The sequence below is a fragment of the Amphiura filiformis genome, chromosome 12 (assembly GCF_039555335.1).
Source record: "Amphiura filiformis chromosome 12, Afil_fr2py, whole genome shotgun sequence".
NCBI classification, from domain to species: domain Eukaryota; kingdom Metazoa; phylum Echinodermata; class Ophiuroidea; order Amphilepidida; family Amphiuridae; genus Amphiura; species Amphiura filiformis.
The window spans coordinates 28,648,248-28,720,336 of record NC_092639.1 but is presented as its reverse complement, the minus strand read 5'-3'; the positions used below and the strand labels follow the sequence as shown (position 1 = coordinate 28,720,336).

Below are 72,089 nucleotides of genomic sequence, written 5' to 3'. Positions count from 1 at the left end.
CAATACACAGATCTACGGTAGAGGTAATCAATGCACTACTTCATCAATACACAGATCTACGGTAGATGTAAGCAATGCACTACTTCATCAATATACAGATCTACGGTAGATGTAATCAATGGACTACTTCATCAATACACAGATCTACGGTAGATGTAAGCAATGTACTACTTCATCAATACACAGATCTACGGTAGATGTAAGCAATGCACTACTTCATCAATACACACATCTACGGTAGACGTAATCAATGCACTACTTCATCAATACGCAGATCTACGGTAGATGTAAGCAATGCATTACTTCATTAATACACAGATCTACGGTAGATGTAAGCAATGTACTACTTCATCAATACACAGATCTACGGTAGATGTAATCAATGGACTACTTCATCAATACACAGATATACGGTAGATGTAAGCAATGTACTACTTCATCAATACACATATCTACGGTAGATGTGATCAATGCACTACTTCATCAATATACAGATCTACGGTAGATGTAAGCAATGTACTACTTTATCAATACACAGATCTACGGTAGATGTAAGCAATGCACTACTTCAGCAATATATAGATCTACGGTAGATGTGATCAATGCACTACTTCATCAATACACAGATCTACTGTAGATGTAAGCAATGCACTACTTCATCAATACACAGATCTACGGTAGACGTAATCAATGCACTACTTCATCAATACACAGATCTACGGTAGATGTAAGCAATGCACTACTTCATCAATACACAGATCTACGGTAGATGTAAGCAATGCACTACTTCATCAATATACAGATCTACGGTAGATGTAAGCAATGTACTACTTCATCAATACACAGATCTACGGTAGATGTAATCAATGCTCTACTTCATCAATACACAGATCTACGGTAGATGTAAGCAATGTACTAGTTCATCAATACACAGATCTACGGTAGATGTGATCAATGTACTACTTCATCAATACACAGATCTACGGTAGATGTAAGCAATGCACTACTTCATCAATATACAGATCTACGGTAGATGTAAGCAATGTACTACTTCATCAATACACAGATCTACGGTAGATGTAAGCAATGCACGGCTTCAGAAATATACAGATCTACAGTAGATGTAAGCAATGCACTACTTCATCAATACACAGATCTACGGTAGAGGTAATCAATGCACTACTTCATCAATACACAGATCTACGGTAGATGTAAGCAATGCACTACTTCATCAATACACATATCTACGGTAGATGTAATCAATGGACTACTTCATCAATACACAGATCTACGGTAGATGTAAGCAATGTACTACTTCATCAATACACATATCTACGGTAGATGTAATCAATGCTCTACTTCATCAATACACAGATCTACGGTAGATGTAAGCAATGTACTAGTTCATCAATACACAGATCTACGGTAGATGTGATCATTGTACTACTTCATCAATACACAGATCTACGGTAGATGTAAGCAATGCACTACTTCATCAATATACAGATCTACGGTAGATGTAAGCAATGTACTACTTCATCAATACACAGATCTACGGTAGATGTAAGCAATGCACGGCTTCAGAAATATACAGATCTACAGTAGATGTAAGCAATGCACTACTTCATCAATACACAGATCTACGGTAGAGGTAATCAATGCACTACTTCATCAATACACAGATCTACGGTAGATGTAAGCAATGCACTACTTCATCAATACACATATCTACGGTAGATGTAATCAATGGACTACTTCATCAATACACAGATCTACGGTAGATGTAAGCAATGTACTACTTCATCAATACACAGATCTACGGTAGATGTAAGCAATGCACTACTTCATCAATACACACATCTACGGTAGACGTAATCAATGCACTACTTCATCAATACGCAGATCTACGGTAGATGTAAGCAATGCACTACTTCATCAATACACAGATCTACGGTAGATGTAAGCAATGTACTACTTGATCAATACACAGATCTACGGTAGATGTAATCGATGCACTACTTCATCAATACACAGATCTACGGTAGACGTAATCAATGCACTACTTCATCAATATACAGATCTACGGTAGATGTAAGCAATGTACTACTTCATCAATACACAGATCTACTGTAGATGTAAGCAATGCACTACTTCATCAATACACAGATCTACGGTAGAGGTAATCAATGCACTACTTCATCAATACACAGATCTACGGTAGGTGTAAGCAATGTACTACTTCATCAATACACAGATCTACGGTAGATGTAAGCAATACACGGCTTCAGAAATATACAGATCTACAGTAGATGTAAGCAATGCACTTCTTCATCAATACACATATCTACGGTAGAGGTAATCAATGCACTACTTCATCAATACACAGATCTACGGTAGATGTAAGCAATGCACTACTTCATCAATACACAGATCTACGGTAGATGTAATCAATGGACTACTTCATCAATACACAGATCTACGGTAGATGTAAGCAATGTACTACTTCATCAATACACAGATCTACGGTAGATGTAAGCAATGCACTACTTCATCAATACACACATCTACGGTAGACGTAATCAATGCACTACTTCATCAATACGCAGATCTACGGTAGATGTAAGCAATGCACTACTTCATCAATACACAGATCTACGGTAGATGTAAGCAATGTACTACGTCATCAATACACAGATCTACGGTAGATGTAATAGATGCACTACTTCATCAATACACAGATCTACGGTAGACGTAATCAATGCACTACTTCATCAATATACAGATCTACGGTAGATGTAAGCAATGTACTACTTCATCAATACACATATCTACTGTAGATGTAAGCAATGCACTACTTCATCAATACACAGATCTACGGTAGAGGTAATCAATGCACTACTTCATCAATACACAGATCTACGGTAGATGTAAGCAATGCACTACTTCATCAATATACAGATCTACGGTAGATGTAATCAATGGACTACTTCATCAATACACAGATCTACGGTAGATGTAAGCAATGTACTACTTCATCAATACACAGATCTACGGTAGATGTAAGCAATGCACTACTTCATCAATACACACATCTACGGTAGACGTAATCAATGCACTACTTCATCAATACGCAGATCTACGGTAGATGTAAGCAATGCATTACTTCATCAATACACAGATCTACGGTAGATGTAAGCAATGTACTACTTCATCAATACACAGATCTACGGTAGATGTAATCAATGGACTACTTCATCAATACACAGATATACGGTAGATGTAAGCAATGTACTACTTCATCAATACACATATCTACGGTAGATGTGATCAATGCACTACTTCATCAATATACAGATCTACGGTAGATGTAAGCAATGTACTACTTTATCAATACACAGATCTACGGTAGATGTAAGCAATGCACTACTTCAGCAATATATAGATCTACGGTAGATGTGATCAATGCACTACTTCATCAATACACAGATCTACTGTAGATGTAAGCAATGCACTACTTCATCAATACACAGATCTACGGTAGACGTAATCAATGCACTACTTCATCAATACACAGATCTACGATAGATGTTAGCAATGCACTACTTCATCAAAACACAGATCTACGGTAGATGTAAGCAATGCAATACTTCATCAATACACAGATCTACGGTAGATGTAATCAATGCACTACTTCATCAATACACAGATCTACGGTAGATGTAAGCAATGCACTACTTCATCAATACACAGATCTACGGTAGATGTAAGCAATATACTACTTCATCAATACACAGATCTACGGTAGATGTAATCGATGCACTACTTCATCAATACACAGATCTACGGTAGACGTAATCAATGCACTACTTCATCAATATACAGATCTACGGTAGATGTAAGCAATGTACTACTTCATCAATACACAGATCTATTGTAGATGTAAGCAATGCACTACTTCATCAATACACAGATCTACGGTAGAGGTAATCAATGCACTACTTCATCAATACACAGATCTACGGTGGATGTAAGCAATGTACTACTTCATCAATACACAGATCTACGGTAGATGTAAGCAATGCACGGCTTCAGAAATATACAGATCTACAGTAGATGTAAGCAATGCACTTCTTCATCAATACACAGATCTACGGTAGAGGTAATCAATGCACTACTTCATCAATACACAGATCTACGGTAGATGTAAGCAATGCACTACTTCATCAATACACAGATCTACGGTAGATGTACTACTTCATCAATACACAGATCTACGGTAGATGTAATCAATGGACTACTTCATCAATACACAGATCTACGGTAGATGTAAGCAATGTACTACTTCATCAATACACAGATCTACGGTAGATGTAAGCAATGCACTACTTCATCAATACACACATCTACGGTAGACGTAATCAATGCACTACTTTATCAATACGCAGATCTACGGTAGATGTAAGCAATGCACTACTTCATCAATACACAGATCTACGGTAGATGTAAGCAATGTACTACGTCATCAATACACAGATCTACGGTAGATGTAATCGATGCACTACTTCATCAATACACAGATCTACGGTAGACGTAATCAATGCACTACTTCATCAATATACAGATCTACGGTAGATGTAAGCAATGTACTACTTCATCAATACACAGATCTACTGTAGATGTAAGCAATGCACTACTTCATCAATACACAGATCTACGGTAGAGGTAATCAATGCACTACTTCATCAATACACAGATCTACGGTAGATGTAAGCAATGCACTACTTCATCAATATACAGATCTACGGTAGATGTAATCAATGGACTACTTCATCAATACACAGATCTACGGTAGATGTAAGCAATGTACTACTTCATCAATACACAGATCTACGGTAGATGTAAGCAATGCACTACTTCATCAATACACACATCTACGGTAGACGTAATCAATGCACTACTTCATCAATACGCAGATCTACGGTAGATGTGATCAATGCACTACTTCATCAATATACAGATCTACGGTAGATGTAAGCAATGTACTACTTTATCAATACACAGATCTACGGTAGATGTAAGCAATGCACTACTTCAGCAATATATAGATCTACGGTAGATGTGATCAATGCACTACTTCATCAATACACAGATCTACTGTAGATGTAAGCAATGCACTACTTCATCAATACACAGATCTACGGTAGACGTAATCAATGCACTACTTCATCAATACACAGATCTACGGTAGATGTAAGCAATGCAATACTTCATCAATACACAGATCTACGGTAGATGTAATCAATGCACTACTTCATCAATACACAGATCTACGGTAGATGTAAGCAATGTACTACTTCATCAATACACAGATACGGTAGATGTAAGCAATGCACTACTTCATCAATATACAGATCCACGGTAGATGTAAGCAATGTACTACTTCATCAATACACAGATCTACGGTAGATGTAAGCAATGCACGGCTTCAGAAATATACAGATCTACAGTAGATGTAAGCAATGCACTACTTCATCAATAAACAGATCTACGGTAGAGGTAATCAATGCACTACTTCATCAATACACAGATCTACGGTAGATGTAAGCAATGCACTACTTCATCAATACACAGATCTACGGTAGAGGTAATCAATGGACTACTTCATCAATACACAGATCTACGGTAGATGTAAGCAATGTACTACTTCATCAATACACAGATCTACGGTAGATGTAAGCAATGCACTACTTCATCAATACACACATCTACGGTAGACGTAATCAATGCACTACTTCATCAATACGCAGATCTACGGTAGATGTAGGGCAATGCATTACTTCATCAATACACAGATCTACGGTAGATGTAAGCAATGTACTACTTCATCAATACACAGATCTACGGTAGATGTAATCAATGGACTACTTCATCAATACACAGATATACGGTAGATGTAAGCAATGTACTACTTCATCAATACACATATCTACGGTAGATGTGATCAATGCACTACTTCATCAATATACATATCTACGGTAGATGTAAGCTATGTACTACTTTATCAATACACAGATCTACGGTAGATGTAAGCAATGCACTACTTCAGCAATATATAGATCTACGGTAGATGTGATCAATGCACTACTTCATCAATACACAGATCTACTGTATATGTAAGCAATGCACTACTTCATCAATACACATATCTACGGTAGACGTAATCAATGCACTACTTCATCAATACACAGATCTACGGTAGATGTAAGCAATGCACTACTTCATCAATACACAGATCTACAGTAGATGTAAGCAATGCAATACTTCATCAATACACAGATCTACGGTAGATGTAATCAATGCACTACTTCATCAATACACAGATCTACGGTAGATGTAAGCAATGTACTACTTCATCAATACACAGATCTACGGTAGATGTGATCAATGCACTACTTCATCAATATACAGATCTACGGTAGATGTAAGCAATGTACTACTACTTCATCAATACACAGATCTACGGTAGATGTAAGCAATGCACTACTTCATCAATATACAGATCTACGGTAGATGTAAGCAATGTACTACTTCATCAATACACAGATCTACGGTAGATGTAAGCAATGCACGGCTTCAGAAATATACAGATCTACAGTAGATGTAAGCAATGCACTGCTTCATCAATAGACAGACCTACGGTAGATGTAAGCAACGCACTACTTCATCAATACACAGACCTACGGTAGACGTAAGCAATGTATTACTTCATCAATACACAGATATATGGTATTATAAGCAATGTACTACTTCATCAATACACAGATCTACAATAGATGTAAGCAATGCACTACATCATCAATACACATATTATCAGTAGAAAGAAGCAATGCATTAGCGGGTGACACCGCCCCTCACTACTAAGCTACATGATGTAAGCAATACATTACTTCATGAATACACAGATCTACTGTAGACGTAAGTAATGCACTAATTCTTCAATACGAAGATCTTCGGTAGATGTACGCAATGTACTATACTTCATCAATGCACATATATATATCTATGGTAGATGTAAGCAATGTACTACTTCGTCAGTACATAGATCTGCGATAGATGTAAGCAGTGCACTAATTCTTCAATACACAGATCTATGGTAGATGTAAACAATGTAGGCCTACTATACTTCATCAATACACATATCTATGGTAGATGTAAGTAATGTACTATATATATACTTCGTCAGTACACACATCTGCGGTAGATGTAAGCAATACGTCATCAATACGCACATCTAGAGTAGACGTAATCAATACAGATCTAAGTATATTCAAGCAATGCTTTGAGATACTAACCCATCCACATTATTTGTTAATAGTCATTCAAGAAGGCTCTCGGTAAAAACTAAGTATTGAACCTGACGGCCTCGCTTACTAGTCGCGGTCTTTCTTGAAGGACTACCATGTGTACTATTTGTATTTTGTACTGTGAACGGCAAGAAAATATACAAGTACGTTTAAAAATGTTTTTGAAAATTGTCTTTAATATGTTAATATCATTAAATGTCAGGTCATAAAAATCATGAAATCGTTTTAAAACACTTTATCAAAAAATACTTCCAAAATTATCTACGGTATATGTAATCAATGCACTACTTCATCAATACACAGATCTACGGTAGACGTAATCAATGCACTACTTCATCAATACACAGATCTACGGTAGATGTAAGCAATGCACTACTTCATCAATACACAGATCTACAGTAGATGTAATCAATGCACAACTTCATCAATACACAGATCTACGGTAGATGTAATCAATGCACTACTTCATCAATACACAGATCTACGGTAGACGTAATCAATGCACTACTTCATCAATACAAGGATCTCTACGGTACATGTAAGCAATGCACTACTTCATCAATACACAGATCTACGGTAGATGTAATCAATGGACTAATTCATCAATACACAGATCTACGGAAGATGTGATCAATGCACTACTTCATCAATACACAGATCTACTGTAGATGTAAGCAATGCACTACTTCATCAATACACAGATCTACGGTAGAGGTAATCAATGCACTACTTCATCAATACACAGATCTACGGTAGATGTAAGCAATGCACTACTTCATCAATACACAGATCTACGGTAGATGTAATCAATGGACTACTTCATCAATACACAGATCTACGGTAGATGTAAGCAATGTACTACTTCATCAATACACATATCTACGGTAGATGTAAGCAATGCACTACTTCATCAATACACACATCTACGGTAGACGTAATCAATGCACTACTTCATCAATACGCAGATCTACGGTAGATGTAAGCAATACACTACTTCATCAATACACAGATCTACGGTAGATGTAAGCAATGTACTACTTCATCAATACACAGATCTACGGTAGACGTAATCAATGCACTACTTCATCAATACACAGATCTACGGTAGATGTAATCGATGCACTACTTCATCAATACACAGATCTACGGTAGACGTAATCAATGCACTACTTCATCAATATACAGATCTACGGTAGATGTAAGCAATGTACTACTTCATCAATACACAGATCTACTGTAGATGTAAGCAATGCACTACTTCATCAATACACAGATCTACGGTAGAGGTAATCAATGCACTACTTCATTAATACACAGATCTACGGTAGATGTAATCAATGGACTACTTCATCAATACACAGATCTACGGTAGATGTAAGCAATGTACTACTTCATCAATACACAGATCTACGGTAGATGTAAGCAATGCACTACTTCATCAATACACACATCTACGGTAGACGTAATCAATGCACTACTTCATCAATACGCAGATCTACGGTAGATGTAAGCAATGCATTACTTCATCAATACGCAGATCTACGGTAGATGTAAGCAATGCACTACTTCATCAATACACAGATCTACGGTAGATGTAAGCAATGTACTACTTCATCAATACACAGATCTACGGTAGATGTAATCGATGCACTACTTCATCAATACACAGATCTACGGTAGACGTAATCAATGCACTACTTCATCAATATACAGATCTACGGTAGATGTAAGCAATGTACTACTTCATCAATACACAGATCTACTGTAGATGTAAGGAATGCACTACTTCATCAATACACAGATCTACGGTAGAGGTAATCAATGCACTACTTCATCAATACACAGATCTACGGTAGATGTAAGCAATGCACTACTTCATCAATATACAGATCTACGGTAGATGTAATCAATGGACTACTTCGTCAATACACAGATCTACGGTAGATGTAAGCAATGTACTTCTTCATCAATACACAGATCTACGGTAGATGTAAGCAATGCACTACTTCATCAATACACACATCTACGGTAGACGTAATCAATGCACTACTTCATCAATACGCAGATCTACGGTAGATGTAAGCAATGCATTACTTCATCAATACACAGATCTACGGTAGATGTAAGCAATGTACTACTTCATCAATACACACATCTACGGTAGACGTAATCAATGCACTACTTCGTCAATACGCAGATCTACGGTAGATGTAAGCAATACACTACTTCATCAATACACAGATCTACGGTAGATGTAAGCAATGTACTACTTCATCAATACACAGATCTACGGTAGACGTAATCAATGCACTACTTCATCAATACACAGATCTACGGTACGTAATCGATGCACTACTTCATCAATACACAGATCTACGGTAGACGTAATCAATGCACTACTTCATCAATATACAGATCTACGGTAGATGTAAGCAATGTACTACTTCATCAATACAGAGATCTACTGTAGATGTAAGCAATGCACTACTTCATCAATACACATATCTACGGTAGAGGTAATCAATGCACTACTTCATCAATACACAGATCTACGGTAGATGTAAGCAATGCACTACTTCATCAATATACAGATCTACGGTAGATGTAATCAATGGACTACTTCATTAATACACAGATCTACGGTAGATGTAAGCAATGTACTACTTCATCAATACACAGATCTACGGTAGATGTAAGCAATGCACTACTTCATCATTACACACATCTACGGTAGACGTAATCAATGCACTACTTCATCAATGCGCAGATCTACGGTAGATGTAAGCAATGCATTACTTCATCAATACGCAGATCTACGGTAGATGTAAGCAATGCACTACTTCATCAATACACAGATCTACGGTAGATGTAAGCAATGTACTACTTCATCAATACACAGATCTACGGTAGATGTAATCGATGCACTACTTCATCAATACACAGATCTACGGTAGACGTAATCAATGCACTACTTCATCAATATACAGATCTACGGTAGATGTAAGCAATGTACTACTTCATCAATACACAGATCTACTGTATATGTAAGCAATGCACTACTTCATCAATACACAGATCTACGGTAGAGGTAATCAATGCACTACTTCATCAATACACAGATCTACGGTAGATGTAAGCAATGCACTACTTCATCAATATACAGATCTACGGTAGATGTAATCAATGGACTACTTCATCAATACACAGATCTACGGTAGATGTAAGCAATGTACTACTTCATCAATACACAGATCTACGGTAGATGTAAGCAATGCACTACTTCATCAATACACACATCTACGGTAGACGTAATCAATGCACTACTTCATCAATACGCAGATCTACGGTAGATGTAAGCAATGCATTACTTCATCAATACGCAGATCTACGGTAGATGTAAGCAATGCACTACTTCATCAATACACAGATCTACGGTAGATGTAAGCAATGTACTACTTCATCAATACACAGATCTACGGTAGATGTAATCGATGCACTACTTCATCAATACACAGATCTACGGTAGACGTAATCAATGCACTACTTCATCAATATACAGATCTACGGTAGATGTAAGCAATGTACTACTTCATCAATACACATATCTACTGTAGATGTAAGGAATGCACTACTTCATCAATACACAGATCTACGGTAGAGGTAATCAATGCACTACTTCATCAATACACAGATCTACGGTAGATGTAAGCAATGCACTACTTCATCAATATACAGATCTACGGTAGATGTAATCAATGGACTACTTCATCAATACACAGATCTACGGTAGATGTAAGCAATGTACTTCTTCATCAATACACAGATCTACGGTAGATGTAAGCAATGCACTACTTCATCAATACACACATCTACGGTAGACGTAATCAATGCACTACTTCATCAATACGCAGATCTACGGTAGATGTAAGCAATGCATTACTTCATCAATACACAGATCTACGGTAGATGTAAGCAATGTACTACTTCATCAATACACACATCTACGGTAGACGTAATCAATGCACTACTTCGTCAATACGCAGATCTACGGTAGATGTAAGCAATACACTACTTCATCAATACACAGATCTACGGTAGATGTAAGCAATGTACTACTTCATCAATACACAGATCTACGGTAGACGTAATCAATGCACTACTTCATCAATACACAGATCTACGGTAGATGTAAGCAATGCACTACTTCATCAATACACAGATCTACGGTAGATGTAAGCAATGTACTACTTCATCAATACACAGATCTACGGTAGACGTAATCAATGCACTACTTCATCAATACACAGATCTACGGTAGATGTAAGCAATACACTACTTCATCAATATACAGATCTACGGTACGTAATCGATGCACTACTTCATCAATACACAGATCTACGGTAGACGTAATCAATGCACTACTTCATCAATATACAGATCTACGGTAGATGTAAGCAATGTACAACTTCATCAATACAGAGATCTACTGTAGATGTAAGCAATGCACTACTTCATCAATACACAGATCTACGGTAGAGGTAATCAATGCACTACTTCATCAATACACAGATCTACGGTAGATGTAAGCAATGCACTACTTCATCAATATACAGATCTACGGTAGATGTAATCAATGGACTACTTCATTAATACACAGATCTACGGTAGATGTAAGCAATGTACTACTTCATCAATACACAGATCTACGGTAGATGTAAGCAATGCACTACTTCATCAATACACACATCTACGGTAGACGTAATCAATGCACTACTTCATCAATGCGCAGATCTACGGTAGATGTAAGCAATGCATTACTTCATCAATACGCAGATCTACGGTAGATGTAAGCAATGCACTACTTCATCAATACACAGATCTACGGTAGATGTAAGCAATGTACTACTTCATCAATACACAGATCTACGGTAGATGTAATCGATGCACTACTTCATCAATACACAGATCTACGGTAGACGTAGTCAATGCACTACTTCATCAATATACAGATCTACGGTAGATGTAAGCAATGTACTACTTCATCAATACACAGATCTACTGTAGATGTAAGCAATGCACTACTTCATCAATACACAGATCTACGGTAGAGGTAATCAATGCACTACTTCATCAATACACAGATCTACGGTAGATGTAAGCAATGCACTACTTCATCAATATACAGATCTACGGTAGATGTAATCAATGGACTACTTCATCAATACACAGATCTACGGTAGATGTAAGCAATGTACTACTTCATCAATACACAGATCTACTGTAGATGTAAGCAATGCACTACTTCATCAATACACAGATCTACGGTAGAGGTAATCAATGCACTACTTCATCAATACACAGATCTACGGTAGATGTAAGCAATGCACTACTTCATCAATATACAGATCTACGATAGATGTAATCAATGGACTACTTCATCAATACACAGATCTACGGTAGATGTAAGCAATGTACTACTTCATCAATACACAGATCTACGGTAGATGTAAGCAATGTACTACTTCATCAATACACAGATCTACGGTAGATGTAATCAATGGACTACTTCATCAATACACAGATATACGGCATACTGCAGTTACTGTCCGTTTTCCTATACACAATACACAGTGCTCTTTCCCATTGACGCGTGACCTCTACAAATAGCCCTACGTTAAAAGTATGGGGATATGACTAGTTAACGTCGCTGTGTGAAAAATAACCGGCCAATATTAAAAGTACTCTTCTAAAGTTCTAGAAAATATAGTTTTTAACATGTCCTAAATTTTAGCTAATTTAGATGTTTGGAAATATTCGTACTTTGGTGTTTTAGTTAATGTTATAGGTAATAGTACATTGCCTAGTTAACGTCGCTGTGTGAAAAATAACCGGCCAATATTAAAAGTACTCTTCTAAAATTCTAGACAATATAGTTTTGTAACATGTCCTAAATTTTTAGCTAATTTAGGTGTTTGGAGAGGGTCGCACTTTTGTGTTTTAGGAAGGATATGTAAACGACAGATAACACCAAAAATATGAAGAAATTATTTCCAAACCGTGTTAAGTCAACAATCATTATGTTGCTCATTTTCAAGAATGCTGGTTTACAAAAAGCAGGCCATTGTCTCATTTCGTGAACAAAGGTACACATACCATTGTTTCCTTTCGTTTCCTTTATAATCGGTTACCCAACTGAAGCTATAATACCAGCTTTATTGCGATATCGCACATGAAAACAGACACATGTGCACAACCAGAGAAGATCCGATTTAATCAGTTGAGCTGTTTCAATGAGTGTTATCTTGGTTTAATAGCTTTTAATGGGGTTTAAGTCCTGCAAAGGTCGAGATGAATTCTACTGTAGACATGACTGCATCATGGTAGATGTAAGCAATGTACTACTTCATCAATCAATACACATATCTACGGTAGATGTGATCAATGCACTACTTCATCAATATACAGATCTACGGTAGATGTAAGCAATGTACTACTTTATCAATACACAGATCTACGGTAGATGTAAGCAATGCACTACTTCAGCAATATATAGATCTACGGTAGATGTGATCAATGCACTACTTCATCAATACACAGATCTACCGTAGATGTAAGCAATGTACTACTTCATCAATACACAGATCTACGGTAGACGTAATCAATGCACTACTTCATCAATACACAGATCTACGGTAGATGTAAGCAATGCACTACTTCATCAATACACAGATCTACGGTAGATGTAAGCAATGCACTACTTCATCAATACACAGATCTACGGTAGATGTAATCAATGCACTACTTCATCAATACACAGATCTACGGTAGATGTAAGCAATTTACTACTTCATCAATACACAGATCTACGGTAGATGTGATCAATGCACTACTTCATCAATATACAGATCTACGGTAGATGTAAGCAATGTACTACTTCATCAATACACAGATCTACGGTAGATGTAAGCAATGCACTACTTCATCAATATACAGATCTACGGTAGATGTAAGCAATGTACTACTTCATCAATACACAGATCTACGGTAGATGTAAGCAATGCACGGCTTCAGAAATATACAGATCTACAGTAGATGTAAGCAATGCACTACTTCATCAATACACAGATCTACGGTAGATGTAAGCATTGCAATACTTCATCAATACACAGATCTACGGTAGATGTAAGCAATGCACTGCTTCATCAATAGACAGACCTACGATAGATGTAAGCAACGCACTATTTCATCAATACACAGACCTACGGTAGACGCAAGCAATGTATTACTTCATCAATACACAGATATATGATATATATAAGCAATGTACTACTTCATCAATACACAGATCTACAATAGATGTAAGCAATGCACTACATCATCAATACACATATTATCAGTAGAAAGAAGCAACTACGGTAGAGGTAAGCTACATGATGTAAGCAATACATTACTTCATGAATACACAGATCTACTGTAGACGTAAGTAATGCACTAATTCTTCAATACGAAGATCTTCGGTAGATGTACGCAATGTACTATACTTCATCAATGCACATATATATCTATGGTAGATGTAAGCAATGTACTACTTCGTCAGTACATAGATATGCGGTAGATGTAAGCAGTGCACTAATTCTTCAATACACAGATCTATGGTAGATGTAAACAATGTAGGCCTACTATACTTCATCAATACACATATATATGGTAGATGTAAGTAATGTACTATATACTTCGTCAGTACACACATCTGCGGTAGATGTAAGCAATACGTCATCAATACGCACATCTAGAGTAGACGTAATCAATGCACTACTTCATCAATACACACATCACAATACAGATCTAAGTATATTCAAGCAATGCTTTGAGATACTAACCCATCCACATTATATTTGTTAATAGTCATTCAAGAAGGCTCTCGGTAAAAACTAAGTATTGAACCTGACGGCCTCGCTTACTAGTCGCGGTCTTTCTTGAAGGACTACCATGTGTACTATTTGTATTTTGTACTGTGAACGGCAAGAAAATATACAAGTACGTTTAAAAATGTTTTTGAAAATTGTCTTTAATATGTTAACATCATTAAATGTCAGGTCATAAAAATCATGAAATCGTTTTAAAACACTTTATCAAAAAATACTTCCAAAATTATCTTATGTTAACAAAACGCTTAAAATATTTTTACAAATAATTTTGAAAACATAATGAGTCAAATAAATGTTTTGTCAAAATTTGTTAAAAACGTTAGCATTTGAAAACGTTAGCAAAACGTTTTATAACGCGTATATCCTGATATTTAAACGTTTTCTGGCACCCTTTATGTGTGTGTTTGGTCATTATAGGCTACTATATCTTGGTCGTGGTACTAAGTTCTAGTAATAATAATGTAGTGACCATTGGATGGAGCGAACACACATACTTGCACCTGTATCCAGGGGTGCCCCGCTGCCTTCTGGCCATTCGGGAATATGATAAGAGACAGACACGTCAGGTTTAAAAAGAACACAGTTCTTAGCGACATAGTTCGGTAACTGATACAATTAAATGCTCTTGTGATATATTTATTCACTACATTATACCAGTGATCCTTCACTTTAAATGAAAATTATTTGATATCAGAAAGACATTCTTTGTATTCAGAATGCAATTCGATATGTCTGATGTGCTCTCATGTCCCACAAAAAATACTGTCGAAACGCTCAAAACGCTCATTCCAGATCCCTTAACTTAGGCTATGCATGACCCAATGTAAGCATATCAGCTCATTTCTCAAGACATATGCCTACTTTATTGACACCTCCTTACAACAGTGACCGCTAAATTTTTCAAAACCCTTTATTTATGGAGTATGAGTTTTCGTACCCGACGCATGCAAATTAGTATACAAACATAATAGAACTTTATGAACTGTGCCTGGGTGGAATGATGTTATTTCCATCAGAGGTGGACGGATTGATAGCTGATTGGTGTAACCAAAGCTACACAAAGTCAATAGCCTGGTATAACCAAGCTATAATATAGGTACAGATCGGAAACGATAGACCATAGTCAATGACCAAAAAAATGGGTCTATTTCACAAATTTAGGGACTTTGTGATGCGAACATAGCTAGTGTTGACGACGAAAAAAAATCAACCATGTTCTAAGGCCAGACGGACTTTCCAAGTAGGATCGGTCGGTCTTTTTTTTTTTTACTTTAATTCTTTTGGAAGAGGCTAAATGACCCCGTACTAAGAAAACTCGAAAAATCGGATAAAAATCTGAAAATTGTTGCAAACATATTTCTTAATATTTTAATCATCTATTTTTTTCCGAAAAAATGTCAGTAAAAATTAATCTACCTTGGCCCCAAAATGGTTGTTTTTTCTTGCATAGGAATAGGCCTACAGCTAAAAAACACCAAAAAACAAAAAAACCAGAAACAAAAACAAAACAAAAAAAAAAAAAAAAAAAAAAAAAAGAAAGAAAAAAACAAAAAAAAAACAAAAAAAAAAAAAAAACAAAAAAAAAAAAAAAAACAAAACAAAACAAAACAAAACAAAACAAAACAAAACAAAACAAAAAAAACCAAAAAAACCCCAGAAAACAAAAACAAACAAAAATATCACAATATCTGGGGTTTTCTGTCGCCTAATGCTATTAGAACAGACAATTTTATAATTGGTATAATACAGCAATGGACCCATGTCAATTATTGCAGTATATTATTATGCTGTAGAAATATGCCCTATGATTATTTTGTCACATCCCTTTATCATGTTTCTGTATCATATTATATTTTGTGTGTCATAACCCTTAGTTTCCTCTCTAGACCCATTGAATTGACTGCTGCACATGGCTACATTATGCCAGTATTCTGTTTCCAGAAGATGCGCCTAGCTCTTAAATAGTCCCGGTACTGTTGCTGCATTATCATAATAGTCCTTACTTCATGAGATTTTTCTATACTATCAATCTATTCCACCAATGCAACTTTATCGGAAGTATGAGAAACTTCACGTAAGTCTCAGACTACATTCATACCATACTGTGCTGAAAGGTCAATACAAGTCGACTCGACTTGCGCGTATCCCTGGTTTTGCGGACCGAGTGTTTTTTTCAGTTCGACACAGCGGTCTTACCACGTTTAAGACATCTACTTATGTGGCTTGAACCATCCTCCGAAGAGGAGCGCCCGCCCCGTCATCATCCACTAGGAATGTCAAAGCATCTTAATTTAGGCCTGTAAATTTCGGGACTATACATCTCCGAGTTGGAATTTTTTTCGCCTTCAACCCTCCCAAGGTCAATCCGTAACTCATCTCTTCAACCCTTAAAAAATGTCCGAGGATAAAGGGGAAAAATATAACTGGAAAGAGACGAATCTTGCGCTTTTTGGCTCCGATACAGAGAAGAAAGTCAAGAAAGAGAGTGCACAGACCGAACCAGCTTGGAAAGATGCGGGAACTAGACCAGGCATACAAATTTGGCGAATTGTCAAGTTTAAGGTGGCATACTGGCCTCCGACGGAGTATGGTAATTTCTTCAATGGAGATTCATATATAATTTTACATACATGGGTGAGTTACTTATATATCATTTTAAACATTTTCTGCTCATTTTTTATCACGTGTAATCAGATATATCGATTTAAATGTCTCACTGTTTCGTATATTGTATATGATACAAGAAACAAAATATATGCTATATTTATTTTTAAATTAATCATTAATAATACTTTAAAATAGTTTACTTTTTTAATATTTTAGAAAATACTTTTCCGTTTCAATAAGATAGCGTTAACCAAATAGATAAACGCGAATTTATATATACATTGAGCGGGTCAGATATAGAAAACACGTTAGGAATTTTAAGCATTTACACGCCGCCATTGCAGTTGTATAGCGTTTCGCGAAAACCATTTATATTTTAGGCAAGTCTGAATGATTTACGCACGCTTCTACGGGACCAGCGGCATAAATTTGTGTGATGCACACAAAAACATTTTATTTCCTCTATGCAGTATAATAAGAAGAGGCAACTAGCAGTACGCCCAATTCTTTTAAAAGTTTAGCATCTTTAAAATTTAACAATACCGTCGCTCATACTTCAACCGGGAGATACCTGGGGTTTGGTACATGTACGCATATTATACATGTGTCGTACGTTTGGCATGTATAAAATGAGCTTATACACTAAACTATATGAGATATTTGTTGCTTTAAAAAGTTAGTAAATAAAATAATATGAATATCCAACTCAAAATAATATTGAAATTGATTAAGGTTTGCGACAAAAAAGTTTTAAAAAAGAAAGGGGAGAGGACCATTGATTTTACAAATTATTTAACATTGCATTATAAATTGGTAAGTATTCCCAAGCATAAGATATTAAGATGGATGCGGTGGAGGTTATATATATTTTGACCAATATGCATACTGAAAATGAGGTAGGCATAAAACAAAGAAAACCCAAAACAAAAGTAACTTTGTTTTATAATTTATACCCAAATTATCATAAATAACTTTCTTATTCCTCATTTGCATGTGACATCCATATATTTAAATGCATAGAAATAAGGGAATATGTTTAAAATAATAGCCCCATGACATCCATGATCATCGTCGCCTTTTCCAGAAACCTAAAATTGAGTAAATTTATTAAAATTAATGAAATTTAGGGTAAAATATGTTTCATTCGAATTTTACAGGGAAAGGGGGAGGGGATCAAAACAGAATCCATAATATTCAACATGAAACTACACAAGTATATGGAATGGGGTCGAGGTCATTTAATCAAGGGTTCAAGGTTCAAAGGTCATTCAAACAAGATAGCAACAGCTCCTCTGTTGTTGCCCTTCGTATTAATATTTGAAAGTAAACATGATAGGTATTTATTATCATCATTAATCTTCATCATCATCTTAATCATCACCATCATCATCATCGTCATCGCCATCATCATCCTCATCATCATCATCATCATCATCATCATCGTCGTCGTCGTCGTCAGCACCAACATCATCATCAATATTACCATCGTCCGACATCATCATCATCATCATTATCAGCACTAACTTCATCATCATCATCACCAACATCATCATCATCATGATCATCATCATGAAAGGATGCATGATAATCCCATCGCCATCCTATACATCTTACAGTTAATGTAATAAAGCAAAGGAAATCAAATAAAGGAAAGAAATCAAGAATTGCAATAAAATAATAAATATTTACACGAATAAAAATAGTTCAAAATGCAAACAATCAAAAAGCGCGAAATTCGGAAACAACTTTCAAAAACCCAGCACATATTTCCTTATTTTGATATTGTTTTTTGTGGGTGTGATAGAGTGTGTTTATTTATTTGTTTAGATAGAAAAATACAATAAGCCTACAGGTTGGTTCAAAAAAAGGAAACCTACTTCTGGCAGCAATTTTACATACTTTTTACATATATAAATTATTTACATATCATTAATGAACAGACCTTTAAGCACAATTGGCTAAAAACTGTAAGCAAGAATATATTTATTACTATTGAATATCGAAAACACATTTTGTCCGCGACTTACGCTCATTTGATACATACACTTACATGAATATTTTGAAAGTATTTTGAAACACCTCCTCTAACATACTTAATTATCGCAACATTTTACAATCATATATGTGACTGGACGCGGCGAATCAGCCGTAAAGTCGGCCCCGGTCAATTTTGTTTTATTTCGTGTTTAGAAAATATATACCATAAGCTTTAAAATGGTATATCATTTGACTTCAAACGATATCCAAAAGCGGGGTTATGATTTGTTGAACTCTGTTCCTTCGACAAAATTGTAATTTTTATCGGTTCTACATGTGTCTCTTTTTCTACATTTCTGGTAATAAATATCCAACAGTCATAATTGGCGGTCATTTCAAATCATCCCCAAGTCAACGAGGTTCAGAAATATCCTCTCATTATTCATTGTTGATTATACATACCTAGACAAAATACAATGCTTTGTTATCTACCACTTGAACAGGATTTAGCCAAAGCAAACAAAGACAAGAAATTTGTAGAAGCTTATTATCCTCTTCAGCAGTAGTATTATTGATTGATTTAAACAGCGTTTGATAAGATACTTGTCGCAACGAATTGATACACCTATGAATACGACCTTCACATACATTTTACACTTTAACTCAGAATACAATTTGCCGAGTTTACGGCTGATTCGCCGCGTCCACTCACATATGGAACACGTGAACTAAATTTAATTTTAAAATGCACGCTTCAACATTGTGATTTGAAAGGCCCGCCTCAGTCCGTATTTTATATAGGGCTATCCCATTTTACAATTATGTATGGAACACATGGACACACGCTTCAACATTGTGATTTGAAAAGCCCGCGCTAGCAATGCAGTCCATGTTTGAAAGAGTAACAGATATGGCATTCATGCATTATCATCTGACATCACCATTATCACCAAAGAGCTTTTAATATAAATAGAGTCGCAATAGATTATATAATGCTTTGTTCGTTTGATGCCGATTAGAAGTTGCGACAGGCTATTCATAAAAGTGGTACCATTGTTTCGAACAAAGGGGTTCCACCATTAAATTGGTTACTGATCAGGCATCATATGAACGCTCTACACAACAGGCGAGTATCAATAAGTGACCACAATACAGTCATGTGTAAGGGTAGTCATGTGTAAAGTGGTACCATTGTTCCCACGTAACCCAAATGTGTGCTTGTGTGGGTCTGAAGTCTATAAAGGAGGCTTTAGCTGTCGATGCAATCATCTTTACCACCCACCTGACTTTAGGCGCTTCATTTAAATAAATTGAATGCTCTTGCTGATCGATTACACATTAGAATGTATGAAGGCTGCCATTTCCACATATCTATATTACACTATAATGGTAATCGCTATACGTATACATGTAAGTATAAGTATAGGCCTATAAAGGTTGTTTTAAAGAAATTTCCATTTAATTTTATTTTAAGAAGGAGATTGGTATAGAAATATTGGCGTACCCAAAGAGGGGAGGGGGTTGGGAAGGGGCAGATTCACCCTTGTGAGAAGTCTTGGGAGGGGAGGAAGGAGGAAGAGGGGAGGAGGGGATATGGAGAATGAGAGAGGGCTGGAGGAAGGAGAAAAATGAAAAATGAAAAGATATAATAAAGACAAGTAGATAAATAGAAATATAAGAAAAATGATGGGAATGAGAGAGGGAGGGTGAGAGGGGACAAGGAGAGCGAGGGCGTGATAAAGTGTAGGCCTAGGAAAGAATAAGTACAGAAAAGGGAAAAGAAAGGAATGATGAATACATTTAATAATAATTATTAGGCCTATATAATTAACAATTAAACACAACAGCACTGGGCAGCCATTCGATGATGTCAACGCCTTTATTCGTTACGTAATTAAAACGCCCAGTCAGAAGTATTTCACACCTGCCAAACACAAGTCACCCAATTTCGAAAACTGGACGTTGAATGTACACTCTCATGAATGTTGATTGGCAACATTTTCCAATATGTCAGCGCTCTAATCGGAAACAATAGAACAATATACCCTGCAGAGCGTTGATTATCACCATCACCACCACCATTATCATCATGGAGGGATGCCTAATAGTAATAATCCTAACTCACCATCCTAAAGATCTTACAGAAAGGGTTTAAATTGAGCTTACGGTTGGGAATCACAAAAGGATTATGATCAGAGGTAGGGGACATTGGTGGGAGTTTATTAATCGGATACTAGTAAGTTAATGTTAAGATAATCTGATCAAAACATTAAAAATTCGTATTTTATTGTAATAATAATGTTCCCCTAAAAGTATTGGCTATAATAACCAAAATATTGCATTTTGAGATCGGTTCCCATATCTGCGATGGAAAATATTTCTTATATGAATAGGAAAATGTCTTTAGTATTCTTTAATATAATGGGCGTATCCAATTTTATTAAAAGGGGAAACCTTTGCTCTAAATTTGATATCAACCAAGCCTTAGGCATGGGAGTTTTGTTTGACACCAAGTTGGCTTCTTGACTTGAAATGCTTGGAACGATGACATGATAGTACAATGCAAAACCTGTCAATGGCAAAATAAGTATTATTGCTCTTATAATTAATGCAAGTTACAGAATAAATAAAAACATTTTATTTACCACCGCTAACCATCATAACCAGTAATAATAATTGCATGAAAAGGCGTTATCTATAGGTGCTATAAAAGCAGTGGTTTTAAAACAACAGTAAAAAACATTTTATCAAAAAATTGTACAAAAGTACATAAAAGGTATAAAACTACAATAGAATATGCCACACATACACTGGCATGGCAATCAAGGCAATAATTAAAACATTGCTGATAAAAGCAATAGCAAAGAAAAAGTAGAATAAACCCACAAAGTATATTCTTCTTCTTTTCATGTCTAATAATTATTATGTAATATTAATCCACTTTTCGTGTGTTTCAGAAACAACAAAGGTCTCACTTACACTAAAAGCAACGGAGTTTATGTTACTTAATTGAAAGAATCCTTAACCTATAAACAATTGTTTTAAAGTTTACACGTCGATATTTAAAACATCCGCCTCTTATCATTTCATTCATTGTCCAAAATATACATGATCATATACTTTATTACAAAATTTATAATGCAAAAATTGGCGAGGCATGTACAGACAAAAATAAAATAAAATTATTGTCTTCAAAATAAGTAAATTGTTAGGAAAAATAAGATAATCGGTATAATATTGTCTCCCTTAGTCTGTCAAAATAAACTTTCAAATTGGTCATTTACCCGGGGACATTTGGATCAGAGCTGTGCAGTATGCATGCATGTTGTGAAATGGATATTGTCGTATTGAAAGACGAGCACACATGTTTTAATTGCCAATTGATGTAAAGATAATGGTAATCAGCAGTGTACGGTTAATGAAGTTTGCTTGACTTGAACAGACGTCTTACATTGTGAGTGGATGCGAGTAGACACGTAGACACGTTGACTGTAATGGGACCCTAGAACTTCTTGGTTGTAGAATGTTTCACTGGGATGGCACTTATGGCAGATAATTATATATGAGTCCAGAGTATTGAAGACAAAAAAAAAAATAAAAAATAAAAATAATAATAATAATCCTCCCCCAAAAAAAAACCACACACACTAAAAAAACAAAAAAAGATTTAGGGTTGGAAATCGGGTTCGGAATAGATTTAAAAAAAATCTTTTTAGTGCAATTGTTTCGGGGCGGGCTCCTGTCAACTTTTTTTTCATAATATATTATTTCTTATATATAATATTTTCCTTTATAACCTGCAATTATATTTTGTTGTTTTGTGCTATTGTTTAATATACCTGCGGATGTTTGAGCCTGGTCTTGTACCTTCTCAACCCTCCTCCTGTCTGGCCTTAACTGTCTTCCTTTTCAATATTTGTTTTTTATGTGTATTGGGCTTTTCCAGAAATTAATGGCACCCCCTAAAGAAGACATCTAAGTTTGTACCATAATTGTTTGGGAATTCCCAGACCAAAATTTTATCCAAAAAAATGGGAATTTCCATTTTGACAATAAAATGATTTTAAAAAAATTGTTTAGCCTTATATTGTACGTTTTTCAGTTTCAAAATACTCTCTTAAGGGATCTAAAATGAGCGTTTATTGCGTTTCGACAGTATTTTTGTGGGACATGAGAGCACATCAGACATATCGAATTGCATTCTGAATACGAAGCATGTCTTTCTGATATCAAATAATTTTCATTTTTGAAAATCACAATATAATACAAATTTTATGACAAATTATAAAAATTTGATATTTTTCAAATTTTTGATATATAACAGTCCTCGAAGTAAATTATATAAATCTAATGTTATATTCTTAAAGTGTATGTAGCAGGAGGAGGAAAAGCCGACGGTCAATTGAAAATTTTGACCTTTCATATTGAAGATATGGATTTTTTCCTAAAAAGACCTAATTTTTTTTGGTGTTTTGGGAAAAAAATCCATATCTTCAATACGAAAGGTCAACATTTCCAATTGATCGTCGGCTTTTCATCCCACCTACATACACTTTAAGTATAAATCATCAGATTTCTAAAGTTTACTTCAAGTACTGTTAAATATCAAAAATATCAATTTTAATGATTTGCCATAAAATGTGTATTAAATTGCGAATTTCAAAAATCAAAATTATTTGATATCAGAATGACATTCTTCGTATTCAGAATGCAATTCGATATGTCTGATGTGCTCTGATGTCCCAAAATAAATACTGTCCAAACGTTCATACCCCAGCCCTTAATGTAAAAGAGTGAATTTCCACTCTTTGAAGGAGTTAAATGAAGGACAACCCATTTTTGAGTGGAAAACACTCTAAAATGAAAGAAAATACATTTTCTTGGCAGGCTCTTCAAAATTGTATTAATATGAAACTGCATTCTGACTACAATTTCAACCAGATTGATGTAATGTTTGGTGTACCCTTTTTGACATTCTTATTTTTATGCTACAAATTTTTTATTTACAAATGTAAATTCCAAAATGTCTCTCCTCGTTTAGTGGTCTTAAATCCTTTATCATTATCAAACGTAAGATTGAGTATCAAATTGCTCTGAAAAAGGAAACTATCTCAACACTTCCGTAAATGGAGTGTTGATTTTTGATTTCACTTTTTGGTTGTAAAATGTACTGTTTATAAATCACCTTTTACATGCTCTTCCTGTACATGTACATGTAATTTAAGTAAGCCCACTTTTGTGGTGGCAGGTAAATCTTGTATATTCGCATGGTTCAATCTGATATGTTTGGTCACAGAACTTTTGTGTATGTTTGATGTCAATTTGTGATTTGATTGATGTTTAATGATTTATGTATACGTGTTCTAATTTTTTCCAATCATGTGTTTGTGGTTTGCTTTTTTTTAAAAACACAATGACAAAAAAAAAAAACCTCCTGCTTACTTTATTTCCATGAACAGCTAGCTGTTTGTTTTGGTTTTACACATCTTTCTGGATCCGGTTGTGCAAAACGAGACTTGTATAAAACTCGTACAGCTTGGACGGTGTTTTTTCATCCCAGCTGCTGTGTAATTGATCAAATTAACATCATTTTCATGAAACGAGATATAATATATGGTCGAATCCAACGAAAAGTGTACACGGCATGTTCAGGGCCATAACTTAAAAGTATTAATCAATTGGTATTCATTTTTGTATTGTGTTTATTCGCCTTGATCATACGCTTCGCGCCATATATAATAAGACCCCTTCTGTGAAAAACTTAGACACAGAGACCCCAAAACATGCTATTTTTACCCCATTTTTTCAAAATATTTCTTAAAGTATTTTTAAAAACGTCTAAATCAGTTATGAAAAGAAGTCATTGGATTGAATCTAAATTGATTTCCTGAAAGGCGTGTATTCAAAGATTGCCTGTTCAATTTTTCACATATTTGTACATAATTATGAATTTTTGTGATCATTTTTTGAGTGGTATTTTTTACATTACCTACGAATACAATTTTTCATAGCACTAGATATATCTTTAAAAATGGAAATCACTCATAAATGCGCAATTGATACAAGCTTTGATATGTCCAATACTGAAATGCATTGCATTCGGGCATCTTTATTATTGTGTTTAGCTGCCAGAAATTCTAAATGGCACAAAAGTAGGTTTGGTAAAAAATATGCATTACCTCCGAATACATGTTAAAAGCTGTGTCATTTCCACAAAGTGAGAGAATATAAACAATAGTTAAGCAATAGGTGCAGGGTAATACACTCTTTATTTCTACCAAGTTTCAATAGCCTGCGTTTAAATATTTCTGAGATGTCAACAATAAAAGCAAGTATTCGTAGGTAAATTTCGGTAACCGAATGTTACCTACTAATACAATTTGACATCATGACAGTATTGTGAAACACCGCCATTCATGCCAATGCCCATATTGGTACATAACGAAGGCCTGTATGTTTGCTATCAAATCATATGTCAATGAAAGTTGCGAATTCACATACATGCCCACCATGCAAAACTGAATACGGCTTAATTGTTGAAAAATATGTACTGAAATAGAGGACGGTCTGCTCATTTGAAAGAAAAATCAGATTCAAAGAAGATTAGAAGGGGATAAATACTTGGATTTGTCAACTGTCATGTGTGCTTCATTTTAAATGTTTACCGACCTTCTGGTGTCTGAGTAATTTGTGTCCAAATTGATTTATTCGAAGGTAACTTTTGACGTTTTCGCTAAGGTTACCTACGAATACCATGGAAAAACGACTGTTCTCATTGTCTCATGATCTAGACAACATAATGATGGACCCTGGTATAAAGCTAATTGTAGTTGCCCTCAAACGAAAGGCCACAAGACGTAACTGACTCCAAGATGGACTTCACAAGTCTGCAATAACGGTTTTAAGCGAGTTGTGTGCAATTAAGCAAATTAAAGTCACTTTAGTGCCTTTGTTTCTTACTTCAATACTCTTTCAACCGCTGTGAACCGACATTATTAATACATGATAGGGTCTAAAGTATCAATAAACGCACATAAAGAAAATGATACATTCAAAGTGCTTTATAAAATGAAGTTTTGATTGGGATATCCACCAAAAGTCTAATTCTTACCTACAAATACTGAAATGTTACTTACGAATACAGCATAATACATGACATGTGTAATGAAGTGTCGCTACCAATGGAAATTAATTGTCAAAAACTTTAAGCGGTACCCCAGGACACTATTATTACCCATATACGGATTCATTCAACAATTATTTATTATGTAAAATTGCTGATTAACTACATGTATATCAAAATGAAGTGGTCAAAATCTTGCTAAAAGCATCAAAACATTTTTGATCTAAGGTAATAGCATTTATTCATTTGGACGTACCATCTGAAGGAGATCTAAAACTACCATTTTATTAATTCATTACCATAATAGCAAACTTTAAACCTCTAAACTCAATATAGATATTGTTAAATCGCTCATGTTACCTACGAATACCCGGGTTTGTTCACCTTTTCATTGTATAAAGCGTTAGGTGTATGCTTATAATTCCTAATATTCTTGAAAACATATATCCTACTCGTTCTTATACAATGTGTAAATTGATTCATACTCATTTGATAAATAAAATACAGAAACTGACCTAAACTTCATTTTCAAAAATAAACTAGCATAAATTGACTAAGATCATATTGATCGCGTTATAAAAATAAAAACAAATATTTTTTGGTTGAGCTAGCATTTTCCTGACACCCTGTGGTCTACATTACACGAAAAAAGCGTTAATGGGAATATTCCATTTGTTTTAGGTTGATTAGTATTGCGATAGTGAAAGCATCCTAGTGGTATTCGTAGGTAACATTGGGTTTTGATATCACATTTACTATCACACGTCCTGGATTTATTTTTCAAGATTAGTAATGGCACTTTTGGTTCCTATAAGGCCAATATGTCATCAATCAATGGGCAAAAGGAAAAAATTGTGGAGACACTTTTATTTCGGACTTTTATTTTTGGCCCGTGGACACTTTTGGTTGGATTCGACCATATACGTAGAATGTAGGCTATGTCATTAGGAGGAATCCACTTATATCTTAACGTTCATAGCTATCATAAGAATGCAATTATTATACGTGTTATGACGTATAGTCAAATATATTGTATTATTAAACTGACAATCATACTTCATATATCATGATATAGGAACGTAACTTTTGACAAATTTTTATTTTCTTGATTTGTTTTTACTTAGGATTTTAGAAATGAAGACATTACAGAAAAAAACAAAAAAAACTGACAAACTAAAAATTCAAAAACAAATTATATTGCTTTCGTTATCTACCGCCATGCGATTGTAATGCAGTCTTTCCTGGTTTTGGAGCTCCATCCAGAATTGGTTTAATATCAAATACAGTATGACGTTTGAGGTTCTGAAATGACATATAAGAGTGATAAACAACAAAAGTAGACAGCATAAACAACAACAACAACAACAACAACAATAACATTCGCAATAAATCGAATCAGTAAAGACAACAACAATTGCAATTTTCACTGATCTTCAGTAGAAACAAAAGCTATATGTGAAAACACATTTAAAAAAACACACCAAAAAACGAGAAAAAAAACACGAAAAAAAAACACGTTTACTGCAGATATGCATGGTAAAAATCTTAGCAGGTTATCTGACTCATCATGCTCATATTTTACTTCTGTGATATAATAACCTGTTACCTCACTCTCGTTTCTCTTAATTAAAAAAGAATATATTCAACGTGGTATTGTTTGTCAACAAACATTCATATATAGAAGACATACAATTACTTGATCAACAATGATAATCAACGTCGAATAAAATGTGTGACTCAGGCTTATCATAATCGGAATTCTCCTTCAGGATCGCATTTGCCACGGAACCCAACTACAGTTCTTTGGCTAAATCCCCCTAGCAGATTCGATATTTGCTATTGCCAGGGATTCCAAATTCCTGGTATTACAATTCAACTCTGTTCCGTAACTCGGTCAAACAAGACATGCTTGATCAACTCAACATGAAACTAGATACGAAGAATCCATAGGAGGATTCGACATAACTCAGCCTTCTTTGCAAATGATTTTTTGCTGTTATCGTCGAGATAAAAAGTGCAGGAGATATTAACTATAAAATCATGCGGCAAATGTGACAAATTCATAATGATCATGATGATCACAGCTTAGACGATCAATTTGATACTAATTTTAGCAAGATAAATTTCCCCCAAAAAAATAACCAAGTTTCAATTAGACCTTGTGACATTAATTTCTAAAAATATGCTGTATCAAGATATCGTCATAGTTACACAAAGTCATTGTTTGTAATTTTAAGAACAAGTATACAAAAAATGGTTTAAGCTTGCATTTTAACATATTTATTCACCAATCTTTGAACAAGAACAAATGATAATGAGACAAATTAAAAGGAATAATCAGAAATTGTTGTTCTCACAATTACAAAAAAATGACTCAGACAATTATTATATTTTAATGCAATAGTAATTTTACCTGATTCCGGAGTTCCGTCTAAAAATATATTGTTAAATTTGTAATACTGGTAAAGGACTGCAAGCGAAATCTATAAATAACAGCAGCTTATGATAACAACAACAAAACAACAAGGATGACGATGAAGTCAATAAAAATAACAATAATTAAACAAAATAAAAGTAAAAAACTTCCAGAATAAAATGCAGGAATATAGGAACGACATCAGCAACAATATAGTAACAACAAGCAAACCCAGCAAACAGAAAAATGTTCTTAAAACGTTTATTCAAAACGTTTAACATTTAAATGTCGGGTTGTATAAAGATCATGAATACGTTTTTAAAACGTTATCTGGTTATTGTAAAATATTTTGGGCAAACATTTTTGTAAACATTTTTGTAAAATATTTTGTCAACAGTTAAATAATATTCTGTTAGAATGTTTTGCAACACGTTTTCAAAAATGTTATATGAATATTACTAAATCGTTTGTATAAGCTTTATATAACCCGACATTTAAACCTTTTCTGTAAAACGGTGTGCGTTTGCTGGGAGAGATATAATTATATAATAAAAGTATATCCAGATGGGATGTTTATAAATACATTTATTTGGCCCGCCAGCAGACATCGTGAGAATTGTGGGACATGCTATATTTAGATCGAATATATTTTGGTGACGATGATGAGTTTATCATGTTTACGTTATATAAAGTTGGCTCAATGGGTATAAGGCATTTATAGATGCCGATGATTGGTGTGTGCAGATGCGAGTTCGAGTCCCGGTGCGGTTTCTGTTGTGAGTTCGTGTCCCGGTGCGGTTTCTGTTTGTTCTAGTGAAATAAATGAGCTAACTTTAAATTCCTCATAGAACTAACTGCTTATTGTCTTGGTTATGTTATTTACCCGTATACGAGAACTCAGGGAGCTGGCTGCGATGGTTTATTGTGGTATGTTTAGGGTGCGCGCTTCTTAACGGCAAGTTCCTGATTGTTGCTAAATGGTTCATATGGCGTGTCATGAGCCAGCGGATATACAGGTCAACATTTATAGGTGATGTCAGATAAGACAAAGGAGGTCAATGTTGGTGTTTTCTTTGTGAACAACTTTTGAAAATCGTGTTGATATTCAGTTTGCAAAAACGTCCACGCCTCCACTCCTTCACCACACCTCAACAGTCAACACCCCCCCCCCCACACACACACACACCCCACCCCACAAGGACAAAAAATATAGGATGTAAGGTCAATATACCAGCAGTTGGGGCACGTGTTGTATAACATAAGATCGTGGGTTCGAACCCCGGTGCGACTATATGCATGTCGTATCCTTGAGCAAGGCGCTTTAACCCAGTTTGCTCTTCTCTTCCAAAGGGTGTCAGCTTATGAAGGTAGTATATACTCGCTGACAGAAGGATGTGTTGTTACCTGACATACTTCATGGAAAAACTTTGACCCAATGGTTATGTGAGATGAGAGAGTGATGGACACTCTGGGATGCGATCAATGTAACTTGGATTGGTGCCAGACCTATGATACGATAATTAGGCCCCCAATAATGGCTTTCATTTTAACCGTTATTTGTTAAATTGAGATTTTTACTTTTTGAGAAATTAATGAATTTATCGGAAAAAAATTCGGAGAATGCTATCTTAAAGCCTTAATGTACGATCTTTTTTCAGAATATACCTTTATTTTTTCAAAACCGATTTTTGTGCATATTTGTAATACTTATACACATGTTCCAACTTAAATCTATGAGCAAACTGTCAAATTCGTCATATTTGTAGTAAAACGGGATGATTTTTTGTTGGTCCGACATATTATCATAATTTTTAGATTATGATAATATGTCAGAACGATCGTAAATCGTAGTCTCCTACGAATCAGTTTGGTTACGCTACCCCCACTCTGAGGCCGCACTCGCCGTCCTATCCAAATAGTGCGAGATATTTCGACTGATAGAGGTGAAGTTTATGATGTTGTTTCTTTGCAAATTCTCAATGTTTTTTCGCGTCAAAATGCATTGGGAACTTTAAAAAATGATTGCATATTATCATTTTGGAAGAAAAAACGAAAAATCTAAAAATTTAAAAAGATCGTACATTAAGGCTTTAAGGGCTCGGTCCCTCAAATCATCAGCAGCTGCAATATAGCAGCAGAAATCCGCTACAAGAAAACAACAACATAAACAACAACGAATCAAAGAAGACAGGTTCCCTATATTTGAAATCCTCAAGTACAAACCGATAATGTCACCAGACTCTCAAATTAATTTAAATTCAAAGTAGCTATCATATCAATATAGGCGTGGAGGGGACGTCTACAGAATGTTTGTTCTAAATCATATCAATTTCAAATATTAATGACTGAGATAGAGTGTACATAATAATTGGTCATTATGACAGAAGCTCAAGTTTCGTCGCGCGAAAACCAAGTGATATTTTCCTCTCATCAAATAATTTTGTCACAAGTGGTCAAGTCAACTTTAATAGGATTAAGTTTTAGGGTTACGGGCTGGTTTTAGGGTTTGGATTATGGTTTAGTAGGATTAAGAGTTTAGGCTAGGATTATGTTGGGTTGCGACGACTATTCTAATGTTTACTATATGAACATTTGCCAAAAGGCAAGTTCTCAAATAACGTAGCAAAAAGATTGTCATCACATCATCACAATGCACCATGCTTTTGCATATAAACATGATAAAACTGGTTCCTGACACATACAAATTAATTGAACATGCATGTACACAAAGGAGGGCTTTACAGCAGCAATAAACTGGGGCTCTAAGGTTTCGAATGGTATTTGTGGGTAACTTGGGGTCTCGTGTGCTCATCCTAAGTGTTCAAAAATTAAGATCTCGTAATGGCTAGCTTCTCTTTTGATGTTCATTGGTGTATGTATACCGCAACCTTCAGCACATAATTTTCCGCGTAAGGCTATTATAACATAATAAAAGTGTAGTTCCTGATAGGTGCATAAATCCATTAGACATGTTAGAGTGTGAAATTGGTTATTTGTACACGAATGAATATTAAACCCTTTCCTGTGTGTAAGGTATGTTATGGTTTGGTCTGGCTGAAGAAAAATATCACATAAATGGCATGGTGTATGCTGGGATGTTGTGAAATTCTTCTTTGAGCATAGTGACTTAGCGGCAAGTACGTCCCCTCATCTCTGTTGACAGAAATTGCTCCTCTAATATAATACACTGTCAAATGAATCAAGAAAACTAATTCTCGAAACTATGTAAATCAAATATAGGGAATTGTATGCATGGTCTATTTTTTTTCGGTACGAATAGGCCAATATCATTATCATGTAGGACATGTCAAGTTTATAAGGGCGAGGGACGAAGCTGTTAATCTAGAAATGTTCTTTTAATGCCCTCCAACAACATACCATGAAGTTATTTAAAACTCCTCCATCACTATTAGTCAGTCACGTTTATGCCCGATTGACAAATATTACCCAAGCTTTATTAGACAAGAATGATCTGGGTCAGTCACTAACCAATTACGGCATATATAGTCTTGAAATACCAGCCGTTGTGGTTGAACAATTTTCATTACGATATTTTAAGTGACCGGCATACCGGCTTGAAACTATTTCTCAGTTATTGGTTTCGTAAGTTCGTATATATAGCTAGCAACAGTTTTTTGAGTGACCAACGACTAGCGACTGCTATCTTATTGACAGGCATTAACTGTGATGATTTATATTACTAAAAATATTTCCGCGTAATAAATATTTTTGTTTAACTGGAAATATTTATTTTATTTTTACACTATTGCTTAAACCATGCAATCCACACATATCCTTTTGCGGTTCATTTAAGCCCATTCACTGATAGATAGCCTGGATAGATATTCATAATATTTCCTTTTAATCTAATCACACCATACGCCTCTCCTCCATATCATCAAGATCATAATTATATACATAATTTTTAGTCCATTTTACATTTTATAAATAGAATTATTCCTTGATTTTGTAACCGCTCTTAATTATAATCATCATATTTAATGCTAGCCCCGGCACCAACTTTCCTTGACAAAGAAACCTCATACTTGTGTTGAATCGTTGGGCACGTTCTCATATTACACAATTCGTGGAACTGATTCCGGCTGCGACGTACTTTATGGTTTGACTAGGGTGTGCGCTTCACAACTGTATATTTAGTGGCACTTCCCTGGTTAAACGAACTTGTATATTGGTTATTGGGCATAACAATACTTCCAGTTTATGTTATCTGATTACCCATAATTTGCTGGTTGGCAACTCGGATTGGCATTGGCAAGTCTCATCCCATTGATTGAAATTTGAAACTTCAGAGCAACTAAGTTTCAAAGTGCCATGCCATTCTCCCTGGCCAATATACCATGTGAAACCACAAACATAATTTTTGGTTCAGAAGAACTAGCGTGGGCAGTTGTCCTGGCCGGGGGCGTGTATATCCGTCTTTCGTGCCAAACTTTAGATGACAGTCGTAGTACTGAGTAGTCCATTGATATTCGACACCATTTTTATCTGAAGAGGAGGAGGATGAGGTTTATGAATACCATTTCCATTCAGGATAAACATCTCGTTAAGTCTATGAGCTTCTATGCACGCATGTATAACCGATCAAATATCTCAAAGACAATTACAGACGCATTTATTTGATGTTTATTTGATTTTTGATGAAATAAGAAAGCAATATTTTCCCTTATTTAAGGTTAGCAACTATTTTAAACTGTTGCGATTTGGTAGTTCACAGCATCTTGTGAATGGTAGTGAGCTTTGGCAAAAATGGCATTGATCATTTCATAGCGAGTGTGTAGAGGAATTCAAATACTAAAAGTATCACAGATATACTTTTTTAGGGCCTGTGGTTCTTGAGTTATGTTGTAAAGAGGGCTGAAACAACAACACTTTTGTAAAACGTACCGTACATAACTCATTAACAAAAATAAATTAAGCTAGTTTTCAAAGTATATGATTTGTAGAATGAACTTTTGCAAAACACCAAAGAGTTATTTTTCAATAATATTTTGATTTAGATAATGAAAATCGATTTGTTTTTGGCTACTTCGACCAACAATACCAACTCTACCCTTAACAAGCTTAAGGTGATACCCTAAAGAGTCACTTAATGACGCACATGGGCTCATCTGTCTGAGAGTGATTACATTTACCGATAGAGAGAGATTTCCTCTGAAAATCCCAACAAGAATTAAAGGTTCGTGCCCTTATTTGCTGGTGGGATTTTTAAGGGAAGGCACGTGTATTTTACGTTATATGAAGAATTAATTGAAGGATTAATTACCAAAGTTACATATTTTGGATAAAATGTGCTATGAAACGAGATATATGTAATCAATATTAATTAATTATAGAGCCTAACAGCCTAAGGTTGCGGGTTCGAGCCCCATCAGGGCCAACGTGTTGTGCCTTTTGTCAAGACACTTTATCTCGCTTGTTCCACTCCACCAAGGTGTAAAATGGGGAACTGTTATTGTTGGCAGACAAATGGTGTGATTTACCCCTAGTGGCAGTGGAATAAATATATGGCGTTCTGAAAATACAAAACGCCGATATTTATATTAAATTAAGAAAACGAAACGAAACAAATCAATAATTATTTAAAAAGAAATTTCATATTTTCATAATATAGGCCTATCGCTAACTTTTGAAGATGGAGCTCTGTTGTAAATATAGGCCTACGTTTAGATGCATATACAATTTTACGCATGTGCGTCATGATACATGTTTAAATTAAATAACGTACATGCGCGGGCAACCGGGAAACGGTAAGATTACATTGTGTCGAGAAAATACATGCACTCTAAAAACAGTACTATGAACCCAATGCATGCGTAATAAAAGCCGACTGCACGGTGAAGGACGGCGTTTCTAAAATACAATCCTGCTAAACACGTTTACGATAATAATAGCATGCAGGGTTAGTTTGCTTGAGAGCTAAAGTGTTTCTATTCCATGATTGCTCTGTCTGTGTCGTTCTGAACTTCTGAGACCCCAAGTTATCAAAACATTCTTGTATCATATTTAATATGATTATGACATTTTAAATTCATCGTTGGGCTCACACATCTTTAACTCATCATATACCTAATGTACATTCAATATATTTAGTAAGTGTGACAATAAAGCTAATTAGGCCTAAAATCAAAATTATTTGAAGAGAGTTTATCGTTAATATCGACACATGCTCTGTTAAAACTATTTTGTGATCATGAAAAGGTATGTACTATTATAAATGTTCAGGAGTTTCATGAGAGTAAATCGCTAGAGTTTCCATATCCCACGGATATTCCCGATATAGCCTACACAGATAAAACTATGCTTCAACGTTGCAGTGGTGTATCTTACATAACTTTCGATAGTGTACATGTATGCAACTACAATATGCAAACACGTCCAATAACCTCAAGGTGTAAAATTACATGGAAAACGTTATATATCAGCTGTAGAGGTTTGAACTTCGCACACAAGACGGTGTAAATTGATTCCTCTCGCATGCATACCAATGCGGTCGTTTGTCTCAATATACTCACTGAGGTCACTGAACATTGCCTTAATATTATTAGCTGTATGATACATTGCCAGTAGACAATTATTGGAAATGATGTTAAACTTGACAAGACTTTGCACAAATAGGCCTACCATCGTCACCTTAAGGGTAGATGCGGTATTGTTGGTCGAAGTAGCCAAATAAAAATCAATTTCATTATCTAAATCAATATATATTATTGAAAAATAACACTTTGATGTTTTGCAGAAATTCATTCTACAAATCATATACTTTGAAAACTTGCTTGATTTATTGTTGTTATGTTATTTGCGTTTTACAAAACTGTTGTTGTTTCAGCCCTCTTTACAACATAACTCAAGAACCACAGGACCTACAAAAGTATATTTGTGATATTTGAATTCTTCTACACACTCGCTATGAAATGATCAATGCAATTTTTGCCAAAGCTCACAACCATTCGCAAGATGCTGCGAACTACCAAATCACAACAGTTAAAATAGTTGTTAACCATAATAAGATAATTGCCCAAGTCATGTTTTAAAAATAAAATAAAATAAAATAGGCAGACTTAGGCAATTATTTTATTAAGATGGCGATATCAAATATATTGTGTGATTTAAAAGCTACAGCTGATTGTTTATTTCAATTCATTTATACAGATTATTCGGAACCTCAAAAGCTTTATAAATGTAAGCCTTTTAAAAAAAAAACCAATTATCCAAAATTGTGTGCAAAATTATATAGAAAAGTAAAAAAAGCTAGAGAAATAAATCAAGTGGAAACATCATGCAATTAAGTCAATATGTAATATTTCAACACATTTGCCGCACTTTTTTTAAAATTTGATTAATAAAATCAAACTTATGAGACTAACATCAATACTTTTGAGACTATGTAATACAACACTGACCATGAATAATATTATGCAATTTTCCAACAAATTTGACGATTTTTTAGTTTGATTGAAATCAAAATTTGATACTATAATACAGCGAAGCATTGTGGGACCTCTACATTCTTCACCTGGGCTCATCGTCCAATTTCACTTACCCGGATGTGTTTCAGCGACAAGGACTGGGTGTTAATTAGAAAATGTTAAACTTCATCATTAACACATTAACCAATTATCTGCAAATGTAGTTTACAAGAACAAAGCACGTACGTGTTGAGTAAATAAGAATATAATTAATTATAAATTAAAAATGTTACTTGAGAAAAAAAAAATCAGTCATATTCAAGAAGGCATCAAACATGTATTCTGAGAACTACATGTGTTGGTTGAAAAAAGATAAAAACTTTTGATATTTTTTAAAAATGGGAGTATTTGCTGCGTATCAAGTAGAGTGAAAATATTCTGCTTGAAATATGTCAAGTGCATCGTAACGGACTTAATTAATTATTGAGTGGACGAGCTGATAACCGTGATAACATAAAGATGTCTGTTTCATATCCAAGATTTATCAGTCTGAGGTCAATCCCTATAATATACACACACATCCTTATTAAAACAAAAAGAATTAAACCATGAGGACCGGTTGTCATTTTTGTGAACTGGTAAAATAATTAGCCACAGTCTGTATTAAAATGGCATTTCGTGATCCACAGCATCATCCCCCACTTTTCTCAAAAAAAAGTTGAGATTTTTGTCTCACTGGAAACCCCTGGCTACAAAAGGTTTATTTACAAAAAATTTCTTGCATATTAATTCGTTTAGCAAAGATATCGTGAAATTTGAATTTCGTTCTGGTATACAGAACGAAATTACAACACATTGTCTATGTGGAGCAGTGTAAAACACATAATCATGCATAACTCGCAAACGCAAAATCGGAATCAACTGAAATTTTGGGAATAAGCTTTTTTCGTGGATATCTACTGAAAAATGTCATAAAAAGAGGATGATCACGAAATACTCCTTTAAGAGCTGATTCATTGTTATAAAATTCTTAATTTTAGTAATCCCTTTGATATTAACTCGCCAAGACTTTTTCCGACATTTAACTATTGGCAATTATAGATCTGCGTTAGTTCAATGTCAACGGATCACATAAATAAATTTCATTTTTAGAGTTTATAAAAACCAGGATCATGTATTAAAAGCAATAAAATACTAGGGTCTATACAATAATGCAATGCATATAAGTGGTAATAATTCCAACAGCGCGGTAGAGCATGCTATATAAATGTAGATGCCAGTGTGCGTTTTCCCAGTTCTGGGTTACCGCATAAAATGTATTTTTTTAAAACAAAAATAGATTAATAATTTTCAGAGTTTATAAAAACCAGGATGTATTAAAAGCAATAAGATACTGGGGTCTGTACACATTGAATATAATGCATGTAGTCCTTATAATAGTGCTAATATTCCAACAGTGTGGTAAAGCATGCTATAGATACTAGTGTGCGTTTTCCCATTTCCGGGTTACCGCAGAAAATGTGCCAATTTAAAATTTCTGTTGGTACTATTACATATTTTGCTTGAATCGAGGAAGTCACATATCAAAATAATTTCATTATCTTCAATACATTTTTTTTTCGAAACTGTCACAAAATTAAAGCCGACGCGGGAGTGGTCAGCACTGAGACAAAAATACCAACAGCATCTGACCTCTATATAGACTCTTAATCGTGCACAATTCATAATCCTCTTTATCATATTTTGTATTTTTCTGTTTACTTTACAGCAAGAAAGAGGCAGTGAAGAGTTCAATTATGACATCTATTTCTGGATTGGCCAGTACTCAACATCTGTAAGTAGCCTATTTTAAGGTGGTACTATACACCCCTTGATAAATTTGTGACTATTTTTGCATTTTTCTCAAAAAATAACTAGACACTGGTAACAAAAGTTATATATATTTTAGGGGCAAGGAATCCAGTTACTACACTGGAATTTCAGTGACTCAAGACAAGTGGTATGTTATTTATGATAAGAAAAAAAAGGTACCGCTAGAATGTACCTCATTTCTTAACATAAGTAATGAACCACTTGTCTTGAATCACTGAAATTTCAGTGAAGTAATTGGAGTAATTACACCTATAATATGCATAAATTTTGTTACCAGTGTGTAGTTATTTTTTGAGAAGAATGCAAAATTAGTCACAAAATTTGTCAGGGGTATATAGTACCACCTTAATAGCTTTTAATACTACTAACTTCTGTATGGAGCGCCACCTAACCGTGAAAGGAAAAGAGCGAAAAGTGAATTATTTTATGAAAATCACTTTTTCTTGAATAAAGGTGCAATGTTCACCACATTTGGTGTATAGGACTTTTGGGTTATAAAAGAAGAAAAAAATTCTTTCATCTAAAAAAAGTTCCTAGCTCATTTCCTTTTATAACTATTTTGAAATTTTACACCTTAAAATCCAAGATGGCCACCATTTAAATATGCAAATTAGGTGAATTTTTTCCTCATTGTTTTACCCAAAGGTACAGACCAAATTTGGTGATCATAGCACCTTAGAGTGATTTTCATGAAGGTCGTACCTTAAATAACAGGAGTCCCATTTTGTGCAATTGAAGATTTCTTTTTTGTTATAACAAAGTGTCGCGTGCATGATGATGCATTTTGAATTTTATAAAACAGGGCTATTATTTAGAACATTACCAATGCTACATGCATTAGATTGTGATGTCAAACCGTAGTTATAAATATGTTTAACTTATCACTACGACCCTACCCTTATAAGTATTTGTTATTTTTATACTTTATAGATTGTCTTAGATATTCATTGTTTTTAATTTAAAATCTTATTAACGAGTTTATGTGATATTTGATATTTTTAAAGTTTGTAACCTAAGGTATGGCGTGCATGTGGTATTTATTATTAGTATTTTCAGACGTGTGTGTTATATTTATTTTTATACCTTATAACGTGGGTGTGTTATATTTATTTTTATACGATATAGGCTGTGATATCCATTATTTCAATTCCGTAGTACTCATGCAGAAACACGTCAGTGATATTTGTCGGTTTTTATTCTATACACCTATCCGACTTCGCCATTACTGCGGTGTCCCCGATGTAAAACTGCGGTGTCCCGAGGTCGGGGGTTCCATCCATTATTTATTTTGTGCTATATAGTATTGTACCCGGGAATTGTACACAACAGTGATATTCAATACACAATCATGAGTATTGAATTACGAATTAAATCTCCCGCTCTGGTACATCTGTGTTGCCGTCAATAGAGGGCCAAATACAGTAAACGCTTCTCGGATTGGTGTATACTTACAATACATATAATTTTTTTTTTTCATATGACATTTATCTGTGGAATTTATCATACATGCGTTTATTTATAAATTTAATTCTTGCCTGTCCCATCATTTCCATTTTGTGTATGACAAATGGACTGTCTGGACAAACAGATGTGAAAATCTCGTTAAAAATGTTTTCATACTAATTGGTACGCCCCATGTTTGAAGTTATTGGGATGATTGGTTTGGAAAATCACCTTTACAACTTCAGTGTCCCCTTAAGGTTAGCAACTATTTTAAAGTGTTGCGATTTGGTAGTTCACAGCATCTTGCGAAATGTAGTGAGCTTTGGCAAAAATTGCATCGATCATTTCATAGCAAGTGTGTAGAAGAATTGAAAGATCACAGATATACTTTTATATGTGCTGCGGTTCTTGAGTTATGTTAAAAAGAGGGCTGAAACAACAACACTTTTGTAAAACGTACATAACTCATTAACAACAATAAATCAAGCAAAGTTTTCAAAGTATATGATTTGTAGAATGAACATTTACAAAACATCAAAATGTTATTTTTCAATAATATATTGATTAAGATAATGAAAATCGATATTTTGGCTGCTTCGACCAACAATTCATCGTGCACCCTTAAGGGATGGGGTATGAACGTTTGGACAGTATTTATTGTGGGACATTAGAGCACATCAGACATATCGAATTGTATTCTGAATACGAAGAATGTCCTTCTGATATCAAATCATTTTGATTTTTTTGAAATTCGCAATGTAATATACATTTTATGGCAAATGATTAAAAATTGATATTTTTGATATTTAACAGTACTTGAAGTAAACTTTATAAATCTGATGAGTTATACTTAAAGTGTATGTAGGTGGGATGAAAAGCCGACGATCAATTGAAAAGTGTGACCTTTTGTATTGAAGATATGGATTTTTTCCCAAAACACCAACAAATGTTTTTGGGAAAAAAATCCATATCTTCAATATGGAAAGGTCAACATTTTCAATTGATCGTCGGCTTTCCCTTCCAGCTACATACACTTTAAGAATATATCATTAGATTTATAAAATTTACTTCGAGGACTTTATATATATCAAAAATGTGAAAAATATCAAATTTTAATAATTTGTCATAAAATTTGTATTATATCCTGAATTTCAAAAAATGAAAATTATTTGATATCAGAAAGACATTCTTCGTATTCATAATGCAATTCGATATGTCTGATGCGCTCTCATGTCCCACAAAAATACTGTCGAAACGCTCAAAACGCTCATTCCAGATCCCTTAAGGTGGTACTACACCACTGTGCCTATTTTTGCATTTTTCTCAAAACAATATACCGTATTGGTGACAAGTAAGATATGTATATTTAGGGCACGGACTACAACTACTGTACTGGAAATTCAGCAACTCAGGGCAAGTAGTTATTGATTTATTGATCAAATATTGGTTTTCCCTCATTGTTGACTGTAACTCCACAACTTTTGTCTGTGCTGAAATGAAATTTCCACTGCAGTAGTTGTAGTCATTGCCTCTATAATATACATATCTTACTTGTCACCAATGCGCTATAATTTTTGAGAAAAATGCAAAAATAGGCACAACATTGGCCTAGGGTGTAGTACCACCTTAAGCGATTCAGTTGCACCACTCTCCCGTATGGCTTGCATCTCAAAAACTTGCGCGTTACATTTTTAGCTACTGTAAATTTGTGTGCTCTAATTTTGTGCGTTCAACGCCCGGTTCATCACCCAATAAATTGTGTATGTTGCTACACAGTGACGGTTTCTCAGACTTGGATTCTTATAATGTAGATATATCAGGCTCATGTTACATACATACTTTATCTATGTGGGTAACATGATTCTGATAAATGTAAGTAAGTTTAACGTTAAGATAACCCGACATAATGTATTTAGCCTATGCTACCAGCAAAGACAACTTTAATGGCGACCCAAGACCTGGAAAATCAACATTCTGATTAACAATGATTAAAATGCACAGAGTACGGAAGAGTATTACCAATATATATCTCCTTATTACGTTATAAAAATGTATCAGTTGGCCTTACGGACTAAAAAAATATATGGTAGGTCAGTCGTGATTTATTCCAAAAACAGGTTTTTTTGATAGAGCATACATGTATGGTACCCGGATGGTCATTTATTTTAAGTAGGCCTAACCGCAGGACTTTTTACTGGGTCTGATGCATGCCCAGACTGCTGACATATCTACACGTAAACATATTGTCAAATATACATGTATGTACTTCGGTTTACAATTTCGTGCATTCAAACATGTTCACCACATTCACAGTGCATTTACAGTTCACATGTTACATTTAAAAGGTGGCGCGCAAACAGTATTACGAGTAGAGAGCATGTATGAGCTTCGTGACAATCTTGGCCACCTAACTATGTTTAATACAATAAATGCATATAAATAAAAACAAACCCGGTCAGCCGGGAACATAAGAGACTATAATATTGCTTTACCCAAGTCTATGTGCTCAATATGTAACATTAGAGACTAGTGTTGATTTTCCAAAGCCTGGATGCTCAATATGTGACATCAGAGACAGTGTTGATTTTCCAAAGCCTGGGTGCTCAATATGTAACATTAGAGACAAGTGTTGATTTTCCAGAGCCTGAGTGCTCAATATGTAATACGAGAGACTAATGTTGATTTTCCAAAACCTGGATGCTCAATATGTGACACCAGAGACTAATGTTGATGTTGACACCAAAGACTAATGTTGATTTCTAAAGCCTGGGTGCCCAATATGTAACACGGTACCAGAGACTAATGTTGATTTTCCAAAGCCTGGATGCTCAATATGTAACACCAGAGACTAATGTTGATTTTCCAAAGCCTGGATGATCAATATGTGACACCAGAGACTAATGTTGATGTTGACACCAGAGACTAGTGTTGATTTTCCAAAGCCTGGGTGCTCAATATGTGACATCAGAGACTAGTGTTGACTAAGTAGAGAGCATATATGAGCTTATAACTATGTTTAATACAATAAATGCATGTGAATAAAAACAAACCCGGTCAAATGCCCAGTGTTATTTAGCCGTCTTGGCGGAAAACAACTTGCCCTGACCTCAACTTCAAGCACCCTTTTCCAAAGACGATATGCTAAACGTGTAACATCAGCCAGGAACATAAGAGACTATAGTATAATGTTGCTTTACCCAAGTCTATGTGCTCAATATGTAACATTAGAGACTAGGGTTGATTTTCCAAAGCCTGGGTGCTCAATATGTAACACCAGAGACTAGTGTTGATTTTCCAAAGCCTGTGTGCTCAATATGTAATATCAGAGATTAATGTTGATTTTCCAAAGCCTGGATGCTCAATATGTAACATCAGAGACTAATGTTGATTTTCCAAAGCCTGTGTGCTCAATATGTAACATCAGAGACTAATGTTGATTTGCAAAGCCTGTGTGCTCAATTATGTAACATCAGAGACTAGTGTTGATTTTCCAAAGCCTGGGTGCTCAATATGTAACACCGGAGACTAATGTGGATTTTCCAAAGGCTGAGTGCTCAATAAATAACATCAGAGACTAATGTTGATTTTCCAAAGCCTGGGTGCTCAATATGTAACATCAGAGACTAATGCTGATTTTCCAAAGCCTGGGTGCTCAATATGTAACACCAGAGACTAATGTTGATTTTCCAAAGCCTGGGTGCTCAATATGTAACATTAGAGACTAATGTTGATTTGCAAAGCCTGGGTGCTCAATATGTAACATTAGAGACTAGTCTTGATTTGCAAAGCCTGGGTGCTCAATGTGTAACACTAGAGACTAATGTTGATTTTCCAAAGTCTGGGTGCTCAATATGTAACACCAGAGACTAATGTTGATTTTCCAAAGCCTGGATGCTCAATATGTAATATCAGAGACTAGTGTTGATTTGCAAAGCCTGGGTGCTCAATATGTAACACCAGAGACTAGTGTTGATTTTCCGAATCCTGGATGCTCAATATGTTACATCAGAGACTAGTGGTGATTTTCCAAAGTCTGAGTGCTCAATATGTAACATCAGAGACTAATGTTGATTTTCCAAAGCCTGGGTGCTCAATATGTAATATCAGAGACTAGTGTTGATTTTCCAAAGCCTGGGTGCTCAATATGTAACATCAGAGACTAGTATTGATATTAAATCATGGGTGATAAATAATGTAACATCAGACACTAGTGCTGATTTTCCAAAGCTTGGATGCTCTGTATGTAACATCAAAGACTAGTGTTGATATGCAGCGTCAGCAGAGATCATAGACTAGCGTTGATTTGCAAAGCCTGGGTGCTACATATGTAACATCAGAGACTAGCGTTGATTTGCAAAGCCTGGGTGCTCAATATGTAACGCCAGAGACTAATGTTGATTTTCCGACGCCTGGGTGCTCAATATAATAACACCAGAAAGTAGTGTTGATTTTACAAAGCCTGGGTGCTTAAATGTAACATCAGAGACTAATGTTGATTTTCCAAAGCCTGGGTGCTCAATATGTAACATCATAGAGTAGTGTTGATTTGCAAAGCCTGGGTGACCAATATGTAACATCAGAGACTAGTGTTGATTTGCAAAGCCTGGATGCTCAATATGTAATATCAGAGACTAGTGTTGATTTGCAAAGCCTGGGTGCTCAATATGTAACATCAGAGACTAGTGTTGATTTGCAAAGCCTGGATGCTCAATATGTAATATCAGAGACTAGTGTTGATTTGCAAAGCCTGGGTGCTCAATATGTAACATCAGAGACTAGTGTTGATTTGCAAAGCCTGGGTGCTCAATATGTAACATCAGAGACTAATGTTGATTCACTCTTAAAAATATTTTACTCAACTTGACTAAAAAGGTCACAACTCAACAAAATGAGTAAAAATTCAGGAAATAATACTCAACATTGAGCTCATATTGATAAATAGTAGCCAACGTTGAGGGTATTATTTATTAATATGAGCTCAATGTTGGGTATTATTACTCAATATGAGTGTTTCATTTGTTGAGAAGTTAAGAAACACATTTTTGAGAGTGTTGCAAAGCCTGGGTGCTCAATATATAACATCAGAGACTAGTTTCGATTTTTTTAAAGCGTGGATCTCAATGTGTAACACCAGAGATTAGCATTATTATTCCGAAGCCTGGATGCTCAATATGTTACATCAGAGACTAGTGTTGATTTTCCAGAGCATGTCTGCTCAATATGGAACATCGATTAGAGACTAGTGTTGATTTTCCAAAGCCTGGGTGCTCAATGTGTAACACCAGAGACTAGTGTTGATTTTCCAAAGCCTGGGTGCTCAATATGTAACATCAGAGACTAGTGTTGATTTTCCGAATCCTGGATGCTCAATATGTAATATTTGAGATTTCCCGATATTGTATGTTTTATATTGTTCAATTTCTGTATTGTGCAATAGTGGTCTTGAAGATGTGTATTTAATAATTTAAATATAACTTGTGTATAAATTGTATAATAACGTTTTATTGTGAGAAGATGTGTGTTTAGTGGGTGAAATGGTATGACATAATGCATGGTAAGTTGGTATGTGTGTTTATGTGAGTAAGGGGTTAGTGGAGCCTGGGTGCTAAATGTGTAACATCAGAGACTAGTGTTTTTTGCAAATCCTGAGTACTAAATAATGCAACCTTAGAAACTAGAGTTGATTTGCAAAGCCTGGGTGCTCAATGTGTAATATCAGAGACTGGTGTTGATTTTCTAAAGCCTGGGTGCTCAATGTGTAACATTAGAGACTAGTGTTTATTTTCCAAATCCTGGGTGCTCAATGTGTAACATCAGAGACTAATGTTGATTTTCCAAAGCATGTGTGCTCAATATGAAACATCAGAGACTAGTGTTGATTTTCCAAAGCCTGTGTGCTCAATATGTAACATCAGAGACTAGTGTTGATTTTCCTAAGCCTGTGTGCTCAATGTGTAGATACTAATACTGATTTCCCAAGCCTGTGTAACATCAGAGACTAGACTAGAGTTGATTTTCCAAAGCATGAGTGCTCAATATGTAACATCAGAGACTAGTATAGTTGATTTGCAAGGACTGGGTACTCAGTATATAACATTAGAGACTAGTGCTGATTTTCCCAAGCCTGGGTGCTCAATATTTAACATCAGAGATTAGCGATGATTTCCAAAGCCTGGGTGCTCAATATGTAACACCAGAGACTAGTGTTGATTTTCCTAAGCCTGGAGCAAATTTATGTAACATCAGAGGCTAGTGTTTCTGCAAAGCCTGATTGCTCAATATGTAACATCGAAAACTAGTGTTGATTTTCCAAAGCCTGGGTTCTCAATATGTAACACAAAAGACTATGATGTTGATTTTCCAAAGCCTGTGTGCTCAATATGTAACATCGGAGACTAGTGTTGATTTTCCAACGCCTGGATGCTCAATATGTAACACAAGAGACTATGATGTTGATTTTCCAAAGCCTGTGTGCTCAATATGTAACATCGGAGACTAGTGTTGATTTTCCAAAGCCTGGGTGCTCAATATGTAACATCAGAGACTATGATGTTGATTTTCCAAAGCCTGGGTGCTCAATATGTAACATCAGAGACTAGTGTTGATTTTCCAAAGCCCGGGTGCTCAATATGTAACACCAGAGACTAGTATTTTCCAAAGCCTGTGTGCTCAATATGTAACATCAGAGGCTAATGTTGATTTGCCAAAGCCTGGATGCTCAATATGTAACACAAGAGACTATGATGTTGATTTTCCAAAGCCTGGGTGCTCAATATGTAACATCGGAGACTAGTGTTGATTTTCCATAGTATGGGTGCTCAATGTATAACATTGTTTTCTAGTGTTGAATTTCCAAAGCATGGGTGCTCAATATGTAACATCAGAGACTAGCGTTGATTTTCCAAAGCCTGGGTGCTCAATATGTAACATCAGAGACTAGCGTTGATTTTCCAAAGCCTGGGTGCTCAATATGTAACACAAGAGACTATGGTGTTGATTTTCCAAAGCCTGGGTGCTCAATATGTAACACAAGAGACTATGGTGTTGATTTTCCAAAGCCTGTGTGCTCTATATGTAACATCAGAGACTATGGTGTTGATTTTCCAAAGCCTGGGTGCTCTATATGTAACACAAGAGACTATGGTGTTGATTTTCCAAAGCCTGGGTGCTCTATATGTAACATCAGAGACTATGGTGTTGATTTTCCAAAGCCTGGGTGCTCAATTTGTAACACAAGAGACTAGTGTCAATTTTCCAAAACCTGGGTGCTCAATATGTAACACAAGAGACTATGGTGTTGATTTTCCAAAGCCTGGGTGCTCTATATGTAACATCAGAGACTAGTGTCAATTTTCCAAAGCCTGGATGCTCAATATGTAACACCAGAGACTAGTGTTGATTTTCCAAAGCCTGTGTGCTCAATATGTAACATCGGAGACTAGTTTGATTTTTAAAGCCTGATTTTTAAAGCCTGAGGCTTTTGGTTTTAAACTCATTATCGTTTATTTTGTTTGCTGTTTTATAATTTGCTCCTTCATGCATATTGTAGTGTCAGTTAAGTGTAATTTAAGTTGTTCAGTGCATAGCAACCTTTTAGTATTATGCGCTTTATAAATGCATTTTATTATTATTATTAATGTCTAATATCAGAGACTAGTGTTGATTCTCAAAAGCCTGGGTGCTATATGTTTGACACCAGAGATTGATGTTAATTTTGGCCTGTTTGCTCATCGGAGACCAGTGTTAAGTTTCCAAAGCATGGGTGTGCAATATATAATATCAGAAACTAGTGTTCGTTTTCAAAAACCTGGGTGCTCAATAGTGTAACATCACACCACAGTTGATTTTCCAAAGCTTGAGTGATCAATGTGTAATATCAGAGACTAGTGTTGATTCCCGGTTGATTTACCAAAGCATATGTGTAAGCTGTTTATGTGTTCAGTGTGTAAAATCAGACACCACCTGAATCCTTATGATACATTGGTATAACCAGATTTGACCAACTTTGAAATTTCACCTCTGCATAAGCGGCCATTTTGGATTTATGCAAATTAGGCACTGTTCCACTACTTGGATTTTGGGAGACTTTTAATGTGTTATTAAATAGAGTGGCTGAAATGAATGGTGATTAAGCGAATTCTGTTGTATTAAGTTGTGGATTAACCCCTTATTTTTCTTAATTTGACTAGCCTACGACTCAAAAAAACAACAACTTCATAACAACTGATATTTTTCATTGTGTCTGCAGGATGAATATGGCACGGCAGCATACAAGACCGTTGAGTTGGACACGCTTTTGGACGACAAAGCAACTCAACATCGTGAAGTCATGGATCACGAGTCAGACGAATTTCTAAAATTATTCCCAACAATGACGTGAGTACAAACAAGAAATGTCTTTTAAAAACGACATCGCGGTTGTCAGAAGGTATGGAAGAACAGGAATCTTGTGAATTCTGGCAAAACACTAACAACCTACGCTCTTATTTATGTCTTGTTCCCTATTTACCCAATTAGATGCCTTGCTCAGTTACCATGGTAACTAGCGAGTCAAAATACACGTTTGTCAGGCGTCGTGTGCTATACAACGTAGTATAAAAGACATATCGGCTGATGATATTTGGTGATGTTGTGAAAAGCGCTGGTCAAAATTACCACAAACTCACCGCTACTTATTTAAGATTATATTCATGATATCGTTGTAACATTGATTCCCACTCATTGTTTAACAACATAGACCGCCTTCTGATGATATTTTGCCCATTGTCACGTTTACAGAATTATAAAATTATGATATTGATTGTTGCATTGATACAGAAAATACGAAGGCGGTGCAGATTCGGGTTACCATCGTGTAGAACCCACAGATTATAAACCTCGTTTGCTACATCTCCACGGTACAAGACGGCGAGTAGACGTAAGAGAGGTAGGTGCCAAACTGGGATATGAAACCTAAATGCATATCCATGCTTTGTGCGTACGCGCAATTGTTTGTGCCCCCAGCCCCTTTGATGATCTTAACCTTTGTGCCCGGTCCACTGATAGTTTAATCTAGCACCTGGTCATTTGTTTGATTGGGGACATATCGACTGCTCAGTGCCAGAAGTGGGTAAGTGCAATAGCTGCCCTGTGGTAATTTACACACAGTATATTGAACACATCTACACATGGCAGCCTTTGCACTTACCCACTTCTGGCACTGAACAATCTATATTTTACTTTGCAAAACCTTGATCTCTTTTTGTATTACCTGAAGATGCATCTTTTGACGAGGTAAAGTCATGCACCACATATCATGAATATTTATGAGAACCTCGACGTCCCTTGTATCAATGCATGCGTACTGCTGTATAATTGGCGGGATTTATACTGCAAATTCATTATAATACTTGGGTTATGAGTGTCACATTCTGTTGGTACATAAAAAATAGAGTAAATAGTCATACTCGTGTGCCTATCTATATATTCGAAATGATAACAACGAAGTTGGTTTAATAAGAGCAGACACATTCGACCATGCGCCGCGGACAAATTTAGATATCAAGGGTAGGGATCATGTTGCGAGAATCATGTGTAATATTATCTCGTGTCTGTCAATGAGTTAATTGCTCAAGGTTCCTGGTGTGGAAGTACATAGCCGACGAGTGAACTATTATAGCCGATATCGCGCGCGCACTTGAGAGGCCGGCTGGAATCGCTAGAATCTCAAACATGACAATCTCTGGGACACAGTTCCTTAACCCCAATATGCGTCAACACTCAAAGAATTACCTTTTAATCTGTTGGGTACTAAGCTCCACAACTAGAGGTCAACATTGCGCTCTGCTTGTTTAATGTTGGTCATTGAGATGTGATATCATTATGGCCCGTACTAGCTTGGCTAGGTTAAACTTTGGCGACAAAGGGTTGGGCAAACGTGAGATAATATGTGACATGCCACAACGAAATGAGTATAAAGTCGCAAGTTGGTAGTTTCGAGACATCCATGCTGACTGAGTTGATGGTTTTGTTTGCCGCGCACCTGTTCAAGCCAGAAGTATGTCTGTATGTCCATGTGAATGGGGGAACAATGGGTTATTCACGAAGGAAACAAAGACCACCAACGCAGTAGCCGGGGCGTTTCGAAACTACCAACTTGCGACTTTACGCTCATTTCGCACGGTTGTTTGATGTATATAGAATTGGCTTCATTATTAAGTAAATGCAAACTATAGGTGGCGCTATTTATCATAAATCATATTTCTTAATTTGCAATGGGTAGGTAACCAATACTGCTATTAAAACAGATGGAATAGGTGAAACAAGCAACAAAGAAATTTATAATAAAAAGAATTATTTGTATTTAAAGCCTGAAAGAGTAATTTCCAGTATCTAAATAGCGCCACCAATCTTGTCATAAATAGATACATTTTATATTCGAAAAAGCTTTTAAAAATGCTGTGAAAGTGAATAATGATATAAATAAGGGAAAATTAAAGTTGAAAATGACTCAAAAGCATCCGTATACATTAGCATGATACCACTTTAACCTGTTTAAGCCCAAAATTGGGTTGTACATGATGTTTTGTTTGAAAAACTAACAAATGATGACATCAAACAACCGTGTTCGTGGTGGCAGGTCACATATGATCGAACTCAATGACCTTCAAGACAAGAGCAGTAATATATCGGTTTATAAATGTTATGATATTGTTTACGGTGAGAGCAATCACGCTCGGCAAAGTTGGCAACATACTGCAGTTACTGTCCGTTTTCCTATACACAATACACAGTGCTCTCACCATTGACGCGTGACCTCTAAAAATGCTGTACGTTGGAAGAATGGGCACTTGCCTAGTTAACATCACTGTGTGAAAAATAACCAGCCAATATTTTAGCTATTCTCCAAACTTCTAGCAAATATATTTCTCTAACATGACCTAAAATTACAGCTAGGTTAGATGTTCAGAAATAGTCGCACTTTTGTAAAATATGAGTGAGGGCAAGGCATAGCTAGCCAACTCCCCGTGTTAATTGAATGGAGATTTGACCGAAAATATTGGTATCGAACCGCTCACTTCTGAAGGATGCAAAAAAAAAAAACGGTACAAGCTACATTTTAACTATTCTAAATAGGTTCTAGAAAATATAGTTTTGTAACATGTCCTAAATTTTAGCTAATTTAGATGTTTGGAGAGGGTCGCACTTTTGTGTTTTAGGAAGGATATGTAAACGACAGATAACACCAAAAATATGAAAAATTATTTCCAAACCGTGTTAAGTCAACAATCATTATGTTGCTCATTTTGAAGAATGCTGGTTAACAAAAAGCAGGTCTTTGTCTCATTTCGTGAACAAAGGTACACATACCATTGTTTCCTTTCGTTTCCTTTATAATCGGTTACCCAACTGAAGCTATAATACCAGCTTTATTGCGATGTCGCACATTGAAAACAGACACTTGTGCACAACCAGAGAAGATCTGATTTAATAAGTTGAGCTGCTTCAATGAGTGTTATCTTGGTTTAATAGCTTTTAATGGGGTTTAAGTCCTGCAAAGGTCGAGATGAATTCTACTGTAGACATGACTGCATCATGACCCTATCAATGACTGATCAGAAAGAAGGCAATAACCTCATTATAAGTCAGTTATTGGTGTGACACTACAATCAATAAAGTATAGCGGCTTTAAACGGTAACTTTAATACTACCTTGATACCGTCACATGACGATTGGCTACCACGTTTGCACATATCTTGGTCTGCTCCCTCCCCTTCGTCTTGTCGTGTGCTACTCTCTTGGCTTCCACATACGTCACTCCAGACCACTCTTTAATGCTGTCAAACCATTTCTGCTTCTGGTGACCCCTCTTTCTTTTCCCATCTACCTTTCCTTCGAGGATTTGGAGTGTAAGCGGACTTCCACTGTCTCTAAACAGGTGGCCGAGGTACCTCCATCTTTATCTTGCGGTCTTCAGTTATTTCAAAATACTGATGTTGGTCCTTTTCTCTTTCACGTTTATATGCAGCATCCTCCTCCAGAACCACATCTCAGCTGTCGTAATCATCTTCCCATCTGTTTGCATAGTGTCTAACTTTCTGCCCCATAAAGGAGAGCACTCCATACCAGGGTCTTCACAATCTCTACTTACATTTAGGTTCTTCTTTCCACAGCTCATTGAGGTCTACTATTCTGCATTATGCGGTAACTTGATGTTCAATTTGCCTACGACGAACAAATTTTAATAGCTTAAATCCTTTAAGAATATCACAGGTCCACACACGCGGAAATTACCATTGCCATCGGTTAATGCTTAATACCACTACAACTTTATCGGTCTTACTAAGGTAGAGTGATAACTGCAAGAAATCGTGCAGGTAAGTCATCGTAGGTAACTCGAAAGTATACAGCTAACAACGAGTGCATCTACACATGTACGTACAATCTACGAGTTTAACATTCGAATGTAGCGAAGCTAACTACGTACCTTACTAGTTACCTACAATCATCTGAACACGGCTTTCACTCCTTTACTATTATTAGCATTGTTCAGATGGCTGTATGTAATTATAGGTAAGATCGTAGTAAGCTAATAAAAATACCTTCGAAAGTAAGCTCATAAGTATAGTACCCATGTAGACGCGCTTGTTGTTAGCTACCTGCGAGTTACCGACGACGATTTACCTGCACGTTTTCTTGTAATACCTGTACCTACTATCGACTAATAGTGCAAGGTCACACGCAAGTACAATGAGCTGATGGTAAAGGATTATTTGTTAACGTAGCTATAGGGGGACGCCGAATCAACTAAATCGTTGCCTCACCTTCAATACCCATGTTGAGAAGACAAACCCCAAAGTCTGTGCAAGAAACAACATTGTCAGCAAACTTACTGGAACAAGAAGGAATGCCAGCCCAGACACTCTACAATCAACTGCCTTAATCCTTTGCTACTCATCTGCAGAGTATGCATGCCCAGTTTGGGAAAGATCAGCCCATGCTAAGAAGATTGATCCAACCTACCGCCTTATTACTGGATGTCTTAGACCAACACCAACTGACAGCCTATACATATACTATGTGGTATAGCGCCGCCAGAGATCCGTCGTAATGTAGCAAGTGGTAGAGAACATCATCGCCAGACCACATATGAGCAACATCCCTATTCGGCCATGAACCAGCAAAGTATCGGCATAAGTCTAGGAACAACTTCCTCAACGAAGTTGAACCAAGTGCAGTTGCTGAGGGTATTTCTATCCCAAAACAGTAAATTTCAATAAATGTGGAACTCTGGGTCCACTGGCTCTGCATGTGTGATTTCGGACCTAAGGTCTCGGACCTATAGAACTCGAGCCTTTAGGTTTAGGCTCGAACCGAGGGTATCCTCCCGTTACCACCCCCTGTCGGCGGGACTGCAAATCTCTGAACAGACTATTACCAAAAGACATCAAGGCATTGGAATCGCAATGGATCCTATTGTATCTATTTCTGTCGGTGAACAGTGTGTCAGCTGTATGTGTAGTAACCAATCGGGAATAAAGAGCAACCTCACGGTTGTTTGATATGATCATTTATTAATTTTTCTAACAAAACATATAATGTTCAATTCTAGACCCGAATAGCTATTATACACATATATTTTGTAACAATTTTTAACATAGATTTTCATTTCTGTATCAAATTAATATTCATCTTTTTGGGCATTTTGTGGTAATTGTTATTCTATAAACTGTACATTTGTGTGAAAATTGAGGGCGCTATTTACATATATTGCTTATTTAAATTAGCCAAATATAATGAGTTATACCTTACATTTCATAATAAAAAGTTTCCCTTGTCATTTTGCTGATGTTCTATTAACATTATACAAGTGTCTACCCCTTGTTAAGGTGCAAACAAGATTTAAGCGCCATCATTGTTAAACTTTTCTTTAAAAATGACTCAGTTTTACATGTCATCAAACAACCGTGACCTATGATCTTACGTGAACCAATTAAGCCATCTGTGGTCAATCTCAGGCAATCTGTGGCTACTTTGCTACTGAAACAGACCATCTGGTTTAGCGAAATATAAGCACATTGCAATGACACTACTGATTAAATAAATCAAGCCATATGCCTTTCTGTCCAATCATTAGCCGTGTTCATACATTCGTAGGTAACTCCTGGGGTAACTCGTAGGTCGTAGTGTCTCTGTATACGCATTCGTTGTTAGTTACCTACGACTTACCTACGACGATTTACCTATTATAATTTCAAGACCAATTGTCGTTGGTAGTGTTAAGATGGGCCGATCCACAATTACCTTGTGGATAGTTTCAGAGCCATCAGTACTACTGATTGCCTACTGATTCAGTAGGCAAGGGGCGGTCTATATGTCTCATTCTTGGGTACTTTGTCCTGAAGAAGTCAGAGCTACTCCTGACTGACGAAAGCTTGACAGTTCTAAACTTGTCCAACGGCGCGGCAAACCCGCTAAAAACTTACCAAATTTAACATCGATAGTAAGTTACCGTCTGAACATGGCTGGCTATTCATATAATGTAAAACAATTTAAGACTGATTCACACAAGCATTAGTACATTTCACTTACGAGTGGAATTTTCGTGGCTCATCCGAGTTTACACTTCTTCAGCACTGAGTTGGAGCAGAGTTGGAGTAGCACTGGATGACGTGCCGCTACTCGGGATACGTGATCTGGGCAATGAACCCAAACACAGATATTTCCAGGATCTGTGACCCAAACCACTCGACCCGAGTTGCTTCTTGTAGGCGGCTGGTAGGGGGTGGCGTCCCTGGTCTTTATTGAGGTCTGGTTCGGAGGCTGCAATGTACACCGCTTCCTTGACCATGTTGACACCTCGCTGAAACCACCTGGAATCGCTGTCCAACACCTTGACCTCACCGGGGTCAAAGGAGTGTTTAGCAGCTTTCATATCCTCCAATAGGCGAGGACTCTCTTTTATGTTCGGAAACCCTTTTCGCCAGCCCATCGGGCTGGTACCTGTTTCTGGGATGGTGTTTGTATGCTCAAGAGATTATTTTTTATTGGTATTGGAATGACTTTTGTTTAAAACTTTTTGTGGTTGAATTTTTTTTTAAATATTTTAATTCGATTTGTAAGGAAAAGTAAGTATGTTTTGCCGTTTCAACGACCGAAAACGAGTGAGTATTACCAAAGTTATGTTTGAACTAATTATGACTTTAAAAGTTCTAGGTATAGGCCTAAATGTAACAATAATAGTTAATATATAGCATCATATGGTCAGCAGAAGAAAATCTGACATCACCTATGATGTCATATCAGTGTCCTTGACCGGGGGTCCTTACTCCTTGACCACTGAACAGCGTGATATCATGTTGATAACAGATCTATAGAATCAAAATCTTCATCATATCCCCGGATCATATCACAGATTCTCAACAATCTGTGATCATATGGACCATATTGATGTGAAAGTAGTTATCTATCATATCCTGTGTCGTTTTATGGATAAAAATGACTCAAAATGTTATTGATGAAATGGTTGCTATCATAAACATCAGTTTTGTCTTTTCAACGGGAAAAATCCGATGCAAAATAAAGTTTTTAGGGCCTAGCTATAATATGGGCATAATTTATGCATGTAGGCCTATATAGTATTGAACAATGTACCCCATTTGACATGCACTTATAGATAAATAAATTGTCTTACTTTATTAATTTAATAACTTCTTTATTATAAATAAAATGACACATAACTATTTGATTCATAAAATTACATTCAACAAAATGATTGAAGAGAAAACACACAAGGCACTAGGCAGACTGTTATAGAATGGAGTATGTAAGATGCCATGTCCATAGCTTCGCAGGAGTTTCCGACTAGCAATCAACATGATCAGCACATTCAGAAAAACACAGTTTAAGAGTGAAGATTGTAGTGAGTAACCAGTCCTTTATAAATGTGCTGGCCACTATCTATTATAATATAGTAGGCTTAAGGGTAGACGAGGTATTGTTGGTCGAAGCAACATAAAATTCGATTTTCATTATCTAGATCAATATATTATTGAAAATTTACACCTTTATGTTTTGCAAAAGTTCATTCTACAAGTCGTATACTTTGCAAACTTGCTTAATTTATTGTTGTTAATGAGTTATGACCGTTTTACAAAAGTGTTGTTGTTTCAGCCCTCTTTACAACGTAACTCAAGAACCGCAGCACCTATAAAAGTATATCTGTGATATTTTAATTCTTCTACACGCTCGCTATGAATTGAGCAAAGCAGTTTTTGCCAAAGCTCACTACCATTCGTAAGATGCTGTGAACTACCAAATCACAACAGTTTAAAATAATGAATAACCTTAAGGGATCTAGAATGAGCGTTTATGGCGTTTCGACAGTATTTTTGTGGGACATGAGAGCACCTCAGACGTATCGAATTGCATTCTGAATACGAAGCATGTCTTTCTGATATCAAATAATTTTCATTTTTGAAATTCACGATATAATACAAATTTTATGACAAATTATTAAAATTTGATATTTTTCAAATTTTTGATATATAACAGTCCTCGAAATAAATTTTATAAATCTAATGATATATTCTTAAAGTGTATGTAGCTGGGAGGAAAAGCCGACGATCAATTGAAAATGTTGACCTTTTATATTGAAGATATGGATTTTTTCCCAAAAAGACCTATTTTTTTTTGGTGTTTTGGGGAAAAAAATCCATATCTTCAATACGAAAGGTCAAAATTGTCAATTGATCGTCGGCTTTTCATCCCACCTACATACACTTTAAGTATAAATCATCAGATTTATAAAGTTTACTTCAAGTACTGTTAAATATCAAAAATATCAATTTTTAATGATTTGCCATAAAATGTGTATTACATTGCGAATTTCAAAAATCAAAATTATTTGATATCAGAAGGACATTCTTCGTATTCAGAATGCAATTCGATATGTCTAATGTGCTCTAATGTCCCACAATAAATACTGTCCAAACGTTCATACCCCAGCCCTTAAACTATACATTGCGAATTAATTAAGTTATTTTAAAATAAAATGTACATGTAAGTTAACTCAAACCGGCAGTGTATATATCGAAAGCAGTGAAATCGGACATTCCTAAGCGAAGATATTGAGTTCGTAAGTTCTGGTATTACAAAATTGGAAATTGAGATATCGTGGGTAAAAAGCTGAAAAGACAAAAAAACCCAACAACAACAACAACAACAACAACAAAACAAACAGACCAGAACAATTTGGAGTACATGTAATGAATTAAAAGAGTTGACATGAGATTAGGAATTAATGTTTTCTGCTGTTTCAGTGTGCATGTTCTCATCGTTGATGGTATGGTGGACTGTCATGTAGATGTAAGCGTGATCCTAAAAATGCCTTTCACACTGACCAAAACTAATTACAAGACCTCTTCTACATTGAGGCTGGCTTTCCCTTTTAAAGGGAATTTTTATTACGTCTCAACTATTGTGACGGACAGTCTTTACATTGAATTTGGTAAATGGACCCCGTGGTATGGCTATTCATAGTTAATGAACTAATTCAAATTCAACCTGATTCAGTTATGTTATATCCTAATATATCACATAATAATCCCATGTGTTAAAGAAAACCTTTAAACGCAGCGTGGTAAAGCTACAATGTGATAATGGTATGGTTTAAATGGTTTCAAAACATCTGGGGCTAATCTCATTGGCGCTATCTCATCTCGTTTTTTAATACGGTTTTGGTCTTTTAATTGTGTATTTTCTTTTATTCAGGTAAAGATGTCAAAGCAAAGTCTAGATGACAGTGACGTATTTATTCTTGATACAGGTCGGAAATTGTATCAATGGAACGGAACAACAAGTAACAAAGATGAAAAATTTACGGTAAGCTTTTAGATGCGTATCATCCTAATAAAAGGCCATGTCTTCTTATATTGCATGCCAATATCATACATCAATCACAGTACGACGGCAACTTTACTCACTTCCGGTATTTTTTATCGGCGTGACATCTGCTGTTACGTAACAAAATGTTAAGAATAAGCCGGCAAATACGGTTTTCGGGGCGCCTCATACAGAGAGGGCCCCAATATTTTCTTGTAATTGCATTTTGTTCAATTTTTGGCTTTGCTAGATTTACCTTGCATTCGTTTTGCTTAAAAGTACGTGCTTAGAATAAATAACGCAATTGATTCGCATTCCTCCGCACCAAATCGATGTTGTGACTGTCCAATTGGGTGGATTAAAGCCACTTAAAATCGATGTTATATTGTATTGTGTTGTTAACCTTCATCATTCTTTTGTCTACGTGTAACATGGGTGATGGAATGCAGTTTAAAATCCCCGCCAAGGCCGCATCATTTCACATTTTACGTGGGATTGACCCGGCGGGACCCAGCTCTGGCTGCCATTGAGGTGTAGGATTGTATGAAATTGGATTCGTCTGCAGCAAGTACTTATAAAGTTATGTAGACAAATCCAATTTCTACTCACTGTTTAGACAGTTTCGTCACCCAGGTCGGGAGATTTCTTCAGTAATGCGATGATCCGCCTACTTTCCCGCGAAATCAACCGTGACGAGGGCATCTACTCTCTAAATCACTATGCACCCGCGGAATGAGAAATTTCGCGGGAAAGTACGGGGATCATCGCATTACTGAAAAAGTCTCCTGACCTGGGTGATGAAACTGTCTAAACAGTGAGTAGAAATTGGATTTGTCTACATAAATTATGAACTTTATGACTTTATACAATCCTGATGCATCTATTCCAAGAAGTAAGTTCTTCGCTATGCCAAATGGATTGAGGCGATTGCTAAAAAATTATTTAGTACGTATTAAATCGAATGGGCGGACATTTTTTCTCATTGAAACCAGCAGAATTTGTCATAGGTGTGCGTTGGTGAACTGAGCGCCCTCTCCAGAAAACGTACTCTATGCCTGTCGCTCAGTTTATTGACCTCTGAACTTCTCAGATCGTAACTTGTCTTTCCTATTATATTTTTTTTTTTTTTTTTATGCAATTTGTGTGTTGTGTTAAGAGTGCACGCTTTGGCAAATGCAAAGCAGAAGTATGTGACGCCGAGTTTATTTCACCTAACCATATCTTCATGCGATCCCTTAGCGATGAGCCAGTAGACGAGGAGGAAGAATGGAGAAGAAGTGACGAGTTTGGGGAAAAGGAAGAAGAAGGTGCCAAACCTACCATGCACAGGTAAAAGAAAAACAGTCGTAAGAAACACATTTTAACCCTGCAGAGGAAATGGACGAATCCCAAATTCAATCCGTTTCTTATGTTTAAAGACCTTTTGTTTTAGAGATAAACAGACACACTCGATTAGACTGCTGCCTATACTCCCCTTTATATTGATTTTGATTTAAACTTTTGATCCAAACACAAAGAAATAATCCCTACCTCGGAATTTTCAGATGGTACTCCATCTTTCATCAGCGAGTGAGTGACTGTATCAGGTCGTGATTTTCTTGACCTTTGACCTGATAACAGACTCGTAGACTCCTGAAAGTTTGAACCGGCCCCGTCTTTGTTGAGAGATGGTTGGTTGGCTTTGATGTGAACTGCTTCCTTGACTCCACGTTGGAACCACCTGCTGTCTCTGTTGAGTATGCGGACTTTATTCCACAAAATGTCCCGGAGACTCGATGTGAATGTGGTTTGAGACCTCTGATGCTGTACTATTTGTTCTCCTATGTTCATTATTAAAACGTGTTTTCAGAGAGCGTTCAGTTTCGCGAATATAGGCTTCTTTGCACTGTCCGGTACCGGTAACAGTTTTGCCCTGGCACGGGTCTGTTATCAGGTTAAAGGTCAAGAAAATCGCGACCTGATACAGTCACCCACTGGGGGGTTAGGGTTAGGTTTAGGGTTAGGGTAAGAGTTAGGGTTAGCCGTAGCTGTTTGTATAAAATCATCTCAATATGCAACGGAGGAATGTGATCTTATTGTCCCTGAGTTTAATATTCTATACAGACCATTGAAAGACTCGACCTTCAACAATACAGTGACAATAGCTTTAGCCTGCTTATTTTGAAAGAAAACTTACAGCTGAACATCGCTTAGCTATTAGCGATTGGGTTTTAGCCAATGATTGGTTTTTAGCCAATGATTGGTTTTTAAGCAATCGTTCACCGAGCGCGGAGTACAAGTATATTTTGTAATAGAAGCTGCTCTCAGCAGCCTGCGGGCAGCTAGTGTCTCGTGCGCTAGTGTGTAATGTTTGGTTTGAATGTTTTCAAGTCCAGTGACTACCAACATTCACAAGTTATTCTCTCACATTTGTATGTGGTTTATTTTTCAGATTGAGCAACGCCTCTGGAAGAATGGAGTTCACACAAGTAGCAGAAGGGGATCTGCCTAAAGCCAAGCTCGATTCAAATGTAAGTACTCGACTAAGAAGAGGCCTATGCCCAGTGTCCGGTTTTTGCCGGCAAAAACCTGTTTTTGCCAGTTTTTGCCTGGTTTAAACTGGTAAAAATGGCAAAAAATGGCAAAAACTCATAATAGTCACTCAAATATTAACAAGTAACACAGAAAGCTCATAAACAGTAAACATACAACTTTTAATGAATCATTCAACATATTTTTTTGTCTCATCAAGTCCTTAAAATGAAAAAGTTTTGAATTTGATATGCCACAATTTCAGTTAAATGCATAGTTAGCAATTAAAACGCATGCCTTTAATATTTTAATAAAACTTTATAATTACAAAATCTGGTCTTGTTACACTCAGGAAATTGATTTTTTAATTCAATAATTCATTTTGAGATAAAAAATCTGAACTTTAAACCACTTTTTAGTTTTTGCCATTTTTGCCGGCAAAAACTGTTTTTTTGCCAAGCGGTACGTTTTTTCCACCTGCGGCAAAAACCTGCGAACCCTGCCTATGCCTCCCTTAGTTCCAATAATTGGAACTCAAGGCTCCGACAAGTCCTCAAACGTTCGAAATTTGTAGTTACTACAACTAATGCTCCCCTCCATAAAACGAATATCCATAAACAAATGACATACCAGGTTCTATTATCTCTTCTTCATTGAGAGACAAGAGTTCTTGATTCAGTATCTTCTTCATCTTTCGTGTCCTCTATATACTATAAAAAATCATTAGTAGACATATCGTTGAGCCTGTAAGGTGTTCGGTTCAAAATCCTTCAAAGTTCATTTATACAGGCTTTCAAGGGCGGGCATTGTAGCCAGACTAGGCTCTTTACATACATGCTCTTGGGAGCAGAAAACACCAAATTGGTGTTTTATGACCTATGACCTGATAAACAATGCGAACTATTCCATGTGCACATTGTTTACCAACCCACATGTACCGAGAACCGCGAATGTCGAGAACCGTAAAAGCCGAGAACCGCTCTAGCTTCATTATATATCCGATCCTGAGCCCCTGGTCTTGACCATCTTGTAGACAATCAGTCGGTAATGTCCTTAATGTGTACTATTCACAGCTAGAGATTTTAAGCTTTACAAACATTTTGTTCTTTTGATACAGGATGTTTTTGTTGTTGATACCATTAAACAAATATTTGTTTGGATTGGCAAGGGGGCTAGTATAGATGAACGACGCAACGCCTTGACCTATGCACACGTAAGTAAAACATAATGACATTTTCATCCAGGCGTGGGGTTAGGAAAAGCCTGTAGCCAGGAGGTGAGAAGCTTCGGGTGTGACTCAGACCCACTTCCCCCCAATCCATCAAAATTTCCTCTTTTGGTGTATGGACATAATATGCTTCAATATGTTTAACAAAAGCGAATGCTATACGTCATTCATGGGCAAAAATGTTGGTGACCCGTTTGACAGCCTCATCATCACACTTGTCCTCATCAAAATTAAGATTTTATAGCTCATTTTGTCTCATAACCCTAGTAAAATTCAGCCCGAGTCCTACTTTAGATGCAGGTTATGAACTAAAACGCGGTAGGCTCATCCACCAATGCCACTTTATCGCCCATACTATTCTATGAGCCATTGCGACACACGTTTTTGCTTCTAATGCCCAACTACTGAAATAATAAGCCAAATCGGCATTGCAAGTTTGCAATGCATTGTGGGACAGTTTTTGCAGTTTTGGGACACTTTGCCCTCTGACCTATTGGGAAAATTCAGAAAAAATGGTTTTTGTGCATACTAAATATAATCTAAAATGTTTAACAAGAATGAAAACAAACCCAAAAAACATTATTATTATATAAATTCATTATTTACATTTTTTTAATGATAACATTATGACAATAATCAATAAATAAATAATAATTACAGCAATTTTCCCGATATGTCAGAGGTCAAAGTGTCCCAAAACTGCTCTCAAAAACCGAAAGTTACAATGGCGATTGGGCTTATTAAACTCAAAACTTGGAATCAGACTGTTTGGACCAATAGGGATCAATCCGACCACCCACAATTAAAAAGGCCCAAAAAGTCAATTCATCATTGCTTTCAAGAAAACTCGTTTGGAGATAGGTCTCAATGTATTAAAAGCAGAAAACACCATAAGAAAAAATTGGGACATCCCACTTAAAAAAACAAAAGGCCCAAAAGGTAGACCTTGACCACCATCCTAAGAAAAATCATGGCTACAAGACTAGATTTTCGGGTTGAGGCTATATTGGATGTATCACACGGTTATTATAAAATCCCTTTTTTAATTTCTTGATCCTATGAATTCGAGGTGATCCAAGAACCGGAAAATGAACACTTACTTATATTATTGATAGCAAAAGAAGCAAAGAGAGTTATTTGTCAAGTAAAGCAGGCTAAGTTTTGCACTTACATAGACAATTCAATCGCTAGCGATATGAGCCCGCTATTGCTGAATTAATCCTATCCATTTTGCAAGCAGTGGCCATGTATGTTAAGATTTTTATCGTGCAACTTCATGATTAGATTCATAACAGTGGACCACTGTTAAACAGAATCATCCGATGGATACAGACAATCACTTCGTAGCTAGTCCCGAGGTGTGGGGTGTCATGAAGTATAGTGAATGCAGCATCTTTTGGCGACAGAATAAGTCTATGGAAAATTCTGGCACATTGAAGCTAAACTGGTGACGTCTGGTGTAAAAGTGGAAAATATTTTAGTCTAAAATGGCCAAATATGAGGTTAATTTGGTCAGAAACCCACATACAGGCATCAACATGGGGGATAATTGTATGGACCATCCCCCTATCAAAATATTGGGAGGATTTATCCCCCCATCCCCCGAGATCTACGCATATGCAAGTATTACTAATATTAGTTACCGTATTACCAATATAAGCAGTATTATTATATAAGCAGTATCAGTCGCTATACTGAGCATATAGCGCCATCTATTGATAAATGGGCGACGAGCTATTTATAACGGAATAAGCAGCATATTCATGACTACGTCATTATATGAATATGCAGTTTATTCCGTTTTTTAAGTTGCCATTATATCCAAAGTTTAACCTTTACTGCATCGTATATCACATATTGTTCAAAAGTGAGATGGTGTTAAAATGTGAAATACTGCGACATCGATCAGTGACAACTGCATACTTCCATCATGATATCAGTTTCTACTGGTTATTGCTGGCTGAATTGGGTAAAATTCAACACCAAAATATTGAACGCCGGTCAAAGAATAAATAAAAATCATTATACCTTATAAGAACCTCGTTTTGAAGCCTACATAAATTATTACATTTTTCGCTGCATGATACAGTTTTCAAACCTATTCAAAATTAACATTTTGTTAACTTCTTTTTCTTTTCAGAATTACCTACAAAAGGGAACCCATCCTCTGCTTCCAGTCTGCGTGGTTGCTGAAGGAAGGGAAAATCCAAAATTCTTAGAGTCCCTTTCCTGAAAACAATGAAACAATGCAGCTATTGTAATTCAATCAAATCAGTTCTTAAAATATCAAAAGAAAGAGAAATTTTGAGGTGCTAGGCATAAACATTTCAGCCCAATATGCCGCAGATTTAGCGTTTAAATTCAAACTGTACACAGTTTGTAAACACTTGTAAACAGCACATTATAACTCAAAGTTAAAAAGTATGAAAATACTCGCGAAATCCTTAATGTTAAATTGTGATTTTGTATTTCGAGGTAGATTTTCATTAGTGATACAACATAGAACAGAAATGTATGTGACGTAGTTATTTAAAATACATATACAGAAAAAAATAACGGAGAAAATTATATCTGTATATAGAAAAGCTTTTGTGGATTTTGAACTGCAAAAAAATAATGTTAAATAGAATATTGCACGCAAATGATTAAAAAAAATAGTTCTTTACGTTTATACTGTACTTTGTAGTATGGTCTTCAATGTTGCTCACTATGCATTGACAGCTATCGCTACCGATAGGTGTGTTATCAAAATATCAAGGTATTTTACTAAACCCATTCTGATATTTTATGATAAGTGATATTTTCGTAACTAGTTTCACTTCACTTGTCGTCAGTCTATGAAGTTAATGTTAAAGATCGTTGATATGTCAACAGGCTTGTTTTTCTGGTTCTTAACCCCCTGAGCACTATCTGCCGATCTAACATTGCCTCTGATTGGTCAATTACGTGATATCTTCACTTTAACCACCAATCAGAATGGAGCTTTGCAAATAATTCACCCCAATTTTTTGGGTGGTGAAATTATTCTAACAATGTTGCTGATTGGTCCAATTGATAATGAAAACTTATTTTTGACCAATAGGCAGGTAGTTCTCATAGATGAGTTAACATTAGTTTATAATTGGTACGCCCTCTATTGGTTAAAAGAACATGGTGATTTTTTTTCGCATTACTTTGGTTTCAAAGCAAATGCTATCAAACTTACTTGCTATAAGCTACATAATATCACAAAATTAAAACAAATGTTTTTCAAGTTGGCTATTGAACAGATTTTATGTGGTCTTCCATGTACACTGATGTATTATATGCTTTGTGTGAACAACAGAGGGCGCCCTGAATATATATAATCAGATCTCGTCTATAGTTTTGCAGTAAAACAAAATTCAAAATGAGATGTTTCTTATACATTTTTTATTGTTCAGAAATTACATTAATTACTCCTGGATTGAGATTGTTACATTAAAATTACACATGCAATTTAGATAAATAGTTTAAAGGATGTTGTTTTTCCTTCTTAAGCTTAAAATCAATATCATGAAACGTATATTGTTTTTGCTTTAATATATAAATGAAATAATATCTTTTAGCAAGGGTGTCTAAACTATTTAGATTATATTGAGTTTATGGTATTACTTAATGCTATAATGGGTTATAATTGTGTTTTGAACCACATTCATGCTTAAATTAATGGCCTGTTGTAAACAGAACGGATCTGATATTAAGCGTCCATTCATACGCAATAATGTTTTAACAAAAATGTTTTTGACACCTTTAGGTATCAACGGCGTCGGAGTATTATCTATCATATCATTGCTCCAAACCTGTTCTTATTATTCTACATTTTATATATTATTAGGTACCAATAAATATGCCTACTGTAGACCTGATGTAAAACATTTCAAGATTACGGAATGAAATCTCTCAGAAAGTTTTGAAAATATAATTTCATTCGTTAAGATTTTGGATATACTTCGGGCCACTAAGACTAAGAGGGAGTATACATATCTATGTAGAGCTCACGTTTATCTCAATGTTCTTATTAGTCTAATGCTTTCAACATATCACATTTTCTATTATAATGGTACAATATCTATGGACTGGCTCTGATGTGATTTGTATAATATTTTTTTAAATAATTTTATGTTGTACATGCTTAAAAAAAGTCTTAAGCCGCTTTTTATTAAAGTTAACTCTCATCTGTGTTACGGTGTGCCAGATATGATGAGAACGGCGCTCAATTTTCACAAAATGTATGAAGACACTTGTTAAATTGCAGGTGGGCTGCAAAACTGTGCATACTCATTATATACACAACTGGCGGCAAAGTTATTATACATATCAATAATACGAAAATTTCCATTGTTGCGACGACGTCATATCATGCATATTCATAAGGTATGACGTCATGTCATGCATAAGTTGTGGTGCATGCCAACTGGCATCGCACTGCAATAGTTGAAATATTAAAGGCCATTGTCATAATGATGGCTATTAAATACTGCCTGAAGAAGCACAGCTTGCTTACAATGGTTCACAATGGTTCAACAACTGCCACACTTGCACCGTACTATAATTTGTAATACTTTTATATCTACAATTTGACACCTGAAATGCTGCAAAGTATTGTGTATTCAACAAGAACAAACTGCCTTTGATGTTCTCTTACCCGGATCAGGAATACAGCAGCACTGAGATTGGATTTAAAATAAATTACTTTCTCTATACCCAAAGGCTGAGAGAAAGAAAAAAAATCACTTTATTTTGTTGGAATTTGAGTGACATTTGTTTCTTCAGTCTATTATCTTTCATTGTTTCTGCAAAGCTTGGTAGTCTACTTTAGTGATCCTATTAAGATCCAAGTGTACTTCCGCACGTAATGACTGGTTCAAAAAACAAACGAACATTTTGTAAGCATTGCGCTACTGTATTGTCTTCAGAACAATGACAATGGATATCCAATGTTGATTATCCACACCAAGAAATAAAATGCCGTTTTACGCCGAAGATTTCGGATGTCATTCTTGACTATGAAAGTTGAATGGCTTGACTTTCATGAAGACAATCACGGGACTATGCACATCGCTTATTTTGATTCAGATTGGTCTGAAACCATTTTCATCTGTATATTGTTTTTTGCTTCCTCCAGGTTATGACCTATGACGTCAAGGCTTGACGTCACGGTTTGTCACGCGTCCATAATATCATTGTGCCGTCTTTGTGCTCTCATACACATAATGACGATATGACCCGAGGAAACAAAACACACTATATAGCGAAACACATTTACGTAACTATGTAAGACGTAGGCTACTATGCAAGTAAAACGCGCGTTCACGATGTGCCATGTGATCTTGCGTATCTAATGTGGATCAATCCGGGATGAATAGTCCCATTGTGAGAGCGTCATTATGGTAGCCGATCTGCGAATATTGTAAAGAAACAAATGCTGCTTCATGTCGACTGGTTTGGAGCACAACACGTGTTAAAACTGCATAGCCTGCTTGGTGCAAATAAGGATAAGGTTAAGCAAATGTGTTCATTAAACCATTTGTGTTCCAGGCAGCCCATTCAGTTCGATTTTTGCTCCAAACAGTTGGTAATTCGTTATGAGTTTGACAGAGTACCGAATATCGATTCGTTTCCTTGTTACGCGCGGCACTGCACCGCTAACTAACCTTGTATGAAGCCCTCTTTCGCTCACTTATCACTCTGAATCACCGTATTATGATCCTCCTGTTCGCTCATACAAGAGATTTCATACATAACTTGAACTTAGCAAAGTGACGAATTGATATTCGGCACGCTGTTAAGCTCACAACAATATGTACGCTGATATTACAAGCTGACCACACGTATTCAGCGCTACTCTATGAGATTGTATAATATCTATTATTTTTTTGTGATTTTCATTTTTTCTCTTTTTACTTCTAGAATATTAGTGTTTCAAAGAATGCACGCTTTGTATAACAATGCTTTTTGCAATAACTAGTAATAGTATGCGCTTAAATATAGTCAATACTGCAATAATTGCACTCACTAAAAATAAACTTCTACCGAAAAAAACCTTTGTACGATACTATCTGTATTACTTTGTTATAAATTTACAAGTTAAACAAGTAGTACCAGAATAATCCACAATGCCGATATGAAACTGTTTAATTTACCGTAAAGCATTTTAAAGTTCTTATATAGTATTATCAGGTTCGATAATGTTCAATAAGTTCCAATAACATTAAAACAACGCCTTTTAAATATGGAAGGTGCACGACTGCCCGATGTAGAAACTTTGAATTTGAAAAGTAATATCAGACAGTTTCTCGATATTGTGGTACTGTAAGTATTATATCAGCTATCATCCAAAATTCCAAACCGGACATGCTGTCATAATTTGTGGTGTAGGGGAAATATTTGCCTTGCAGTGTACTATGCGGCTTACATTCTAATAATTACGGTTCTTATCATTCTTACAACTTTTATCTCGGTTTCTTATAGCAAAATCGAGTGTAATATTTTGAAATTTGTACCCGAATAGTGCTAATCCAGAAGTCTAAAACTCAATTAATTCATCAGGACCATTCGAGAGCCTCGTTTTACGTGACAGTACTGGTATATTCAAAGTCAGGTTTGGTATACTGCATACATCAATTGGATGATAGTAAAATAATAGTTACAAAACTGTGCGATCTATTGGAAGTAATGTACATTATTAATTATATTTTGTTTTGTAAGAACCTTTGCTTGCAAATATCTATCTCGTAGATGTTACTGTAGTCTTGGGTTATTTATTTAGGGGTATTTATTGAAAAAAATATTTGTATAAAATGTATATGTAAAATTGATCACCTTTTAACCACTTGGAATTGCGAAGCAACATTATATTTGTGTTTTCAGAAATTAAAATGGGCAGGTGTAGATGAATTTGTGATTATTAAGATTTTGAGTTACTTATTGAAGTAAAAACGGATTACTGGTAAAAATAATTTTAGTAAACATATTCCATTAAATATCGCTAGTGTTGGCTTGAAGTTATATTCCTTTTGTGTAAGCAGAACCACCGCAAAGATCTTTTTACCACCATTGGTCTTTCCTTTCCAATCATTGGTCTTTATCAATATAGATCAGAATCTGATCTGATCTAAATCTAAATCAAAGTCCAGAAAAAAGTATACGTGACTTGCGGCTTATTTTCTTGAAAATACGGTAATTCTTCAATTTTTTTTACCTTGACTTTTATTATCTGTGCAATAAAGTTTCCTGTAATATGAACTGTGGTATGGAATTTTTACATTATAATGAAAACTATATTTTCACGTCATTCGAAACATTATCTTACTTAAACAAAAACAAAAACCAAGAAGATTCTATACATTATAATCTTAACTAAACTGAGCTCAAAAAGAAACCTATAATTTGTCACAACTTGTAAATCACAAGGTCATATCTTAAAATCCTGTCAATCAAAATGAACTAAAATTACACCCAGGATTACTTCAATACTGTACTCAAAACACATGTCATTAACCAAGCAGTTGTCCAACTGATACAACAGCAAAAAGCACTGACACGGAACAGCTTCTTGGACCACTTTCACAGCCCAATATTTGGCACCCAGCACAAAAAATCTGTGAGTATGCATACAAGATCCTGGCACAGATGATGAAACGGTGCTGCTTTTTTCTTTTCACGCACTTTTTTCAAGAAACAGGTCTTGTTCCACACTATTCCACTTACTCTTTGGGAATTATCACATGTGCAAGGGTTTTGTGCTCATTCTCACAGATTTCTTTTCCTGGTTGTCAATTATTGGGCTGTGAATGTGGTCCAGGAAGCTGTTCCATGTCAGTGCATTTTGCTGTTGTGTCAGTTGGATAACTGATTGGTTACTGACATGTGTTTAGAGTAGAGAATTGAAGAAAACATGTGTGTAATTTTGGTTCATTTTGACGGACAGGATTTTAAGATATGACCTTGTGAAAAATTATAAGTTTCTTTTTGAGCTCAGTTTATGTTTCAAGTGCCCCTTTTAGTTAATGGAGGAAACGTGTAATATTCTTTAATTGTAAAAAGAAAGCTGTACATACGTTAGATTTTTCCCGATGATTTTGACCATGTTCAAAAACAGGTATTCATGTTTTATTTTTCTGAATACTGGTATATGCGTTTTGCAAGTCGTCAATAGTTAAGAGAGCGCGATTGTATTATAGCCAAATAACCACGGTAATCCAATACTAGTAACTATACTTAGTAATGTGATATTGTATTACTGAGGATTTTTATCAGCATTTTGGGAATTAGCTACAATACAAGGCAATTCCTCCTCATATCCAATAAATGGTGATACACTTGACTAATAGTGACTGTCACATAATGTCATGTTTTCCAAATCCTTAAAGGAGCATTTCGTGATCCACAGCCTCATTCCCCTCCCCTCTTATTCTTAAATAAAAAAAGTTGAGATTTTGTAAACCTCTGGCTGCATAATGTTTATGTACACAAAATTTCTTGCAGATTAAATCGTTCAGCAAAAATATCGTCGTATTTGAATTACGTTATGGTGTGTGGGGAACAATAGCTGGAAAGTAGACTAATTGTCTTTGTCTGACATATTACGATGTACCGAATCACATAAAAGGACATAAGCCGCTCTTTTCTGACTAAGTTACGTGAACGGCGCGGAAAACAAGACCAGAGACGTACTGACAATGTTATGTGCATCTTCTTTTGGCCAGACATTAGGCCACGGTTGCCCTCATTTTTGCCCATTTTAGCATTAAAATTGTACATTTTCGCGTTCTTCGCGCATATTTGTCCCGCTAAAGTAATTTTAGTAACCGATTAGCGGGACGATTTTGAAATTTTGCCCCTCCCGGCTCGGTGGACTCCATATGTCCCTGAATAGGAAATTGTTAACTGTTGTTCGTGTAACCATGGTAACGGTAAATTGGTTCATGGATAATTTTATCTGACGTAATAATTTCGATGAATTAGGCAAGCTGAGCCTGATAGATAGGAGTTCGATTCGATTCCGCGAAAATTAATAATAATAGTTTCGTAAGCCCATTGCTTCTACAAAAGACACTCAGTTGGAATTTGTAATTCTTTCCTAGTTAGGATCAGTTCATATTCCGACGTATTTCTTCCCATTGCCACAAACGGAGGGTTGTATCTTGTTTCCCTTGACGCTTGAAGCTGTGCGATGTCGCTACGACAAACAATATTTTAGGCGACGAAAAAAGGCCAAACCTAAAAACAAAACAACAACAAAAAACCCCGCAAAATCTGGGTCGGTCGGGTCCGTAGAACAGTGTTTTTTATCAGGAACATTTTGTCGAACTGTCTTTTAACGCTTTCGCTTATGGTTCCATCCGTCATCATCAGAAATTGGAAGCGTTTTGTATTTAATTCTTGTTAGGGGTGAAATCAAAACTCGACCGGCGGCCGCCGGTTCTGGGTGGTTCCGTCCGGTTGGAGACGATTTCTATTGTTCTAATCGCGTTTCAACCTTAACCGCCGGTAAACGGGTTTTGATTTCATCCCTTATATTGTTTTGATACTTTATGTACCATAATTTGTCCGTCCGGCGTTGACCAGTATAAGGTGTTGTTGTGACAGCATTTTCCAAAATAAAGTGATTGATTGGTTGACGGGTTGTTTGGCTGATTGGCTCATAATTTACTGTGTTTGAATCTGGTCAATATCGTAGAGTAAAATTACCCAAACTGAGTGATTTTATAATTCAATCGCTAGCGAATGAACGTGATAGGTCTATTCAGGGCAAGAAGAAACTGCAACCATGGCAACTGTCCATCCCATTGGTCATGGGATGCGTCACTAATTACTACTGAACCTGCAACAGCTAGATAACGCTAAATTCATATTGTTCAATATCACTACAGGTACAGATTACTATTTTATCACAATTAAAAATAGTAAATTAATTGATTTCATAAATAATAAGGATCGACCAAGCATTGATGGTCGATCGAAAGATCAAACTAATTAGTTTCTATTGCCTTAAACAGTCCCTAGTAAACTTTCGTGGTCACAATGCAACGATGTGTAGGTATAATCAGTGACATCGACTTGTGGAGTGATGAAGAAGAAGGAGTTCTTAGAAGCGGATTTGGAGAAAACTGAACGTTATCATGTTTTAGTCATGGGTGGCAATCCGGGGAGGGGGGAGGGGGACGTGCCTCCCACCTTTCGGCAAAATGACCAATTTTTTAACAGCCATATTTTGACAGTTCCGGCCGATTGTACCCCCACATTTCAAGCCGGATTGGCGTTAATGGTTGTACAGGGTGAGTCAAAAAAAGTGCAATAGAGCAAAG

At 35.8% G+C, this 72,089-nt stretch overlaps 1 protein-coding gene across 1 annotated transcript; it reads left to right on the top strand.

Annotated features, from left to right (window-relative positions):
- The first annotated feature begins 17,450 nt into the window (after window positions 1-17,450).
- Window positions 17,451-68,676, top strand: LOC140166016 (gelsolin-like protein 2). The gene is made up of 10 exons (XM_072189384.1): window positions 17,451-17,926; window positions 38,611-38,676; window positions 48,406-48,533; window positions 48,975-49,083; window positions 57,909-58,020; window positions 59,150-59,296; window positions 59,327-59,348; window positions 60,451-60,529; window positions 61,648-61,743; window positions 63,899-68,676. The coding sequence occupies exons 1-10, from the start codon at window positions 17,687-17,689 to the stop codon at window positions 63,989-63,991; spliced, it is 1,092 nt and encodes a 363-aa protein (XP_072045485.1). The 5' UTR covers window positions 17,451-17,686; the 3' UTR covers window positions 63,992-68,676.
- The last annotated feature ends 3,413 nt before the right edge of the window (window positions 68,677-72,089 follow it).

Excerpts from the sequence above, each read along its gene's own strand:
- LOC140166016 (XM_072189384.1), top strand. The coding sequence starts at position 17,687 with ATGTCCGAGGATAAAGGGGAAAAATATAACTGGAAAGAGACGAATCTT. Across the intron at positions 60,530-61,647 it reads AAGCCAAGCTCGATTCAAAT|GATGTTTTTGTTGTTGATAC; the intron begins GTAAGTACTCGA and ends CTTTTGATACAG. Across the intron at positions 61,744-63,898 it reads ACGCCTTGACCTATGCACAC|AATTACCTACAAAAGGGAAC; the intron begins GTAAGTAAAACA and ends TTTTCTTTTCAG.